At 46.0% G+C, this 56,245-nt stretch overlaps 2 protein-coding genes across 3 annotated transcripts; one reads left to right on the top strand and one right to left on the bottom strand.

The window, feature by feature from the left end:
* The first annotated feature begins 14,207 nt into the window (after positions 1-14,207).
* SOD1 (superoxide dismutase 1) lies at positions 14,208-17,767 on the top strand. The gene is made up of 5 exons (XM_027715372.2): positions 14,208-14,316; positions 14,726-14,819; positions 15,234-15,303; positions 16,818-16,932; positions 17,278-17,767. The coding sequence occupies exons 1-5, from the start codon at positions 14,242-14,244 to the stop codon at positions 17,386-17,388; spliced, it is 465 nt and encodes a 154-aa protein (XP_027571173.1). The 5' UTR covers positions 14,208-14,241; the 3' UTR covers positions 17,389-17,767.
* Positions 17,768-19,592: 1,825 nt separating this feature from the next.
* SCAF4 (SR-related CTD associated factor 4) lies at positions 19,593-48,697 on the bottom strand. Of its 2 annotated transcripts, XM_027715370.2 has the most exons (21): positions 48,567-48,697; positions 41,058-41,141; positions 40,391-40,435; positions 39,801-39,962; positions 37,453-37,588; positions 35,102-35,241; positions 34,396-34,572; positions 33,955-34,055; positions 33,408-33,455; positions 32,202-32,310; positions 31,689-31,856; positions 30,232-30,317; positions 29,773-29,963; positions 28,712-28,812; positions 27,607-27,720; positions 26,990-27,146; positions 26,602-26,756; positions 24,677-24,839; positions 24,482-24,562; positions 24,211-24,396; positions 19,593-20,775 (listed from the first exon to the last, which is right to left on the bottom strand). In XM_027715370.2, exons 1-21 carry the CDS (start codon positions 48,594-48,596, stop codon positions 19,934-19,936), a joined length of 3,276 nt encoding a protein of 1,091 aa, XP_027571171.1. In that variant the 5' UTR covers positions 48,597-48,697; the 3' UTR covers positions 19,593-19,933. The 2 variants fall into 2 exon arrangements, with proteins under 2 accessions (XP_027571171.1, XP_039246335.1); XM_039390401.1 differs by lacking the exon at positions 33,408-33,455.
* Positions 48,698-56,245: the final 7,548 nt, after the last annotated feature.

Below are 56,245 nucleotides of genomic sequence, written 5' to 3' on the forward strand. Positions count from 1 at the left end.
AAAGAAGGTCTCCGACCCCCGCGAAGGGCCGGAAGGGATGAGGGGAAGGTGCCCGAGCGCCTGAGGCACCGTGCTCCCCTCACGGCTCCAGCCCCTCCGTGTCCCGCAGCGCCGTTCGATGCAGCCACACCGTACCCGCACGGCCCCAGACCGCCTCGAAGCCGCCAGGATCAGTGCTGAGCTTTCCCCTGCCTCTGGAATATGCAGAAATTCCCTTAAGAAAGTATGTTCTCTTAATATTTGATCTTTGTATACTAATCAGTGAGAAAGGAGGTTTAAGCCGTGGAACAAAGAGTGGCCAACAAGCCCTAAACGATGCCCAGGTGTTGGAATGGCAAATTCCGTGCTAAGGTTGAGGGCTCGACGTGTTCCGGATGATCTCAGACTTAAGGGAGGTTTAATAAAGCTCGGTTAGAGGGATGTACCACTGACACAAAGAATGCAGAATTTATGGGCCACGAGGATATCTGTCAGAACCCCCGAGATAAGGAAGAAACTGATAAAGACAACTCAGCAACTGCACCGAAATCAGCTCTGACTGGGAAAAAGGTGGTTCCAGCAGGGACACATCAACCCATGGACCACCAATTGGAACCACCAACCCAAAGGAAGAGAAAGGGGGACTAATTAGCACGAACGAATCATTAACCAACAGAACACAATGCTACTTAATAAGAGAACTATGTAACTTGTAGCCAATGAACATTAAAACCTTTGTTTGATGAAATGTATAAACAGTGAAAAGTCTTGGTGGTCACAGTGCCCCTGCTGCCAAAGCACTTAGGTTTTGTTGAGCCATGACTCAGCTCCAGCCTGGATAAGTACATTTTATAATGCACTAATAAATAAACATGAGCCACGTATGAACTCAAAGTGTTTTTTGACACAAAAAAAAGGTGGAAGTACTTCCCCATCACCTCTGAAAGTCAGAGTGGGGGAAATCCAAATCATCCCAATGTGTATCTAATAAAGAATATTTATTTTCCAATATGGTGTATTTGCTCTACCATTAAAAAAATCAAATGCAAAATCTCAACTGTCTACCTGTTAATCACTATGTTGCTTGCAAATCAAATCCAAATATTAAATGTCAGTTTTCCTCATCAAGCCATTGATTAATTAATGGCAGGTTTTAAATGGCATTACCACACCAAGCACTTTAGTCAGAGCCTTTAATCAGCAAGATTAAATGCAGGGCCTCTCCTGGCTTTGATTTTCGGGTAAAATTCCCCATTGATTCAGCCAGGAGGTTTTATTAAAATTTAATGGTTTGCTCCAGCCCTGGATTAGGAAGGTTCAGCGAGTCAGGTGGCCCCTTGGAGCAATCACATGAACCCAAGCGAGTGACAGGTCACACCCCTTTGGTTTGTAGTTTACTTCCCACCAGGACTTCAGGGTGTGACATAAGCACATGTTTCTCCCCAGCCTGTGGGTGGCATGTCAAAATCTCCCTGTATCCCAGGGATATCTCGGTCCCCTTCGGCCTCCTCAGCCCTTCACTCACGACTGGGGCCACGAAGGGAAGCCACAGAATCATGGAATGGTTTGGTGGGTTGGAAGGGACCTTAAAGCCCATCCAGTTCCAACCCATGTCATAGACAGGGACACCTTCCACTAGCCCAGGCTGCTCCAATTTCCAGGGATGGGGCAGCCACAGCTTCTCTGGGCAACCTGTGCCAGGGCTTCACCACCCCCACAGGGAAGAATTCCTTCCCAATATCCCACCTAACCCTGCCCTCTGGCAGTTTAAAACCACTTGTCCTGGCACTATATCCCAGTATAAAAAGTCACTCTCCCTCCTTTTTTTAATCCCCCTTTAGGCCCTGCAAGGGGCTCTCAGGTCTCCCTGGAGCCTTCTCTTCTCCAGGTGAACCCCCCCCAGCTCTCCCAGCCTGTCCCAGAGCAGAGGGCTCCAGCCCTGGGAGCATGCCAGCACCAGCAGTGGAAAGAGGAGCCAAAGGCTGAAGCCCCTGCAGGGTCTGCTTTTCCCTACCGTGGCACACACCAGACTGCAGCCCGGGAGAACCCCGGGTGTGTCCCCCAGTGCTGCCACCCCCTCCCCTGCTGCAGCCCCTCTGCTCCCACTGTCGGGCACACACAGGCAGGTATCTGCATCCCAGCAGACCTGGGGCTTATGGCAGCTAATATGGGCATATTTTTAAGTAATCCCACCTCATTTGCCACTTTTCCAGGGCCTCAGTGGGTGAAATTCATTAGTCATCTGACAGTTCCAGTTATTCCGCATGTCAAGTCCCATCTCTTCATTTACATACCCAGACTGTTGTGCCAAGCCGGTGTGCTGGTTGTACCCCCCTCCACCTACTCTGTGCTAATTTAAGAGTTGTTATTTTTGGCTGGCACGGATTGTGTGCATAAAAAGTTCCGTTTCCTCAAAAAATTCTTAAAAGGAAGCAGAACACGGGCCTGAGCTGAAAACTCCCCCTGCTCAACACCAACTGCCCAAACAGCAGCAAACCTTGTTTTCAGGGAATGTCACAGGACTAAAACACCTTCCTGTGAAGACCCTGAGTTTTTGAATGATTGAGCTGCACAAAACAGAGTTGTTTCTGACAGGGGCACACAGGAGTAGCTCAGTCAGAAAAAAAACAGCCTGGCAGTTCTCAATGAACAGAGTGAAACTTGCTGCAAGGGCGGTAATTCCGTGATTGAAAACACAGCATTCGTCATGGAAGAATCCGTATGGATGAGGAAGGCTCAAAAGCCAAGCTCTGTCTGCACTCCAGACATTCCCCCTCCGTTTGTAAAACTAATTATGTGTAAACAGAGCATTTTTCTCTTTGCAATGCACGGTGTGATATTTCTCCTCCACACAAAAGAATGCTCTCACTCCCGAGCAGTGCACGCCTGTACCTGAGAGACAGGAACTGCAGGGGACATTCCAAGTGGGAAAATTGAAAAAGGGATTAAAAAAAAAAATCAAAAAAAAAAAAAATCAGGGAAACTGTTCTTTGAAAAATCATTGTAGAATGTTACCAGCACACTCTTTCAAGGTGGTGCCACTGATGTTTTATGTCCTACCTGCAGTAGCAGGATTCCTCACCACCACAGTCCAAACTGGTCTGAACTGGGGAATTGTTCTGTACTGGTGAACTTCATCCCTGATACTTATTTTCCTGTGGGTTTTGCCTGTAGCTAAAATAAGATGTTCACCACAACCGTTGCCTTCTTTTTTTCTTCGAAAACAGGGGCAGCAATGTAATAATGAAGGTTTCTTTCTGGCTTTCAAGTAAAATTAACTCAGGCTGGTTTTCCAGACACTGAACTCCATACACAGAAAATAAGTATTTCTGCTTAGTAGGAATTTTAGTGAGGATGGTCTGCACTTCCCTAAGTGCAGGTATCCATTATAATCCCTTGGAGAAGCTCTTCCAGGCGTTTACATGCTTCAAAAACCACAGTAATGCTTTCCCAGTTTTTTTCAGCGGGCATTTCTCTGTGAGGCTGCAGCGAGGCTAAGAGTGGGATCACACCCTCGTGCCTCTAGGATTATGCAAAAGAGGAAATGCATTTGATGAATTATTGTCCACCTCAGCCTCTCTTTTGAAAAATGCTGTTATCTGTGTTCACTGCCGCTGCGAGGGAAGTGATCTGTGAAATCAGAGTTCTTTGGATAATGGCACAGTCTGAGCTTTCCCAGGGATATGATTGCTCCTGTCAGAGGGACACACATGAGGCAGGCAGGAGCCTGGGCTTCCAGTCCCTGTTTGTTGTCAGGTTATTATTATAAAGTCTTTCTCTCAATGTCATTGCTAATTTCGTAGAGTCCCAGAATGGTTTGGGGGGGAAGGGACCTTAAAACTCATCTCATCCCACCCCCTGCCGTGGGCAGGGACACCTTCCACTAGCCCAGGTTGCTCCAAGCCCCATCCAACCTGGCCTGGGACACTTCCAAGGATGGGGCAGCCATAGATGCTTTGGCCCCCCACTCCCCCTGCAATTCTCCTGCAATGGCAGGAGGGTGGAACGAGATGAGCTTTAAGGTCCCAAACCATTTTATGATTCTATGATTGCAGTATCAGGAAACTCACCAAGTATCTCTGTGCCATTCCCTTTAAAATCCTTTTTCCCCAGACATGTGAACACGACAGACTGGTTCCATGTTCATGGACGGGGGTTTTTCCCCCACAGACAAGTCCTTATGCCCTTGTTGTTGTCACGGTCTATGCAAGATGCCATGCAAAGATCCACTCCGTGTCCCCAGAGGAATCAGAGCAACCATTTGTACCAACTTGAAGGCTTTCAGATCTTTTTTCAGTCTAGTTCTTTTCAACCCTTGCAGGACAGATTCTCTCTTCCACAAAACTATCAGCCATCCTGTGGGAGGAGGAGGGTTTTTTTTCTTTTTACATTGATATTTTTGTCACACTGCCCAAGGTTCATCAAGGTACCAAATTATAAGCCTTATTGAAAAAAGACAGAATTATTTTTGTGGGGCTGATAAACCTGCATCATTTCTTCCCTTTGCTTCCTCAAACCCCTCACTCACACAGGTATCTTACTTTTTTTTTTTTTTTTTTTTTTTTTTTGTTGCTACTTCAAGTTTTCTGGCATTTTTGTAAAAGAAGAGAAGCACCGTGGAAGGAAGAGTCTGTCAAACAAACCTGGACCACTAATGCCACCCAGTGGCACACACTGGGCACCTGCCAGTGCTAATAAACAATTCAACAAGCTAACTCTAAACTCTCCCCCCACACTGTTTACAGCCATTCACACGGAGGTTTTCTGCACCCATCTGACAAATGTAAGAGACCACGCACGTTGTGGTTGTGTAGCTTGTGTTAAGCACGGTTTTTTTCCTTTCCTGCTTCTGTTTTCTTTAGAAAGTATCTCCTACAGCTCAGTCTCTGTGAAGTATTACCCAAAAATGTTTAGGGGGGACCTTCTCACTCTCTGCAACTCCCTCACAGGAAGGGGGAGCCCGGGGGGTCGGGCTCTGCTCCCAGGGAACAAGGGACAGGACAAGGGGAAACGGCCTCCAGCTGTGCCAAGGGAGACTCAGGTTGGACATCAGGAGGAGTTTCTTCTTGGAAAGGGTGGTCAGGCACTGGAAGGGGCTGCCCAGGGAGGTGGTGGGGTCCCCACCCCTGGAGGTGTCCCAGGAAGGCCTGGCCATGGCACTCAGTGCTCTGGGCTGGGGGACAAGGTGGGGATCAGGCACAGGGGGCACTCCGTGGGCTGGGAGGGCTTTTCCAACCTCAGTGATCCTGGGATTCTGAGATCCTGGGTTTGTATCTGCCCTTTCTCGATGATACAATCAGCTCTCCTGCCCTTTCACAGGGAGCACTCCAGCCAAGAGCCCTGGGTGCAAGGTCTGCAGGCTCCCCCGCGGTGCCCTTCGTCCCTTTGGCAGGGCTGGAGACGTCTGCTGCCTAGGGAAAAAATTCCGAACAGATGCAGAGCAGTCACATAAATATTAATGACAAGGCACTGTGGAAATTGTATGAAAACACGTGGCTGATGCATTTTCCAGCTGCATTCCCCCTCATTAATTGCTTGTATGAAACCAGCACCCCGAAGCCTCGGTTTTACTGACAGCTGTACAAACCCAGCCTGGTGCTTGGGAAGGAACTCCCCGACCATCCAGTGCTCCCAGGGAAGAAACCACGTGAAAACTCCCAATAAAACCTCATCTCTGTTACTCTGGAGGCCTGCCTACTTATATTCCTTTAGTCCTCCTTGATTTGCCACTGCAGAATAGTTTACCCTGTTTATTTTGTTTATTTTCTAATTTCTCTCTGTAGTTTTGTACTTTGCATCTCTGGGATTACCCAAGACAGCTGAGTTAAGCAAAGAAAAAATAAATCCAAAGGATATCCAAATGAAACCCCATGGAAGTTGTCTCTGGTACTTGCTTACGTAGCCTGGGATTTGCAAAGTTTTTAGTTTAGTTACCACTGTGAAGACTTCTACAAATAAAAATGTAGCAAAAAATCCAAAGCAAGGTTTTGTTTTTCACCACTGTGAATGAAATCTTTATTCAGTTGTTATACGTAACATAGATAAAGTATGAAAAGCCACAGGCTTTCTTCGGGCTTCATTGATTTTTAGCCTAGTTGACATTTTAAATATGTTTTCCCAATACATATTAGGAAATATATACTTATACACAGATACACTGTTTTGGTTGCGTTCCTTTAGGTGCCTTCCAGTGGCCAAAATAACATCCCTGAGAGCATAAACATTTTGAGAGTCTCCCACTTACTAAAAAAAAATAAAATGTCTCAGATGAGCTTTCTGGACAATGTTCTGTCCTTGACCAGTTTCAGAGGCATTTTCACTCTCTATTAACAGCTCAAAAGCCATTTAAAACTTCAGCTGGGTTTGACTGCACTCATCCCTCTGTGCCACAGCAGCAGCTCCCACAAAGCCCTCAGCAGATTGTTGTCCCTGCAAACACCAGAATCCCCAAAATCCATATTTCCATCTATCCTGGCTGTCCTGCTGGTCACTGGTAGCTGCTTTGTCCTCCAAGTTTCAGCCTGTCAGGCTGTTTGTTTCCATGGGGAAACACGCCCAGACTTTGGGACTGCTTGAAATACCTGAATTCCAGCCCTTGGCGAATGTGAACAAGGAAAAAACCCAACCCACCAACCAAAATTAAACAAAATTAAAATTAAACAAAAGCAGTGGGCAGACCTTGAGCAGCCCCAGTGCCCCGGCAGGCTGTGCTGAGGTGCAGCTCACGCCCCGTGCTGGGTACAAAGTTCTTAATCAACATTTACACAACCTCTCCTCTGAGCCTCATGTTTCAAGCTCGTGGGGCAGTGGAGGGTGAGGGACTTGCAGCACAAAGATTAGCTCAGTTGAACTGTTAAAAGTGAATGTTGTTTCTAATCTTGCAAAGGCTTTCCAGCTGACACTCCTTTAATTACAGGGAGCCCTTGGTTATCAGCAGCACTGCCCTTCATTTCAGCAGCAGGATTTCCACCAGGGAGCCACCAGCACAGAGTCCTAATGAAAAAAACAATCATTTCCACAGCACTTTTCATCTTCAGAATGCCACACAAACATAAACTCGGGGAATTAGCTCTCCCAGCATCCCTGGGAGGTGGAAGAGTGTCCTTACCCACCTGCAATCCCAGGGGAAGACGTTCATGACACACAGTGTCCTTGTTCAGGACAACACAAAGCCTTGGGGTCTGGTTTTTTTATTTAGTGGTCTTCGAGTGCCTTTGGGGATGCCCAGGGGTCTGGCAGGGAGGGGACAGCAGGTCCCTGACACCTCCTGCAGCAGCAAAAGGCCAGAGGAGACAGCCTGGAGTGTCCCAGACTGTGCCAGACACGGGTGTGTTGGCAGCCGAGTGCAGTGACAGCGGGAAATTCCAGCTTCTGGAAAGCGGGATCCTAAAGGAAGAAAAACAAACAATCCACCCCCCAAAGCCCCTCCCAGACCGCTCAAAACACAGGATTGTAACGCACACGTGGTGCGACCTGAACAAACACGTGTGTGCCGACTCCCTGGCCCTCAGGGGGCTCCCAAATCCAGGCACTCTTCTCCGGGGCCGACGTGGAAATGCGGCTTCCACCTTTCCACAGAGCAGCTCCAGGCGGCAACTGGATCACCGCCCTGGGAAGGGACTGCTCATCACCTCAGGGAGGGGTTACTCCGGCAATCCCGAGCGATGTGTGCGCTCCAGTCTCACCCTAACTCCGTATTTTTCCCGAGGAACCACCACAAGCAGGAAGCACCACGTATTTGCTGCAGGAGTATGGTTGCCAAGGGAGTCAGAACCCTCAAAATTCCCTCTTAATTTTTTAATCCGTGTAAATTTTGCTCAGAAGTTGCTGCTGCAGGGGCCCTGTGCTTGATCCAGGTCACATTTTGGGGGTTTTTTTTGTTACTTTTGCACATTTTGCTGGGAAGTTTATTAGCCTCTGTCTACATAGCTTAGGCTGCTGTTTACCTGCATCACACAGGAGTTATTTCATCTGCCCTTTAAGCTGGCAAGTTAGGAAACAATCAGGATGCACTTCCCCTTCTTTCCTCCCTGAATTGACTCTGATACTCCAAGTAACAAAATAATCACGTCACCATGTGACCTGACAGGGTCCAGTGATGATTTTTGTACTGTCAGACACCCCGTTGAGCTGCTTTGGGGGTGGGTTTTTGTTGAAAGAATCTTAGATGATGCAGGACATATACTGCATCAGGCCTGCTTGCACAATCCGGCCTGCGTGCCGGACAGCAGGGACCTGTGTTCTCCAGCAGCAGATGTGTGTCCTTGAGCAGCAGAGATCAGAAAGCTGCATAGAGGAAAACAAGGAAGGAGGTTGTTATGCAGGGTGTGAGAAACCAGAAGATGCGGGGACCTGGAAATGTGCCTTGGCTAGTAGAGCCAATGAAGTTATAGATATAGTGTGTGAAAGTGAATGTAACCAGTAGAAAGTTAGAACAGAGCGTGTGAACCCTGTAGGACCCTTGATAATGGGTGTATTTTTGGAATAAAGTGAGAGCATTGCCTGTACCTCTATGAGGATGTGTCTCTGACTCTCGAGCTCGTTTTTTGCATCTTCTCCTTTTATCTGGCGCCCGAACAGGGACAAAAAGCGCATAAGGGTAGAAGAATGCGGATAGCCGATTGATCTCCGTGCGGTGAGACGCGGTCGGAGACGTGAGAGGCTGATAGAAGCTGGACAGAGGAGTTTCGGTCGTGGGCCAGTCGGCGCGAACCGAGGTAGGAAGGGTCGCTACCTTCCCCCTGTCATTTGCTGCAAGCACGGAATCGGAGTTTGCTGCAGCTAAAAAGCTGCTGTTAGCTATCCTTGCTAAGCGAGGTGAAACAGTAGCTGAGAAGGTGTTTGACAAGCTTATTGCTTGGGCCTGTGGAAACGGTTTCTTTTAAGTGCCCCCTCTCCTTTTTGCCTTTGAGGAATGGCGGGGTTTGGGAGATAGACTTTGGGACTTGAAAACCCTCACTGCTACTACGAAACTTCTCGGCCGTGCAGTCATCCTGCTGAAGGGGGGAGTGCGTCGCGGCCTGGCACACACTGCCCCGACCGAACCGTGTGGATTCGAACCGTGGCCGCCGCCACCCCGTGCAGAATCGTGGTGCAGACGAACCCCAGAGAGCCGCTATGGCCGGAGAACCCTCAGGCGCAGCAGAGCAGGGCGAGGCAGCACCGTGGAGGTAAAGCAGGAGCACCCGAGAGCCGGCAGGAGAGCAGCCCGGCCGCAGCGGTGCAAGAAAAAACCAGGAGCGACCCCAGAGGGAAACTGGGATGGAGCAACCCCGGAAAAGTATCACTTCTTGTTGAGAAGGGGAGCAGGCTAGAAGGCTGCTTTCCCGTGTTTCTGTTAACTCTCGTGTTGACTCTGTTGTCTGTCCGGTGTGTCGTTGTGGGCTCACAGTGTTGTTAAAAGCAAAATCTCTCTTTTTAATCCTTCTACTCACTTGTAGATAACTTAAACCCAAAGACTTGCGTTTACCTGCAAGCTCGTATGCAGACAGTTTTAGGGAGTTTTTCCGGGAAATGAGTATTTGTACGAAAATCTTAGTGAAATGCCTTAGTCTTAGCTGTATTTTACCCCTATAAAACCCTTCTGAAAAAACATCGTATTCAAAAAACAAACAAACAGAAAACAAACAAAAAAAAGCAAGCAAGGTTTTGACAAAAAGGATAAAAAGCCCTCTTGCAAAACTTTGCCTTAGCAGAGAAAGAGATAAGGTGTTACTGGCTCACACAATAGAGATCGTTTGTTGCCGAGCAACTGAGTATTACACCTCCTCTGGCCAAACTCGGGGAAAAAAAAAAAAAAGGGGGGGTGTAGAACCCTCCTGCTTTATAGAGGCTGCAACTTTGCAATCTTCTGATTGGGGAAAGAAATATTTTTGCCTTACAGTTTGTGGGAGGGAGGGCAAAAAATCTAAAAACCCTCTCCCGTCTCGCTTTGAATCTCCCTGCCTACAGGATAGGGGGAGGAGAAGAGAAACACTGCAAACTGAAACCTGAGTCACATACCACAGTAGAGATTTAAAGAAAAAACAAACAAACAAAAAGTTAGAAATAGTATTAAAATTAATGGAAAGAGTCACAAATGAAAATGTATTCATTCTCAATCTGTCATTAGTAATTCTCATGAATAGAGGAGCCAATCTGTGGCTCCAGCGAGCTTGACCAGAAGCTGGGAAGATGATGCAGAATACAGTAAATTAAGGAAACTATTCTAGTTGCTTTTTCATTTTTTCTATTAATCGGGACAACAACCACAGCCTTTTATTAGTAACTGACAGCCAACCACTTCGTACTATAAAACCTATATTCCTCTCGTACGGTCAAGTTACAAAAATTCTGAAATTTGAAATTCTTTTGTGAAAATTGTTTAATAGTCTAGGCTCTATTTTGCAGAAATTCCACAGATTCATTCTGCAATCCGAACCCGCGAGATTAAACACTATTAACACTCCTGTTCATCTATTCCAACTTGGAGATTACATCTCCATTCAACAGTAGGATGCTGACCCCCTGTATGCTGACTGCAAAGAGATTATGATTACCTGCAACCACGGCATAGCATGCAAGTGCCCCTGGCTGACCCAATGAAGCAGGAACAGCTAGAGCCTATTCTGATCTCTTCACTAAAGATGGATATGGTTACAAAGATATTATTGTCTACCCTTTTACTATTAGTCCTTTGTTGTAGATATTCTATGTTGTTTTTCTTGTTTTTCATCAATATGCTGCTTAACTTGTTCAACGATGGCGTGGTCCAACCACAGACCATGCTGTGGGAATGTATTTGTGCTTAATTGGATGATGCAAGTGCTGATAGACAGAACTTCGTCCCTGAAACAACCATCTTGTATAACTTGAGATTAATTGGTATTTTGCTATTAGTTGACAACTCTCCAAAAACATTTGACAGAAACAGTGAAAAAGAAGATGATGTTAAGACAGACCCCTGAGATACAGCATGCCACAGGCAAATCATATAAAGACCTGTCCTTGCACGGGACACTTAGCTCAAAGTCAACAAAGCTAAGCTTTTTATTTATGCAACAACTAACCTAACAGTTTAATTTCAGTACAAAAAAAAAAAAGGGGGGGGAGTGAGGAAAGATAAGTTCATGAAATGGTCTTGCTGACTGTTACTTGAGGTTGCTTGCCTAAATAGCCAGAATTGTTTTAAACATGGTGAAGAGGAGCTTTTGAAGTTTTTGTAGTGACTATTGACAAGTTCTCTTTGAAGTCCAAAAGCCCATTTGCATAGAGAAGTGCGTGTTTTGCTTTAAAAATATGAGTATATATTTATCTTTAAACTATAAGAATGTTTGTACGTATTTGGGTTTTGAATTGAACGTGAAGCAGAAATATGTTTATGTTTTCCAAGCTATACTTTCATAAAAACAAGAAATGCATAATTAGATCTTACTCAGATGAGGGCAAAACACAAGAATGATAATTTCTCAGTTCACAACCAGAAAACACAGTAAAATACAGCTCAAAAGTATGTTTGTGTGAGAGCATGAAGTGATGGCCATCACGCATGAAAGTTGTGTGAATGTATGCATGTGAATGTATGAATATATGATTATTAATATATTCTGGTTTTGCTCACAAATGCATAAACCATATTACCTTACATATGCATAAGCACCTTTGGATAAAGAGTGGGAGGCACATAACCCTGAGTTAAATGAAGTTTCATTTGCAAAATAAAAGTTCTCAAAAACCACATAGAACAAAGAGATGAACCAAGCAAAAGACCATCAGTCAGGCCTGGATTGTGCAAAAGAAAAAGGGGGAATTGCTGAAAGAATCTTAGATGATGCAGGACATATACTGCATCAGGCCTGCTTGCACAGATCCGGCCTGCGTGCCGGACAGCAGGGACCTGTGTTCTCCAGCAGCAGATGTGTGTCCTTGAGCAGCAGATATCAGAAAGCTGCATAGAGGAAAACAAGGAAGGAGGTTGTTATGCAGGGTGTGAGAAACCAGAAGATGGGGGGACCTGGAAATGTGCCTTGGCTAGTAGAGCCGATGAAGTTATAGATATAGTGTGTGAAAGTGAATGTAACCAGTAGAAAGTTAGAATAGAGCGTGTGAACCCTGTAGGACCCTTGATAATGTGTGTATTTTTGGAATAAAGTTAGAGCATTGCCTGTACCTCTATGAGGATGTGTCTCTGACTCTCGAGCTCGTTTTTTGCATCTTCTCCTTTTAGGTTTTCTCGCCTGCTGGCAAGATCTAAGAAAATCAATGAGTTAAAAGGAAGTTTGTGGAAGAAAACAGAACAAAAACCTTTCCCTGGCTTCTTGATGCGAAGGAGCACCGGTGTAATTAACACATTTGTGTTCCTGTTGTACTCGTGAAAGAAAAGAATCCCAGGGAACACTCTCAGGGTGTGAGGTTACTGGTCTCTCCAGCTGGGTGCCCCTCAACTGAGTTCTGCCCAACTTGGGCAGCCCAGGGCACCTTCACAGGCCCCCTGACACCGATGATTAAGACAATCATTAAAATCATTGCTTTGATTGTTGCACTTATGAAGAAACCTGACACGTCTGGCTCTTATCCACCCGTGTGCCCTACATTCATGTCCAGGCATGAACAAGGGCACATCTTGAAGTTTTTCCAGGAAGGAAGGAACTAACCTGCCTGATAAAAACAGGGGCAGTTTTGGGGATGGGACTGGAAAGTAAGAGAAAGGCCTATGCCACTTGTGAGAGGGCCCTGACAAAGTGAGGGAGTGATAAGCGAAGCCAAGGGTGACTGGAAGTAAAATGAGACAATGCTATTTAAAAGAAGTTTACAAAATATTTAAATCAAACCAGAGCCACCTGGAGGGCACTGGAATCTCTCCTCCTGACAGAACAAGTGCTGCATGTTGTGCCACAAGCACAGACCTGTTTGCTCACGAATCATTTACCGAGTATCTTCTCTCCAGGCACATCGAGAATAAAACTCCAAGGAGTTTAGCCCACAGTGCCAAGGTGCCTCTTAGGTAGGGAGCTGCCTGGCCCTCCTACCCTTCCGTAGCATCTTTCCAGGGTTAAACTACAAATCCACATCTGTCTCTCAGACAAACATGTATTTATGTGGAGTTTTCACCGGTGTTCTCAAGAAAACAGATCTCTGCTTCATTACTGTCACCTGGGCCATGACTCAGGTGTTTTGTGTGAGCCTGAGGTGTGAAACAACCCTTGCTCATCCTCCCCTGACCTTAACAAGGCCCCAGAGGTGTGGCTTAAAACCACGCCAGGGCTTTAAGTAATTTATACCTCGGTCATATAAGAAATAAATTATTAATAATTTATTAATTATAAAAGCACCGTGGGCAGAAGGGGAGGAGTAGGTGCTGCCCTGCTCAGGTGAGACCCCCTTGCAGAGCTGCCTCCAGCCCTGGGGGCCCAGCACAGGAAGGACATGGAGCTGCTGGAGAGAGTCCAGGGGAGGCACCAAGGATGGAGAAGCTCTGCTGGGAGGAAAGGCTGGGAGATTGGGGTTGTTCAGCCTGGAGAAGAGAAGCTTTGGGGTGACCTGATTGTGGCCTTCCAGGACCTGAAGGGAGCCAAAGCAAGAAAGATGGAGAGAGACTATTTCCAAGAGCCTTGAGTGACAGGACAAGGGGGAATGGTTTCACACTGACAGAGGGCAGGGTTAGATGGGATATTGGGAAGAAACTCTTGGCTGTGAGGGTGGGGAGGCCCTGGCACAGGTTCCTCAGAGAAGCTGTGGCTACTCCGTTCCTGGAAGTGTCCAAGGCCAGGTTGGAGCAACCCGGGCTAGTGGAAGGTGTTCCTGCCCATGGCAGGGGTTGGAAGTGGATGGGCTTTAAGGTCCGTCCCCACCCAAACCATTCCATGATTACCTAAAGCCCCACATGCTCTCTAATCTTCTGTGCTTCTAATTTAAGTTGAAAACATCCTCCGGGCAGGGCGGCTGTTCTGAGACACGGAGCTGTTCGGGGGCAACTTCACAACCGTATTCATTCCAGTTTGGGACGGGAGCTCCGCATCCCACCCAGCTCGGCCCCGTCCCTCCCGATCCCGACCCTGGTCCCGATCCCGCTCCCGCACCTTCCCCCTCTCGCCAACAGGGGGCGCCGCCATCCCCCGCGCGCGCCGCCGCGAGCCCCCGCCGTTCCCCTGCCGCGATTGGCTGGGCCGCGCGAGGCGCGCGGCGCGATTGGCCGCCCGCCGCCGGCCCGGCCTATATAAGGGGAGCGCGGGGGGGCGTGCCTGCAGTCCGCGGGCGCTGCGGGCGGGGGCTGAGCGGACCAAGATGGCGGCGGCGCGGGCCGTGTGCGTGATGCGCGGAGAGGGGCCCGTGCAGGGCGTAATCCACTTCGAGCAGCAGGTGAGGGACGGCGCGGGCACCGAGCCTCCCCCCGGGAGGCTGAGACACTGCCTACGCCTCTATGCCCCCCCCCCGGGGGCCGGCGGGAGCTGCGGTTCCAAATGGCCGCGGCCCTTGGGAGCTGCGCCGTCGCCTCTGGGAGGCGGGGGAGCGGCTGCGGGGTCATCTGCCCTTCCCAGGGGAAGCACGGGATCGTTCTGGAAGGCACGGCCAGATAACGGGCGCCGCTTGTGCTCGGTGATAAATAACGGGAAGGATGCATTAGAGGTGGATAAATAAATTCAAACGCTCTGTGCAAGGCGGTGCTGGGCTTGTGGAGGAGCCTGCAGGGCTTCCTGTCACCTTGGCTTGACACAGAGCCGTGTAATGCCAAAGTCCTTGTGGTGACGATAAATCCTTTCCTTTCAAGGGTGATGGACCGGTGAAAGTTACTGGAAAAATCACTGGATTGGCTGATGGAGAGCACGGCTTCCACGTCCATGAATTCGGGGACAACACAAACGGTAAGGTGTCCATCCAGGGCTGGAGTGTGGGTGCTCAGCTTCAAAGAGCTTCCTGCAGTGTTGGAGCAGGACTTGGGTCTGGCAGCTGCAAATCTGTGTTAAGGAATGTATGGCGTTTCCCAAGGAAGTGCTCCCTGTGTAATACTCTAAACGTGTTGAGGCTGGTGGTCAAGGTCTGCCATCCCAAGCAGTCGCCTGGAGGGTTGGATACCCCGATGTTAAGAAATAAGAAAGCTGCCGGGTGAGCCCAGGGAGCTCTGGAATGAGCAGTTGTACTTAACTGGACTTCTAAGTCTGCAGTGGGTGATTTACTCCCAGAGGATTAGCGGGACATGCAACAGGAGAGCAGCTGCTTCCTGATGGGTCCCTGGGAGCAGCAGGTTTGCCCTGACGGATCCCTGTGCTGTGTTCCAGGGTGCACCAGTGCCGGCCCGCACTTCAACCCGGAGCGCAAACAGCACGGGGCCCCCAGCGACGCCGAGAGGTGAGTGCAGGGCTGGGCGGGGACAGCCCAGGGACACCCTGGCAATCCTGCGGGATGTGTAAGGTCACCTCGCTGGGGCTGTGCTCACTGTACAGCAGTTTGTTTGACACGTGGGCTCCCTGAGCGTGGGGTAAAATATCATCTTCGGGATGTGCCAGTGTTTTTTCTCGTGGCTTGGGAGGAGGGGACAGTGAGGGCCTGTGCTCCTGCTGGGTATCTCTGTGCTTCAGTGGGATGGAAGACCTTGTTCCTCCCCTGGGAGCAGTTCCAACAGTCCAGTTCCCCTTGGGAGCCCTTGGACACCTGAGGAGCTGGTGTGACTGTGCTTGCTGGGGGGCAGCACAGGAGCTGCAGGGGAGCAGAGCTGGGAGCAGGGTTAAACCTAAAGCCTGGCCTTGCACAGAGAGGGTCTGGGATAGCATTAGAACCAGCTGGGCATCAGGACCAGCCTGGGTTCTGTCCGTGAGTGCTCCCTGTGTGGCTGAGGAATCCCACCTGGGCGATGGATCGCTGCCGGCCAGGCGGAGCTGGGAGCTGGCTGTGGGCCAGCTCCTGCATGACACAGCATGAAATGGTGTGTCAGGGCCTGGCAGCCACTGCTCGGGGCTAAAGGTTGGGACTGCATGGACATTGAGGCTTTGGCAGGCTTGGTTTTGGCAAATCCTGCTCCTGCTGTGCCCTGCCTGCTCCCACCAGGGCAGCTGTGGGTGGCAGGATCCCTTAGGAAGGTGCAAGGACTTTTATCAGTGTCCAGTTGAAACAATTGGACTGAAGCTTCCTGGAAGCTTAAATCAAGCAAATTCCTAAAGGGAAAGCTGCCCTTGACCTGATTTTATAGGACTTGGTTAAAAATGTGGAGTTTGTGCTGTGTAAGAAGCTGGTGCTCAGCACCTGCCTGGCTGAGCTGCACGGAATGTTTCAGGAATGTGTTGGTATTCCAGGTTCTGAGTCTGGCAGAACATGATCAGCTGTATTTTGAGTGAGTGTTTTGTTTGGGGCGGGTGTGCAGGACATAACAGCATCCTGAATGCCCAGAAGTCCTGTGAAAACTCCACTGCTCGAGGCACAGTTCTCTAGGAAGCCCGGGCGGAGATGTAGCTGTGATAGAAGCTGTGTGGGAGAGCAGGATGCCAAGTGATGGGGCAATGCCAAACTGGATTCATCATCCCTACTTCTGGCTGGAACTGAGCACCTCCTGTGTCCCCTTTGACCTGTTTCCTGACAAACTGCTCTTCCTAATCTTATTTAAACCTAAAGCCTGTGGAATAGCTGATCTTTGATGGGCATTAAGAGCTCTTAGGAACAGTGGCAGTGTTCCACCAAACCTGGTCTGTGCAGGAAAGGTTAATCTGGAATTTGAGAGCCTGTGGACAGAGGGTGATGCCACTGGCATGGAGGGGGAGGATTCTGGACACATGCGGCCTGAGTGTAGTAACAACATAAAGTCCCAGCCTTCCCTTGGAAGAGCTTTCAATCCAAGCCCCTTTCCTGAGTCTGTGTGTGTTCTTGTGCAGGCACGTGGGAGACCTGGGCAATGTGACTGCCAAGGGAGGAGTGGCCGAGGTGGAGATCCAGGATTCCGTCATTTCCCTCAGCGGCCCTCACTGCATCATCGGCCGCACCATGGTGGTGAGTGTGGGGGGACTGGTGCTGCTCGAGGGGCACAGGGGGCCCTCTGGGGGTTAATGAGATCCCAGTTTCCTGCTGGCCTTCCAGGGATGTCCCTCTCCCTTTAGCTTTGCCCCTTCCAGCTGTGGGTGACTGAAGGAACTGGTCTGTGGAGGGAATTGGCACAAATGCTGTCACTGGAAGGTGTGGAAACAGCCACCTGAGGACACCGGAAGGAAAGTCCAGTTGGGAGTTTTTAGCAGGGATATGGGTTTGACATTGTGCAGTTAGTGTGTGGTGTGAGACCCTGCTGGGAGCAGTGGAATGTGGGGATTGGGATCTGCAGTAACACAAGTTCTCTTTTAGGTCCACGAGAAGCGGGACGACCTGGGCAGAGGGGGGGACAACGAGAGCAAGCTGACGGGGAACGCGGGGCCCCGTCTGGCCTGTGGAGTGATTGGGATCGCCAAGAGCTAAGTGTGGCACCTGCAGTGCTGCTCCATTGCTGCTCTTGCCCTTCCTCGTGCAAGCCCAAGATTTGTCACTAATCTCCTGCTCCTCTGCATCCCGAGCAGCGCTTAAACCGCTGAGACTGACGGCGTTTTGTATGACGTACATGGCAATTAAAGTGTCCCTCATGGAACAGCTCTGTGGTCTCTGCTCACACACCTGCACCATTCCCTGTCACGTCCCTCACTGGAGCAAATCCCTGCTGCGTGCCAGGGAGGATGGGGGCAGTGCTCACATCCCAGACCCTGGCAAAGAGCAGCAGCCCTGGGGGTGTCAGGGCTGCTTCCTGGTGAAGGTGCAGCATTTGTAGATCTCCAGCCTGTGTAATAAATGTTCTGGGCAGATACACCTGGGTCTGGCTGTCTGTAAACAGGGAACACCCCCAAACCTGCACCTGCTGGGAAAAGAAAGGGGGCCTGGGTGGTTAAAGTGCATCCAGCAAGTTGCTTCCAGGTGGTATCCCAGGACCAGCCAGGAGTAACCACTGTGTGCCAGTGCCAGCTTCCATCACGTTTCTGGGTGTCCCTCTGAAACGTTTCAGAGTCTCTCTTAAGAGAGAAAATTAATCATTTTAATGAGGACTTGTATCAGTGTGCCTTTATCTTGTACATAAGGATGTTGATGGAAGTAGCAGGTTGCAGTTCTAGATGACCCCATTCCACTGAGGAATGTTACAAAAGGAACGTGGGAGTAGAGCAGGAATACTATAAAAATACTTTAAACTTACATTGCCTGCTGGTGCCAGACAATTGTGTGAGTCTTCACCTGCCTGTGCCTCTTCCAGAGGGTCACTGTGAGGTTATTCCACAGGCACTGCTGCAGAAGGCAGTAAGGAATTGCTCCACAGGTTTCCTAGGCTCTGCTTTCAGCTCCCTACTGAGGGAAAGGGAGAGAAGGTGAGGTGGGGTTTGTGTGAACAGAGCAGCCTCTGCCCCTTTCATTCTTGTCTCCAGCTCTTCAACGCAGTGAGACAAACCCTCCCTCCTTACAGAGCTGAGGCAGCTTTTTCCAAGGCTCAGACCTCAGTGTCTGGTGTTCTCTGGACACAGGAATGTCCCACAGGCCCGGCAGGAAACAACCAGTGAGGACACGAGTTTTAACACATGGAAGTTGAGTTCACTGCAATGTGTAAACAGGTTCTTTCTCTCTTTATTCTGCTATTGCAAGAACATAAAAATAGATGTCCTCTCCCCCATCCAGAGCTCCACACTGGCTCTCCCATCCCTCCCTCCCCCAGAGACAATTCCACAGGGCAGCTGAGAAAAAGGACTAAGGAAGCAGCTGCCCTTTCCTTGGGGAAAAACCCAACTTTAAAGGTAGAACACACCTATAGAAAGGAAAAAAAAAATCCATTAAATATGCACAGGATTCAAACACATTTCCTATGGTGCTTCTGGAGGGGCAGGACTTCCCAAACTGTCTGTGCCCAAGGGATCGGCCACCAGGAAACTGCCCTCATCCAATCTGACACAACCATGGAAGTGCTATGGAGAGGAGGTGGCAGAACTCCAGGAACACCAGGAAACACCCAGCCCAGAGGCACAGCACCAGGGGGGGCACAACCTACCTCTGGCAGGGTAAGGAGGGGCCGGCGTTCCCGCCCGAGCAGCCCCGATCCCAGAGGAAGCGGCAGAATCCTTGTCCCAGCTCCACTTCAAGAACCAGGTTGGCAATTTACAGCAGGTTGTGGTGCCTCTGAGGTCTCACTTTCCAGCAGCATCAGTGGCTGACAGGTAGAAAAGCCCAGCACACACCTTGGAACAGCAGAGCAGATGTGCCTGAAGGTGTCACTTCTTAAAAAAAGGCAAATCAAGGGCAGCAGGAACCACAGAACCAATCGAGGGGGAGGAAATAAAAAATAAAGCAAAGAATGGACTGCATTGCAAACAAACACTAAACAGTTAACTCTGCAATTAACATCTCAAAACTAACTTTTACCCAGGGTGGTCAAGTATCTCATTAAAATGCAGCAATCTAAAACTCCAGAGGACTGTTACAAATAAAAACTTGCTTCTGTGAATCGCTACACAATCAGGTGGATTTCCTTTCACAAACAGAACCAAACCAGTCTAATTTAGACTCCAGTACAGCATGAACAGTTCCAACTTTAGGCTGTTGAACACTCCTTTTCCACTTCAGTGCAGCGTAGGAAGAATAGCACACGTTAAAAGTTTGTTACGAAAATAGAGTTTATTAAAAACACATCCCTATTGTTTTTGAGGAGCTTTCACCGTTACCTTTTTCTTAAATTAAAAACAAAATAGAAAGCACTTCTACTTCTGATTCGTAAACTTTTTAAAGTCAAAACTTTAAAAAAGTTACAGCAAAAACGGGTAATATTTAATCATCTCTTCAGTATTTATGTTATGCTGTGGCTATTTTTAAATAGGAGGGGAAGCAATCAAATTGCTGGCGGGGCCCCTGCGCTGGGCAGGGCCGGGGGCGGCAGCGGATTTACAGCACTGTACAACTAAAGCTCGACACTCCGACCCAGGCTCGGCAGGGCCCGGGCTCAGCGCGGAGCCTCCACCACGGAGCCCGTGTCCTTGTCCGCCTGTTCCAGGGATGAGGTAGCCTCGGGTGCCGACTCTTCCGCAGGTTTCGCACCCGCAGGTTCGGACTCTCCCGCCGCGAGTTCTGAAACAATGTCTGCGTCGGCCGCTTTGCCGCCGTGGGACTCGTGGTTTTTGTCGCCCTCCGCCCTGTCTGTCACCTCCGGCTTTTCCTTGCCGCGGCCTTCTTCCTTGTCTCTGCGCGACTCCCGGTCTCTGGAATCCCTCTCCCTGTCTCGGTGGCCGCTGGAGCGCCTGTTCCTGTCCTCCGAGTCCCTGTGCCTGTCGCGCTCGGGGCTGCGCCGGCCCCAGTCGCGCCGCTCGCGGTTCCCGAGGCGCTCGTGCTCCCGGTCGTCCCCACGGTTCCCGTAGCGCTCACGCTCGTTATCTACCCGGTTCCCAAACGACCTCCTTCCGAACCTCTCCTGGTCTCTGTTGGGGGTGAACGTCTGCCTGTCATTCCTGAACTGGCGCCCGTCCCTGTTCTCCTCGGGTCCGCCCGGGCCCCCGCTGCCCGGGACCCCCCCGGGCCTCACAAAGTGCCCCGGCGGGGGGAAGGGGGTTTTCATTCCATGGGGGGGAGGCATCCCAAAGCCCCCCGGCCCCGGCGGGGGCCCCCTGTGCATCATGTGGGGGGGCATGTGGCGCGGTGGCATCAGCGGGAAGCGCGGCAGCGGCGGGGGCGGCATTCCCGGCGGCCGCTGGAGCGGGATCAGCCCGGGCCGGGCGCCCAGGAGCCCGGTGGATGGAGTCTGGAGCCCGACCACGGGGGCTGGAGGGGGCGGTGCCACGCCCTGGGTGCCTGCAAGGAACACACAAGGGACAGTCAGAGCTTGGCAGCAGGGAACACAAGGCATTTCCATAGCTCCAAACCCACTCTGCAGTTATCCCAGGAAAGGAGCGCACGAGAACTTGGAGAGGAGCTTCCTGTGCCGCCCAGGTGCAAACACACCTCTGTGTGCTGCTGAAGGGAAGATGTGGCAATGGCGGGAACTCATCCCTGATCCCAAAGGCCTCCTTTGCCCTGCTGCAGGTCAGAGCCCCCCCTCAGCCCCAGCTCAGCCTCTCACCTCCCCTGACTTGTAATAAGTACAAGTAATTTAATTTCTCCACAAACTGCAGCACTGAAGCAGCATAATGGTACCTGGAACTCCCCCTCTTTCACTCTGAACACTCTTTAAATATCAGCCCCCTTCAATGTCAAGGCTAAATCAGCTGTAGAAGCACAACCAGAGTTTCCTCACCAAATGAAAACTTGCAGAACTGTCCAGAAACACACCCTTGTTTACTGAAAATGCTCAGGAAAATTCATGGTACAGACACACATGGTGACAGGTCTGAGAAGATTTAAAGCCCTTTGTTGTGTCATGCAGAGAAAGGTAGTAAATAACACTGGTTTCCCACACTGGGTAAGAACTCCTTGAGCCCTGAGAGAGACCCGGAGGTGATTTACTGACCAGCTTCTCGTAGTCAAGACAGAAACCTCATCCCTTTTACCTGCTCTTCTGTGTTGTTTTGGATGTGTAAAACCACACACTGCCTTCACAACTCACATTATTTATAACTGTCACTGGTGCTGCCCAGTTACAGGCCCTCAGGCCTTGCACTGTGTGTGCTCAGGAGGGGGCAGGAACTGAGGTAGGAAAACCCATCCCAAACCAGAGGGTGGTTGCAGAGTCACAGCTGAAATAACTCACCATCAATCCCAGCACTTTGTAACAGCCACACTCAGAGGGGCTCAGAGAATGTTGTATCTGTTTTATGATTTAATGCAGATTACAAAAAACACTTGAGAACAAGCCAGCAAGGGAACAAAGACTTAATGACTGAGCTTGCACTACCAGGAAATGAATGCCAAGTTCGGTGGGAACTCCAGGATAACTAAGCTTTGATTACATGTCATTATCCTGGTAGGAATTTGGGTAAAAAGACCCTACAAACTGCAATAGGTTGTATTTCTCCCGGATCACAGAATCTGAATATTCCAAACACTGCATCTACAGTTTGTTACTGGCCCAAGTTAAAATATTTGCTCAGCACTAAGAACACGTTGTCCACTCCAAAAGGATTTAAAAGCTGTTGTTTCCTGCAACAGGTACATGTAAAAGGAGCCTAAAAATACCTGCTCTGCAGGTCGTTGAAAACTCCCTGAGTGCTCACTCCCTGAGCCATCACAGCCTGGAGTGTGTTGTTCTGATTAACAACAGGGAGGTGTAACAGCAGTGAGTGTGATCAAGGACAAACTAAATTACAACAACCTGAGGGTGCTTTTTAGAAAAAGGCACAAAAAATCCAGACCCAATGTCCACAAGGGATCACTCCCCTGAAGCACAACCATGTCCTTGCTGGAAGTGATGAAGGAATTACATTGAAGGCACGAAGGAAATCAGTGGAGATGAGACAGAACTTATAAGAGAAACTGTATGAAATGTTAATCCATTTAGAATTACTTTGTAACATGTCTTCCATATAAAAACTGAACAGAAAGAAGCTTCATTCTGGAGTTACAAAAGTTATTAAAGAGCTCCTGTGTGTTGTACAGGTTACAGAAGGTGATCCCAAGCAAGGAGAAGTTTAGATCTCTCTGACAGTCTCTTCCCAGCCACCTCCATCCCTTGAGCCTGGCCTGCTGCAGGTCATCCATGCATCCATTCAATGCAGGAGGAATCAAAGTGCTTTTAAGGAGAGTTTAATTTGTGCCAACTTACTGAGTGGTTCAAAAAAGCCAAGATAGCTGATATTAATCTTTTCTCTTAAATCACATCACATTATAATGTTTCTTCTGGTTTCCTTGTATCTTGTATCATACTGTGAGCAGTCCCCACAACTCCAGAACATCAGGATGGAAGGGTTTTATGTAACCCCTTGATTATAAATAACTTCTTGAAATAAGACACCCATCAACATCCAATGCTACTGCTTAAGCAAACACACAGATCTCAGCCACTACTCCAGCACTGCTCTGTGAGCTCAGAAAACCTGAGCCTGAACACTGAGAGAAGTCACTCTGATCACGTGCACTTTACTTGCCTCAACCACTCAGAGAACAAGTTCACAAAAAAAACAAAGGCAAGTTCTTGACTTCCAGATTTCTCAAATTCAGCTTCCTGGGATTTGTAAGAATAAAAAGCAGCTGCTGCCCAAGGAACTGTGTGGGTGTCTAATTTAATTCAATCTTCAGGTTGTAAAACCTTTTTATTACATGTGCAGCGCTACAGCAAAGGGCAGAGGAACTTCATACATTCCACAGCCTTGGAATAAGAAATTCAGGTTCTGCTGTACAAGACAAAGTCCCATAAAACTCCAAAATTCTGGTAGTGCTGTGCTGCCATCACAAAAAGTGCAATTCACCATGAAGGTGTGAGTTTCTGTGTACACTGTAAAGTTCTGGGCAGAAACCCACTGACACAAAATTAACTTTTTCATTCATTTGTTAAGCTGTCATTTAGAGGTCTGAAATCCCATAAATGCAATAATCTCACTAAAATACATAGGTAACAAGTCTTCTGAGGCAATTCTTGACACTGGCCCATCAAAGGCCATCCTAAAGTGAACATTTAGCAGAGCTCTGTACCATTAAACAGTTCACACTCCCTTTCAAAATCTGACCAGGTTTGTACCATACTGGGAAAAGTAATTTATGCAACATACCGAAGCTACTTTGGTTTTGTAATCAAAATACCATTTAGCAATTTAATAATATATTCCTACAAAGGTTTCCAAACCTGTAATACTGCAAGGCTGAATAAAAGCTTTAGGCTGAATAAAAGCTTTAGGCTTTCTGTTTTATTAAAACAATTTATTCCATATATAAAAAAAGTATGTGCCACATCCTCACAGATTTAAAAAAATACACTAAAAATAGTTAATAAGTTAATTTTATACATGTAATAGTTGAGTCTAAAACCTGGTTCATATGTCAGATGTGTTGTTTAAAGTTCATTTTCTATCTTATATAAACATCCACTTGCTAAAAGTAAACAGCATTTTAATTTGTAACTTAAACATTACAGCTTTGTTTCTTCAGAAAATATCTTCAATAATAAATGAAACTGCTTCTTCTGTGCAAAATCAAGCCTCTAAAAGTGATTTCAAAGCCAACAGAAGGGCAGAAGTTTCAAGAAGTTGAGAAAAACGTGCTTCCTTTCCCCTGGAGTCTAAGTCAGCAGCAAAATCAAAATGGTATTTTAAATTTAGGGAACAACGAAGTGCAGAACTTACACAAGAGAGCACTTACCAAGGAGTGGGACAGCCTGGGTGACAGGAGCAGGGACATTAGTAGGTGCTACAGGAGGTGGAACAGTCCCATAGATTTTGGAACTATCGGTGGTTTCAGCATTCCCTCTGCCTCCAGAAACTACTGGGATGGGATTTCCTACAGACGACTCCTTTGTAGTGTCCTCACTCCCACCCGTTGCTGTAGCTGAGGAACAAGGCATGGACACATTAACCACCAGCAGCAATTCCTGCTGCACGACCCCTGCCTCCCACAGGGCTCCAGCACTTACAGTTTGGGATGTTCACTGCCGGAGTGTGCGGGACAGACACCGGAGGGGTTATAGGTGGTGGCGGCCCAGGAGGAAGGAAGCCTACAAAATACAGATGCCCCCTGAGTGCCCCCCTTTGGCACAACACCCCAGTGCAGCTGGGTCTGTGCTCTGGGGTGAGCAGAGCACAGGGTGAATGAACCACCCCCCATGTACCTGGGGGTAAATGCAGAGGGTTGAATCCAGGCCGTAAGAACGGGGGCGGCGGCGGGGGCGGCACCCCGGGAGCAAATCCAGGAGGGGGGATTCCTAAAGGGGCTGTGAAAGCAGGTGGTTGGAGTGCACCAACCACAGGAGGCCCAGAGGGATGTGGTGGAACCTAAGGAAAAAGCAAGGGGAAAAACGTGTTACCCCAAGACTGAACGGGTGATTCCCTGTCCCACTGGGATCTCTGCTTTGCTCAGCACAACAGGAACATTTAAACAACCTAAAATTGCTCTGCAGCAAGTGAGGCTTGTGTAAGAGACCTAATTAGCACTCTAAGAACTCCTACCACTCACGAGATCAACACCAATCTTGTTTGCCTTTATAATTAGAGAAAAATTCTTCTCTGTGGTAAATTCTTCTCCTACCACTCACAAGATCAACACCAATCTTGTTTGCCTTTATAATTAGAGAAAAATTCTTCTCTGTGGTAAATGGGTTTTAATGTATGTTGGTGGCTCACCTCCACACACCTTTCACACAGTGGCTGGGATTCATTTCCATCCAGGAGGATCCAATGCAATGCACATGACTTTGGAGCAACTAAAAACCTTTGCTTGCTTCCTTCTTACTACCTGAGTTTATACACTATAATATAGTGATTTTTTCCCTTTTTTTTTCCTCTTTAATTCTGATTTATATCAAGCTCTGAATTTAAATTAGCTCTGATTTAAATTAAGTTGGTACTTAGTCTCATATTTATGAGCTTATTACAGAAACTACACTAAATGTGTGGGAATCAAAAGGAAAAAATCCAATCAAAAACATGCTCTGCACTTAGAATGGATTTAATAAAGCAAAGAAGAGCTGTGTGCCCAAGTGACCATAACTGACCACCTCCATGACCAGCAACATTTCAGAACACCAAGACCCCTCATAACTTTTTATTTCTAGAGGAAAGAAGGACAAGCTTTTGCTGTTTTATTCTCAGGACTGAAAGAACCTGCTTCGGGTTCCTTATCAGCGTTACTCAGCCCAGGCACACTAAATCTGTGCTATTACAGTTTGATAATCAAAATGATGGTATCAGAAACAGCAAATCTGGGGAGGGATGCAGCAAACTGGGATCAACATGGAAAAAATAACTAGAGGGAGAATTGTTTACTAAGGAGGAGACTGGAATGGAGAAAGGGAGGAGAAAGCACAAGGGAAGGGAAGGTCAGGAAGTGAGAAAAGAATCAGTTGTGGGAATCCTGCAGCAGAAGCTCGTTCTTGACACTTCCTTTTTCAGCATGGATTTAGGGAAAATAAACAAAATCACTGCTATTTAATACAGTTAATGGCTACTAAACTTTCTGAAATTATAAGTTTGACTTACTGTTCATTTATTAAATAATAGTTTATAGCACATCAAGAATCATGTGTCAAAACAACCCATAATTCAACATATTATGTTCTCAAATCCCATAATTGAACCCATAATTCAACATATTATGTTCTCAAATCCCATAATTGGCTAAATTATACATGTCTTCAAATCATTTGAGTTCTTGATCTTCTGTGAGTGCCTGCCACATTGTAGTTCATAAATCACACTTTCTCAAGATGCAAGACAGTTTTATTCATACTCCTTCCCATCTGGGAGAAGGGATACTACTATTTTAAAAGCAACGAGAAACTATTGATATTAAAGTAATTTGTGTATCTATCAACAGAAAAGCTTTTTCTTAGGGGAAAATTATTAGGAAAACAAACAAAAAAAAGCCAATCACCAAACTGAAGATGCAATTCAGCCCATCAATAAAAAAAACTCTACTGCAGTAATTTCTCTGTGACTGAGAGTCAAACAGTTACCATTCATGGCATCTCCTCCCTGAATTATTATTTAAAGTAAGTTCTTGTTTCTTTATCCCAAGTAAATGAGGAACAACTCTCACCTGTGGAGGAGGTACTGTTATTGGTGCAGGCATGGGGACAGGGATGGGGACAGGTAAAGCTTTGGGTATAGGTGACACTGGTTCATTGTGTGCAGCTTCTGCGCCTCCGTTCTGAGCTACTTCATTTTCAGACTTCTTGGGGATTCCCTTCCACTCTGTACAACACAAAATCCCAACAGACAAGGATCAGCTCAGAGGGAGCAGAAAGGTGAAACATGTTTGCTGATGTTTAGAAAAGGACCTAATTGAAACTACTCAAATAAGAAGCATTTATACATATTTCTGACAATAATAAAAAGAAATAATTAAAAAAATTGGACAGAATGACCCAACCCTTAAATAAAAGCTTCACTAACTGCACACAACTGAACATGCAGCACTGCTGTACCTGGACTAAGAGTTTCATTGTCCAGCATTCCCCCTTCACAGAAGCTTTCAAGATCTTCAGGTTTGACTTTGTCCCACGGTATGTAAGTCACACCTAATTCCACATCCCAGTACTGCTTGTAGTCTGGCTTTATTCCTTTATTCAGAGCCCATGCAATCTTGGAGGGGGGGAAAATACATGTAAGTCAGGCAAATGTTTCCATTTTAATGCATTTCATATTTCTTTCTCACAAAACAGCACTACCATTTGGGGCTGAAAGGCAAAGACAGTAACTAAAACAGTTACAACACTGAAGTAAGTGGGTTTTTTTAAAGCAGACCTAGTTCTTTTTCCTTGGCTTGAATTTTGCTCACTATTTGTAAAAATGTATAAAGCCAGTTTCTTCCCATGTTCCCCAGCCACTAAGATTAATTCCAGTTCCCTTTGGAGGACTCTAATATGATGTTCTACAGAAGGAAGAACTTCACTAATTTAATGCATCCTTCCTTATTTATTAGTATCTTTGTAGGATTATCGTATGTAATGAAACTCTTATGAGACAAATATCCAACAACAGATGAGAAAGGATGACAGTAATTCCAGCAGCTTTAGAAATCCTGACATTTTCCAAGCAGTACCTTGATGGATTTCTGGTTGACTTTGAAGTTCCCTCGGCTCAGTTTCTGGAGGGCTCTGTTGGCATCTTGTCTGTGCACCATGACAATGTAGGCACATCCTCTGGGGGGGATCATCTGGTTGGGGTTTAAGGAACAAAACTGGTTTTGCAAATAGAAAAGCAATGAACAACACACAAGTGTTCAGTTACAGCAAGCTGGGACATCAGAGGGTGTTCCAAAAGGGGCTATGGAAGTATGGAAGGGAATGTAATTTAAGAGGCCAAGAAAGCCACTATCTTCAGGAAGTACACATTTCTAATAAACTAAAAATTCCACAACTTCTGAAGTGGAAAGCTTTAAACTCTAAAATATGGCTGACTCTTGTATATTTAATCTTTTCAAACTGCTAAACACGTAAATGCTGTGGTCTGGCAATTAATTACCTCGTTGGAAGACACACCAATACCCCCCTTCATTCCATATACCATGAGCTGGCAGCTGCACCTCCACACTCGGGTCTATCTGCAGCTTTGGAATAATTTTTATTGTTTATAATGAATTTGAGAAAAATCTCCTACGTTGTTTTACAAAATTTGGAGTAGGAAGAAAATTGCAGTCGCTTCTTTTTGTTTGTTTCAATGAAATTTTAACAGCTATTATTCATATATTTATATGTATGCATTTATATATTTATACATATAAAATATCCTTAAATACAGCTAAACAAAACAACAGTTCTGTGTTTATGGCTAAAATAACACCAGCTGAGGGTCCACATTTCTGTATTCAAACAAAATGGAGCAGATGAACTCAGCAGCACAGGATGTAATTCTGCAGGCATCTAGCTCTTCCTCATTCTCCAGAGAAGGCAGGATTTTTATGAAAATGGCATAATCTTCTCTGGTTTATTTGCATTTTTAAATTGCAAGAACCCAAAGCAACTCTGTTCTTTGTCTACAACTCAGCCAAACTAATTTGAGTCTACACATTAAAAAGCACAACATGCAAGAAGTGAGAGCTCAACTCTTTGGAATTTATAAAAATAAAGCTGTCTTAGAGCAGCCTGGAAACACTTTTTGTAACCAAGCCTATCAAAGTAGCTCACACTGCAGCATTTATTACTCACATTGATCGACTCAATGGGGCCAAACTCTTCCAAAAGACTGCCAACATCCTGCTGAGTTGTCCTCTTGTCAAGCTGTCCTACCCAAAGTGTGGTACTACAAACTGCAACAGAGAGTTAACTCAGGTTGGGAGAGCCATTATCGACACAAGCTCCTCTTACAGGACAGAGTAAGCAGCCCATTTATCTCACTTCATGCTGAATTCAGGGTAATAAACCAGCAACTGAGCTCAAAGTATCACACTGGTGCACTTTAGCACAGCAACATTTAATACTCAGCCACGTTTTGCCCAGTAAGTGATACAAAACTGCAAACTGTGACAGCACTGAGTGACAGTCTGGGAGAGGTGCTGGCAGAGGCACATCTCCCACCACTGCCAGGGAGCTTTCAGTGAACAGCTGCCAAGGCCCTGCAGTCCTTTTACACTACTGGAATTGTCACTCACCAGGTTTTGGCTTGTTAAAACTCTTCAAGTTTGTGTGTCTCTTACGTAAGAGAATGCCTTCATTTTACATGCTGACCCTGGAGAAGATTCCACATTCCAAAGGAATATTCAGAAGACAACTACTATGTTTGGTCTATAAATACAGGCAAAGCCAAGATTACTTCAGATTATTTCAGCCTGTGTTTTCCAGGTCAAAGCCTCCCTCCAGGTCTGAGAGACACACAACACTGAATAATTAGAAAAATTGTAATAATTTACAACCAACTCAACTTGTTATTTAATCTGCTTTAGCTTGCAGGTCTCAAAGGAAGGAAAATAAAAACATGGGGCTGCAACTTTTTCTTCTCATTTATAGCCAAAGTATTTCCAACTTGGAGATATTCCAAAAATGCCAAACTGTCTACTATGAGTAAAGGAAGTGCAGGGATGTGAATTTAAGTCCTACCAGCCTTACAGCTCAGAAAACAAGTCACAGTGCAGTTTACTTTTTTTCTGTCTGGATGAATCTTGGAGACTCAAGGAAGAGGAACACAACAATTTAAAGAACATTGCTCAAAAAAGCGGTAGTTACTGGTATTTGCAAAGTTGCATCCACAATAAAAGGAAGAGTGAACTTACCACTGACAGTTTCTGACTTGATCTGGGGGAGGCCCTTGGACCTGCGCTCCCTCTCGCGCTCCCGTTCCCGCCTTTCCTGGGAGCGTGACTTTGGGGAGTGTCTGCGCCGGTCCCGGGAGCGCGACCGGGAGCGCCGGTGACGGGAGCGCCGGGACCGGGAGCCAGACCTGGAGCGTTTCCTCTTGGGGGACCTGGTGTGAACCAAAGCCACGTGTGTCACATCGGGGAGCGAAATGTTTATTGCTTCTACAAAAAAAAAAACGGCTAAAAAAGAGATTTCCAGTGAATTCTGCCACTGAAATGGGAGTTGATTGACAGGCTTGAAGTTACTCTCTCCCAGTAGGAGAACTGCAGAGACACCCAACTTCCCTCAGAGGGGAGATGACTTCCAGGGGTTCATAATTCTTAGTCACTAATCCAGCTCTCATTCCTGCACTAAAAGAGCTTTCACTGATTTACCTTGATGCAGACCTAGATCTCGACTTCCTGCTGTCAGAAACATGCCGTTTGCCCTCCTGAACAGGTGGCTGCTCCACTTCCATATCCTAAAATATGAAGTTGACTGGTGTTATGGGTGAGCAGCACAACTATTTTATTTCTTTTTATGCCAAGACTAAATTATGTAACAGCACTAAAATTACACTGGATATTCAAATGTGTGAAATTAAAGAGTAACGTGGCTCTCCCTCAGAAGCCTCACCTCTGCTCTGTGTCACTGACAGGGAGAGGGTCCAGTATTACATGTACTTAACACAACCACTGAAAACACAGCATAGAAATAATCTGAACAACTCTTGTTTTCAATTTGCATATTATCTTTTTTTCCATATTTCAGTCCATCTCCACAGAATATGATTATTCTCCTTAAAGTCAGTCGGTGGATCCTGCTGTGTCAAAGTTACAGGCAAAGTGAGGTTTACTACAGCTCTTCTCCAAGACATTACTAAAAACTACTTTAAGCCCTGTATGTAAGCACACTGTAAGAAATTTGAAAAATGAAGCAGAAAGTCAAAGCAATACATAAAATGCAACAACTTGCTTAAAAAAAAAAAATATAATTCCAACACAGCTCTTCCTTCCTACCCCAAATCTTCCACAGTTTCCCATTCCAGAACATAAATGCATCCTGCCTAGACTTTAAATTTTAATTTAAATTTTAAAATAAATTGAAGTTTTCATTATATGACCCCAGCAGGGAACACCTAAAAAAGCCCTCTCTCGAAATGTACTGATTCAACAGAATTCTAGACTAAAAAAACTAATTACAAAGACACTCTTGAGAACTGTCCTTTTATTCCAAGTCAAAGCAAGAACTGATTTCTACAATCTGTGATGTCACAGCTTGGTACCATCTCTATTTCTCAGTTCAGGATTTCCTTTTCTTGGAACAAAAGAGGCAAATAGACTTTTTAAAATATATATATACACACATATATAGGCTCATGAATAGACTTGCTCTTTGATTTCTTCTTAATAGCAGCCAGTTATTGAACCTACATATCCTGAAAACCCTTAGGAACCAAAGCATTTACTTGGATTTTCTTAAGTTGTTACAGATTTTGAGTCCATTTCCACTACATTCACATTCTACCAGGCCCTTAAAAATTAACTTTTCCAGACGGTTTCTTCACACAAGGAGATTGCATTGTCAGAATTCCATGGCACAAAATATTCCTGAAATATGATGGAGACAGGAAAGGGAAGATGAGGAAGCAGAAAGCACACACATGCTGGTTTTGCCACACTTGTCCTGGAGCCCCCCAGCTTAATCCAACCATGTCCCAATGGAGCCACCCTCACAGCCAGCTCTTGTCCTGGATATCCTGAAGCTTCTGCTCCTGCACAATCCATATACATTTGAAAAACACATGTCTGAGAGCATTTAAGTTACTTTGTTAACTGCAAAGGCTCCTCACCTGCTGATGGGGTTTCTGCATGTGTGACTCAGTCTGGACTGGAAAAGGAGACTGGAAAGTTGGCTGCACAGGTGCTGCTGGTGGAATCACAGGCTGAGCCATGGGTGGGAACTGGGGGGTAGGCAGGAGACCAAAACCTGGCATTTGCCCATTAGGAGGAAGTGGGACCTTTAGAGAATAAAAAAAAAAAAAAAAACAACAACAAAAATCCAGCTAGGAAAAGAAATTAAATTGGCTTTCCCAGTTTGCTCAAGTTAAGTTGTATCCGTGCTCCAAAGTCACAATAAAAGATGGGGGAAAGATGAAGTAGGTCAAGCATTTAGATGTAGAAAACAATCTCGTTCTTCAAAGCCTGACTGGGACAGAGAACAAAGATATGTTTCTTTAGAAAAATTGAGGGCTAAGCCACATTCACTCTTCACAATAGTGAAACCACTTCCTTATTTCTCCACCAAAGAAAACAAGCAAAAGATAGAAAACACCAGAGAGGGACAAGGGAGAACCTGAAGTTACCTGGTGACGCATTGGATCCTGCTGTATTCCCATCATCCGCTGCTGGAAAGGATCCATATTTGGGAGCTGAGGAAATACTGGCTGTTGCATGCCTTCTGCTGGAAACCCACTGAAACCAGGAATATTTTAGTGAGACAAGACAGTACATACACAGATCTCTTTATTTTCCAGATTTCTATACACATTTACACAGCCTTGCTGTAATTTTAAACGGAACAAGTATCTCTACTATGATCCCATTTCCAACAAAAAAAAAAAAGGGAGAAAGAGTGGCTTCCTTATCTTTTTTCCACTCTAAGAGTAGTCCTTTATCACTTAAAGCAATGCTACACAAAGGTTAGAGCCTCCCTCTCCCCCCTGACTTACAAAGATTTCAGCCTATGGAAATGTTTCAGGAAGGTTGTCTGCCTTAGGCTAAACTTCTTCCTCTCCACTTCCTCTTCTGGGAACAAAAGAAGCAACCTTTTTCCTCAAGGAAAATAAACTGGCTGTACTTTTGCTGTTAACAACCACCTTGGTTTGGGAGGAAATAGGGCAGAGGAGCACAGGATGTGTATCACAGCAGGATTACAGCGATGCCAATCCCTTCCTGATTCAACACACAGCATGGACAGTGCTCAGGGAACTCAGGAGGGCTCTGCAGGTAACAGGACCTGCCTGCAGGAAACTGAACCGGATTTCAGGAGGATACAGGAATTTCACAGTGATGGGAAATGGAGCTTTGCACTATTTGAAGACACGGGTGCCACAAAATTCTGCAGAAGTTCTGGACAGATCTGTTTTTCATAGAGAGAATGACTGAGTTTGTGTGCCCATACTGGGAATACTGGAATTCCACCTTCAGGGACATCTTGCACAAGTGTGAGGTGCTAAAGACAGAGGCTCTGAAGTGCTGCCCACACAACATAAACATGCCCAAAAGCCTCTGGCTGGGCAGGCACAAGCAGTGCTTATGTGTGACCTACCTCATCTCTCTGTACTCCAGAGTTCACCTGTACTCTAGGGAAAATACCACCAATTTCCTTCAAAGGCATTTTAATTAACTAGTACTTGTGAAACATAAAAGTGCTGGAGGTGAGAGACACAGTAAGAAAGCTGATGAGAGTGTTAGTGGTTCTGGTTTTGAGAGCAGGGTTTGGATGCAGATACAGAAAGTAAGACATGGGGCCACGGACTGAAGCAGGGAAAAAAGAAATATGGACTAACCCCGGCATTGAGCACCATCCAGCCTGTGCACTGAATGAGAGAGGGGTCCTGTGGAGAAAACTGGGATGTGGTCATGGCATTCCAGACTTTATCATAATGCACAGCAAAAGGGAAACAGGACTCTGAGCTCGTTTGTGGGGGGACTGAATGTTCAAGAACCTTAAGCCAATCTTCATTTCTTAAGTAGTTAAAACCATCAAAATGTTTGGAATAGCATCTTTTCCCAGCCAGCAAAGCAGTCCAGCCGATCACTAACAATGCCCTGACACACTCAGTTGTGCAATAAACACATCTTGAAATCCAAGCTAAGCTTTTCTCTACAGAACACAGTCCTCAATCAGTGATGTTACATAAACCCACACCACATCACCAAAGTGAAGAGACATAAAAACCACCCCGCCAAAAATTGTTAACAGAAATTGTTAAGTGTTTTAAATTTGGGCTGTAACAGTTAAGCACTGAAGTAACTTCGAATTTTAATCCACTTTCTAACCTAAAAATCTTTTAGAACAAAGATTTCTTAGTTTTGTTATGACACACAACTTACAAAGCCGGCTGAGACACTGAAGGGGAAGGAGCTGAATCTTCTTTCTTTGCATCTTCCGCTGCTTCTGGTTCATCATCATAGTCAAACCGATCTAGAAGTTTCTGAAAGAAATCACATTGTGCCCACTATTTTTTCTGTATCTGACAGAATTGGCAGCCAAAATATCTTTATTATCACAGTTTTACTGCATATCTAACAGCTCTGGAATTCAAGACAAGGTTAGAATGGGGGAAAAATAAAAACCTATGTTCTAATACAGAATAAAAACTGTCCAAAACTAGTTTTCTTCAGCTTCAGAAAATGCACAGGCCATAAAAGCAGGAAGCCAACCTCCAAATGGAAAAAGAGAAGAAACAAAATTAAAAACTAACAGAGGACACTGAGGTACCATGCCACAGTTGTGTTCTGGGGAGGTTCAACACAGAACAAACCAAGGCTTACTTTGTCAAACGATGTTTTCTGCTCAGGTGCTGGGAAAGCAGCTTTTTGCTCTGGTGCCTGAGCTGCTGTGGTTTTCAGCTGAGCAGTAATAGCTTGAACCTGAGCCATCACAGTGTTGTCTATGACCGGTGACTGGGGCTTCTGAGGCTGCTGGAAAGTCTGCAGGATTTGCTGAAGCTACAAAAACACAAGGTAGTATTAAGAATATGTTCTTATATTAACACAAAGCATCAAAAGAGTTGTAGGATATAACTTTTATGTCAAACCATACTATGGCACAGGATGAATACCAACAACTTGACTGAACTAGGGAGAACTCTAGCAAGATCAAGAGTCACTTTTTAAATACTTCAGTGGCAAAATTCAGCAGATCTCAACATTGTAGGACTCAGGCCCTTCAGCACTGCAAGTGCTTAGTTGACTGAACAACAGCACTCCACATTTTCTTTCTTATATTCCACCTGTCCTGGAAACTTTGTAACTGCATCAATTCACAACTAACAATATGGGATATTTAACTGCATTTCCCCCAAATACCACAATTACTGGATGGAAGGGTCACAGATAATTCAAGTACTCTTTGACTCCACTGAAGACCTTAAGGAGGCTCTTCGCTTTGCTTCAAACGGGGGATATTAATTCCATCATTTTCTCCCCTCGTTTCACGTAAAAGCTGGAGTTAGAAGGGAACCAACAAGCAGGTTACCTGTTGTCCTTGTGTTGTCTGGAACAGCTGAGCTACAGCTGCGAAGGCATCGGAGCTGGGCAGCTGTGGCACGGTGGGCACTGAGTTCGCAGTCACCTGAGGGGGCTCCGAGGGGACCTTTGCCGGAGGGGGCGGCGAACCTGAGGGATCCACAGGAGCAGAGGAAGGGCTGTGTCACTCCAGAACACTCACCCTGCTCTTCACCTGCCTCCTCGAAACAAGGGCCTGGCCACAAGCCCCTCTTTAACCCAAAATTCCTTATTTACACCACCCCAACTGCACATTCCGTTTGCTTTGCCATGAACTGCCCCAGCCACTGCCCACACCTGCACACTGTATGCACCAGGAAAGAAAAAAGGCCCATCTGGAAGCTGGTCCCACATGGAATTTTAGAGCACGGCTCCCTGTTTGTAAGTGTCCAAGTTAAGAACAGCTCTGACTCCAACAGCGTGAGGCAATGAGCATCACTGTGTGATGGTTCTGGGCTCATGGCTCATCTGAGGAGCAACTGAGTTCCTCTTAACATCTTCTATTTTCTAGCAGGAACTGAACTTTTTCTGAGAATTCTGGTAATAATTAGAGGTTATTTCACAGGCAGCTCATTTTCTTTGGTAAGGTCTGTTCACGTGCCCCTTTTGCACAGGCACGAGCCACACCTGCAGCTGATGGATAAATCCTCCCACCAGAAAAAATACTTTTACTCATTCTTCCAGGAAAAGACTCCCATTTCCAGGAGCTTTACTGAAATTGAGATCACACTCTAGGACACGCTGACAGCTTTGGCTACATATGCAGCTTTCTCATTCTCTTTGCTTTACATTAAAATGCCTATATTAATAAACATTTTGCCAGTACAAAGTAAATTAGCAATAATACCATCAATTCCTCCACACTGTGAGCAAGTTACTATTCTTTAGCAAATTTGTTTTAATGGACATAATAGAGCTGTACAAGGAGTGACAGTTAAAGAAACTCCACAGATAAAAATATTTAGTTTGAAATACTAAGCAAACATGTTTGCCTTGCAATACCATCTCCTTTAAAGCCATTCCTCTGTTTGTACTTCAAATAACTCCAGTGTTGACAAGCAGCAAGCAGAGACAAACGTGTTTAATATTTTCCCAGAAGTGAAATGCAATGTAAAAATACTGCAAAAAGGTATGTGGTTGCTCTTAAGCATGAAGTAACTCCCCAATTATTTCCTGTATATATTCAGAAGGATATTTTCTTGCTCAAGGGAGAAAATTCGCATTTTTCTCTCTGTGGGCTAAACAGTTTGTATCTCACATAACGCATTAATATATTTATTATTATTCATTAGCATATTTATTTCAGGGCCAAATTATCCCCTCTGGTGCATGTGAATAATCTCACTGAAAATCTCTGCAGAAGGCAGCCAACCTGTTTGCCACCAGTGAGGACACACAGCTGGAAGGGTACTGCCCCTCACCTGTCCCAGCAGAATGAAACTGCACAGCCACATTTCATGGGATACACTTCCCTAAACACAGCTGGAGAGGCTCCCACTTTGCTGCTGTGCATCACTGTTTTGTTGTCTGTCACCACCCCTCCCTCACTCCATTCCACTTTTCCCAGTCCTACTCCAAGGTACACAATGAATAAGGAGGTTACCAGAGCTCAGCATGAAACACAGAGTGCAGAGCCAAAAAACTGGCCCTCTGGAGAAAGAGGGAATTGTGGAATGTGTATTCTCCTCCACTGCTCCATAACCTCACTGCCAGCTTTTCATGGGGCACAAAATAGGTCAGTGCAGCACTGTGGGCAGGCCCTCCCTGCTCTGCTCTGTGGGTCAGTGCTTTCCAGCCCGTGCAAAGGCCCAGACAGAACTGCACTGTTGGAGAATCTGGATGTGAAACACCAGTTAAAGTGTCCCGGGGCTCACACTGAGACACCGACAGCTGCTGCTTTCAGGTACTAAACTGATCCAAAGAAAGACAGAGCTCTTAACATGTAAGATCCCACTTTACTCATCTGGATTCTAACATTAAAAAATTACATCAGAATTGGAAAACTGAGATACAACAGACAAATATTTCAAAGCAAAAGTACTTGTTTAACAGGGGACACTGAAGTCATCTGTAAGTGTCCACATATGTATGTGCACATGAATATCTGTGATACACATTTCAGGTATTTTCCAATTAAGTTCTCACCAGGCACAGTATCAGCATTTATTCAAAATAAGTTCAGCTGCTCCACTTAATTTTGACAACAAAGGTAAGTTTATGGACATGTTGCTGCTGGAACTAAGAGCAGGTGCTTTCCTGTGAAAGCAAACAAGCTATTGCCATTTGCCCTTTGAAGGCAGAAGTTAAAATGTTCATTCCTACCTTCATTGTTAGTAGCATTCTCTGCCATTGGGGCAGTGGCACTAGTTCCTGCTGCCATATCCAGAAGAGGCTGAATTATTTCAATTTTAAATACTCCATTTTTCTGCCAAAGGTTCAGGACACGGACTATTTTACTCTGTTGAAACAAAAGTAAGCACCAATGCTGAATCCGGCTCTCTTTATTCACAAAGTCCCAGTTTATCTTCTGTATGTGGAGAAGAAAGGTTTGAACAGCACACAACATAACCAGGCACACCAATTTAACAAGCCTTGTGTCGTGACACAGGGCAGCAACACCTTTTACATGGTTAAAATTAAAACTGCCAACTTATTTTACTGTCTGCTTTAATAAAAAGCAATTTGTGACACTTTCCTAAAACTGTTCTGGCCAGTCAGAAATCCAGGTCTGATGAAAAATCGAGGACATCACTTCAGCCCCATTCCTTCACAGATGGTCACCAAGGGTTGAACCAACCAACCAATGTGACCAGAAAGAGAAAAGGAAGACAAGCTGGAAAGCCCTAAGGAAGAGAGGGGCAATTACACCAGGAAACACCAGAACAGCACTACAAAACCAGGCTGAGGATTGCTTCCTTGATTTTATCCCTAACCCAACCAATTCTGTGTTGACTCCAGAAACCATCTCCACCATTGCTCAAAAGATCAGGAAAACAAGTGGGAAACATCCTCACAGATCACTGCAGAAGGATTAATTTAGAATCTCTGATTGTCAGCTGTTATTTTAAGCTCATTTCTTTTTTTTCTTTTGACATGAAGAACAACGCAGCTTTCAGGAACAAGCTGGAAATTTGCCTTTCCTTCTTTAGCCCAGCACTAAAACAATGTCTCACTAGTTGTGTTGCTTCAGTTGGAATATTCAGGCAGGTAGAAATCAGAATACATGTTGTATTGCTGTCCTTTTGTAGGTTTAGTCATCTCACCTGCAGACATATAAGCTTCAAATACTTTTTACTTGGAATGAATTGATTCTGTCCCTTCTTGTTTCAACAATCAAATGTCTCACAGTGACTCAGTTATCTACACCCATGCAAATCCACCTCTACCTTCATTAGCTAAGTGATTCAAGAATTTTACAAAATGTTTGCTAAAATAACATCAGTTAGAGAGAAACCTGAAATAGTCTATTTTTAAATAAGATTTTGGTCTGAAAAAACAGTTAAAACTTGAAAACAGCAGAATATCAAAGCAATAAAATGCCATCTCTCCAGAAGACCTGAAAATAGAATGAAGGCCAAAGAATGAGTAAATTTAATAGTCCTGTTTTCAGTCACATTAATCTTACAGAAAGGCTGTTTAAAAAAAAAAAAAAAAAAAGTAGCATTATCTTCAGACATCAACCACGGTTGTCGTGTATCTGTAGATCAGGCTTTTTGGTTTAGAAACTGGAAATCCATCAAAGCAAGCATGTTATAAATAATATTATTCCCTATATCAAGTAGCCCCATGAAGGAGATGGACAGCCTAATTCATTTATGTGAACAAAATGGTAAGCACAGAAACAGAAAGGAGAAGGGACTGCTCTTTTTCACCAAGGTACTAACCCAGGAGCTCCAGGATATCAGATTCAAAGCCTGAAGGTCTAAATGTACCACATTAGAGAACTATGAACATCAAAGCTTTACAAAAAGCTTATTTAGAAAGTTGGGGAAGAAGTCAGGTAGAAAAGGAGTATTTTACAGAGAAAAAGCAAAGAGGTGTTTTTCTGGAAACCAACTGGCAACTTCTGAAACATACTTATCTTGGATTTTCCTGCCAGGGAACAAAAGTCATTTTCTGTTGGTAACAACCAGGACCATCAGGAATTCAGGACACTTTCTGAGCCTCTGTTCTATCAACAAGTACAGCAGAACTAAGAAAAACAAGGCCTTAAACCAGTGTTGGCAATGGAGAACAGCAATGAAACCCTCAAGTACAGGACTGGGAAAGACTGATGAAACCAACACAATGATTTTCTTAGAAAACTTTTGTGAGCAGAACCATCACTTCCTACAAAACCAGAGCTGCTCCTGCAACACCTCCTTTTTGTGGGAGACACTGCCTTCCAGAGGAAGTTTTCCTGAAGCAACCTCAAGAGGAAAAGCTTTTGGCACAGTAACCACACAGTGCTGAACTGTCTGCACAGGCAAAGCTGATGAGGGTAGGCAAAATATATCTTTTAACTCCAACTTGCATTCAACTGTCACCTTTGATCATCTTCCTCAGCCTGTTTTTCCCTTTCCTACAGCAAAAGTCCCTCCCAGGGACAGAGAGAATCACCCAGTTCACTGCCCCAGGAGAGCAAACACCATGACCGATGCACAGCAACACTTGAGGAGTGACAGTCATACCTTGTCTTCAGATGGACACAGATACAAATACTGGAATGTGGCAGTAATATTTTTAGAGAATCTTGGCCCAAAAACATCTTTGTCTGTTCCAAACTGGTGCCGGGACTGACGAACAATGGAGTCAATCACGTACAGCCCAGGGACTTTGTACTCTGGTTTGCACTGAAACACAACAAGAATTGTCCGTCAGGCAGGGATATTCCCAGGAAATCTGCTCTTGGGGAGAAAGGGAGCACTGCATTCCAGCCTGCTGCTCTACATGCCCAGGCAAGCATGAAAACTGCCATTTCTGAAAGTATGGATTAACTTAGTGACAATTAATTTTAAGTTCAGTACCTCCAGTTTCCTCCCCAGCTGCTGGGTAGAGAAAAATTTCACAATTTGCTTCCCCTCCCATTAATGTATGATGGAAAACTAAAATGAGGTTATATATACAAAAGTGATACCAAAATGTATAAAATCCTAACAAACCAGGATTTCCCCCCTCAATCCCTGAGTAACAGAAGCCTTTCTGGTTATTTATTAGCAATATCTAATAAAGGATGCAGACAATAACTTTATCAATAGATTTTTTTATTATTTTTGTTTACCTTTTTGATAAACTTCTCCACAATCTGGACAACATGCTTGTAGAGCTGGAAAATAAATAACATGCATTAGCATATCAGCTACTGAACAGTGGCACATCATTCTGGAAGTGTTTTTACTCTTTGTGCTTATTACCACTTCGGAAAAAGTACAGAATATGGCAGTCACATTCTAAAAGGCAGGATGTTATCAAGCTAAATTAATTAATTAAAGCACAGAGAAAAGGATTTCATGGGGGAGACCCAGACCCAAGGCATCCTTTCTGCCAGCAGTGTGGTGTCAGTGAGTAAGTGAAAGCTTTCTGGAGTTACTTTCTACGCAGGACCAGCGTTTCCACGTGCTAATAAAGTGCAGTTGCACCCTGCAACAGTTAAAATTTTATTTCACAAGAATCACAACGCCCTAGTGGGTGTAACATTAAAAAGCAATGACCCAAAAGAAAAAAAAATAAAAAAAATAAAAATAAAATAAAAATCAAGCTGGCATCATGCTCCCAGTCCAAAACCAAGAGATGATGTTCACCACCCACTTGTTTCTACACAACAGCCTTAACGCCAACCAGAATAAACCATCCCTGAGACTGGGAAATCCTGAATATTTACTTCAGAAGTGAAATAATAAATCATTGCTGCTGTTTACAGTTTGGTGTTCGTGCCTGTTGTACTTTACCTTAATAGCTTTAATGGCAGCTTTTGTGATGAGAATCATCTTTGCTCGGGAAATAGGAGGTTTCATCTCCATCAGTGAAAAGAGCTGAACAGAGAAAACAAACATTAGAAATGTGTTCTGAAGCTTAAGGAATTCACCAAAAAAAGACATTTCAGGTGGGTGAGGGATTTTTGATATCTCACACTCTGTGTTGGCCACATTGCTGGCTGGCCCTGAGAGAACTTGCTATTTTACAAACCTGTTTTGCTCTTTTACAAACTGCTGCCTTATTCTTCATAGGTCACCCAGGGGAAAGTTCATTCCTCAAGGACGTTTTCAGGAGTTACTGGTCTTTATAGATGACATGTATGTGTGTGAGTGTGTATATATATATATATATATATACACACATCATAACTGAAAATAAGCATTAGCTTTACATTTCAGAGATGAGGGAAACTAAAACTGGCACACGGAGTTGGGGAATCATCCATGAAGACACCTGGATACACTTTCCCCAGGATCCCAGCACCACCTGAACACTGTGACATGACATTCCATCCGTGTGGAATGTTTTAAAAGAACAGGGAACCGAGGGATTTGGGGAGATCTGTTGTCAGTAACAGCCTGGCACTCACACGTACACACACCAGAGACCCCAGATTCCAATGCACATTGCACTGCTCTCCAGATCCCTCGGGATCCCTCTCTGGATCTGCAGTGAATTCTATCAGCTCCACAAGCTGCTCTTGGAAATTCTCACTGCAAAATAACCAGCTGCCAAAACCACCCCGTGCACTGCACTGTGTTCTTATGGCAAAACAACACTGAGATCTGCAAGGCTTCTACACACACAGTTGTTTTTACCTTGAAATATTCCTCACAAATCACAGGGAAAAAAATTGCTTTGTGTTACATAATTTCATTTTGCCCTTTACAATAAAGAAAAAATTGAGCCCTTGAACACTAGTCAAAAGTGTCATCAATTATGTGCCACAAAGCAAAATAAGAGAATAAAAGTGTCTTCATTTGTCACTGTTATGGAAAGTAAGATGTCATTTAAAAATTTCTTCTACTTCTAATTTTAATTGATTTAAGTTCCAAGATACTGGTGAAGTGACCAAGTTCCACAGATTTATTCACTGTCTCGGTCAAGGAAAAAAAATCAATGAAGACAAAAAAATTTGGCCAAATAAGGCAAGTAATTTGCTAACAAGGCTTTCAGCAGGACAAAGGGAGGCCTTACACCTATAAAACACAGACAGCTGGCAACAAGGTATTTACTTTCTTAATTCAATTCCTATTCCAGGAGATGTGACAGAAGAAAAACTGTCATTCAAGACAGTGGTAGCCAGATGCCTTTTCCAGCACCAACACAAGACCATGAATTCTCATTATTCATCTCCATAAAATGCCAGTTCCAATGCCAGAATGTTGGATTTTTAAAGCCATTTTAACTGTTAAACATATTTCAGCTTGATGAGAAATCACAGCATGGACAAATAAAAACTGTCAGATAAAAGATGGAGAGAGGGGTCTGTGAGCTGACTTGGTTTTAAAAACAAATCCTGTTTTAAATTGGGACTTAATTGCTTTAAAATAAGTGCAAAGACTCTCAATGAACTAAGTCAGTAATATTATTAAAACTCAGGAAAATCTGTTTTAAGCTGTAATGAAAGGGGAAGAGAAATCGAAAGCCCAACACCCACAACGAAGCACCAGAAGGCTCAAAAACAGACGGAGGAGGAAAAAAGCAGCCAACATTAAGACAGGCATTCCACATCCTTTCCTTTGCACATGGAGAAGCAACTGGTCCTCCAGCAACAGGATCCAGTCCCATATAGTAAGAACAAAGGAGCTGGTGTGAAAGCAGCACTTTGTATTTCAGGAACGCAAGGAGAGACCCCCCAGGACACTGGGAGGGCTCAGAGCAGGGCCCAAGGTAACAAGAAACAAGGGGCAGCAAAAATATAAAGAGAAGTATCTTTAAAGTATCCCAACTTTGACACTGCAATTGGGGGAAACACGGAAAAAATAAAAATCCAAGGAGAAAAACTGCCAGGGAGGACAAAGGCACACATACATATATAAATACACCTACAGTACACATCTGCGTGTGCATGTGTGTGTATATATATAAAATAAACCTATTTGCCCTCTCTTCACCCTCCCCATCACCATCTCTTGGAATTCTACAAGAAAACTTTCCTACTTTTTTCAAGTTACCTGAAATCTTCAAATATCAAATGACTACTTTAATGCTGATTTTTATTTAATTCTCAGTATTGGTTAAACGTGTCTACACCACGTTTTAAACACAGGTAAATCTAAAATTTAACACCCTTACAAGTCCCTCATGGCTTTTCACTGGTAGAAGGGGGAGCTGCTCAGTAAGCCACCCACGAATTTACATTTCCGTATGTTCAATTAGACTGGGATCTTCTTCCACACACATTGCCCAAAGCAATACACCAAAAAAACCACCCCTATTTTCAGAGGATTGTTCTCACAATAATAAATCCAGTTCCTCAGAGGGCACCATGATCAGCCCAAGGAACAACCTGGACACAAAAGTTTACACTGTTTAAGAAATCATTGTGATGGATGCAACACAGGCAATGAAAATCTGTGGCTTGAGAGCATTTCCAATGTCCTGCCTCACAACAGGAGCCTGTCCCTGGAATGCTCTGACCTTCTGCTTTCACTGACCATAACTGCAGGATCGGAAGATGTTGACACAAAAGAAGTGGAGGTATTCAAGAGCCCACTAAACTCCAGCCACAATACACAATATTGATTTAAGAGTATTTCTGGGTACTTTTCACAGCAGCACGGAAGGAAACTCTAAAGTATCTGTAAAGCAAAGAGCTTAAAAGGCAGAAAATTCACCTGCTCGTTTTCAGGCTGATAAATGCTATTTAATAACAAAGGGGAGCTATTCATTAAACCATGGCAGGACAGCAAAAGGGAGACTAACTAACACAGTGAGCCCCGAAATTAAAACTTTATGTGAAGTACAGAAGCACCACAGAAAACACATGGAAGAAGTGAACCAAGACACCTTTCAACTACAACTGTGCCCCTGCTCCAGCTCAGGAGGTGCCAGGAGGGGTGGGAAACAGGACAAGGATGATGATGGCCTTTAGTTCTCAGCCTTTTGAGCAGCAGATTATTAACTCCTGTCATTCTACAGTTAATGCCCTTTGCTGGTCTATTTTACATAGGAACCTGAGAACCACTATTTTAAAATTCACCGAGCTTGATGTACGATCTTAACTCTATTTATGTGTTTTAAGCATGAGATAACCCAGTAGGAAGGTAAAAATACCTTTTAGGGCTTGAACTGGCTTCCCTGGCTTTGCTCTCTTGCTGAAGTGCCTCTGCCATAAAAAGGTCTCTTTATTTGCAAATAAAGAGCTACGGGTCTGTTTTATACACTCATTAAATCAACCCCCCAGCACAGCAGCAGCACGGAGAGAAGCACCTACTAAAACAAACACAGTGTTTAGTGATTAGTGGGTATCAAGCACTCAGGTCACTGTCAGGACACCTCATTCAACCTCCCCTTCTCCAATTTCCAGAGCAGTCTAACACGCCCTCAATGATTCAATCGAGCCTTAGGTGTCCAAAAGCAGTTCCCAAAGCAGGCTTCAGCCACAGTCAGTGCATTCATTCACCAGCTTTTGGAACGTGTTTTATTTATGCATTTAGAAAACACGAGACACGGCAAATCACCGGACACTTATGGGTATATAATTGTAGTTACTTGTTTGTGTGCCTACAGAAGCAAAAGGATGATGGAAGACACGACCAACAAGCACAGACGCCACACTATTTTGTTAACAAAACTTTAAAAGGGCAGATGTTTTAGAAAATCCAAAGGAATTCTGCTGGCCCTGTACATTCTCCTTCCCCTAAAGAACTTGCTGCTTCCTGTCCTCCTCAGGTTCTTCCTCGAGCTAAGGAAAGGAGAAAGAGCTTAGCAACAGATCATTCCCTATCTCAGATGATCAGCAAGTTTTAAATGCTTGACCACTAGCATCAGGTGCTGCTGGAGGTAAGAGATCACCATAACACCCACAGCTGTCAGGCTGTATTCTTGGGAAAATTAAGTGACATTTAGATTTGACCAGATATGACCCCCAGGCAATGAAGCCAAACAGCACTTCATCGACTCAGCCACTTCTGAATCCTGAAACACTGGGGAGAAACATCTTCACAAGGGATCCTCATCTGAAAATGACATCATGGAAGTACACACAGAAGAGAGTTTTGTTTCCTGCAGAAATGGTTTGGAAATGCAGCTCTCGGGGCCAGGGCAGGGCTCTCATGTCCAACACATCTCCTGGAAATACTGCTTGTCTCACTTCTCTTACCAGGAATCCCTACTGGAATGTCACAGCTTACAATATTCCTGGAAACAAGTTCAGTGCAGAGGCAAGAGACTCCAGCCAGATGCTGGTAGTTGTGTCCTTGCTGCTTTTCCCTGCACATCCAGACTCTCACCGGGGATCCTGAGCTCCAGCAACTGCTGGAGAACCACTGGGAAGGATATCCTGCCAACCTCTATTTATAGCACCTGGGGAGGGAGGGGAAGACTGTAATAGAACAGGCAAAATAAAGCCTTGCCATTGGCATAAACCAGCCACGCTGGATCAGAACCCCAACTGCCCAGTGCCCTGAACAAGGGCCAACAGCAAAGAAGGAACCTGCAGCTCCAGCTTGGAACAAACAGCCCACAAGATCTGCCACCTCATTGTCTCTGGGCACCTTTAGGTGGGATATCAAATGTTTCAGTGGTACAGATTAACTACTGTCAACCTGAGACACACCATTAAAGGCATAGGATGCATTACTCAACACAAATAAAAGATTACAAAACAAGAAAGTTGGCGCTTTTTTCCTATTTCCAGCAGCAAGACTGTGCAAAAAAAAAAAAAAAATCTCTTTTTCTAACTTTTTTAACTATGCCTCAAGTTTTTCAGATTAAAGAAAAGGAAACACACATCCCCTAAACTGAAACATGCCAAGGATTTATAAACCGTGGCAGCTGTCTTGGTGAGGGGTTTTGTTTGCTTCTGTTTTGGGGGTGGGATTTTTTCTGTTTGGGTTTTTTTTGTTTTGTTTTTAGAAAAATGTTTGCTTGTTTTCCTAAAAGCATAACAAAGTTCTGTCCATTATCCAGTTACCTTTGGTGATTTATTTATACTGTGTCACTAATGTAACATAATATATGCACCTAACAGTGCAGGATCCAGTTGGAACTGAATTCCTCAGAGGAAACGCACCACAGCCCTGTCCAATCCCTCCTATTCAGCTGGAGGAATCTGCTCAAACTACAGCTGGATAAAGATGGAGCAGCAAACACAAAACCTGGGCTTGCTCCTGTAGAAACAGGAGGATTTTGAAGAGGACATTTATTGGCAAACTCGCATTCAAAAGAGAGGCTCAAAGACCGGGACTGAGGGAACGGCACCACAATCAAACAGGATCAAATTACACAACCCCAGCGAGTTCCCACCCACTGCCAGAGCCAAACTCACTCCTCTCCCTCCCCAAGCTCTTTTATCCAAGAGGAGACACCAACCCAGCAGCTTCGAGCATGCCTAATTTACAGCCCTGCTTTGAACTTGGGCCTCCCACCATTCAAAGAACTGCTGCAAACACCAAACCCACCCCAAAAAAATCCCAAATGGTGGGATCATCTGCAGTAAGTGGCATCTCCTCCTTCAGGCAGAGCTGACATGGAAGCAGAGCCAGGAGAGAATCACCTCCAGCACGCACGGGAAGTGCAGCTCCAATCCCAGGGCTGCTGCACTTGGGAGTTCCATGATAAACCCACAATTCCCTGGTATTGTAGAGCCAGCAAGTCCAGGAATTCTTGGCCTACAGGGTACTTTGTAGCTGCCCCCATCTTCACTGCTTGAGCTACTCCACTCCCAATAAAATAATTAACCCTTCAGTGACTGGGACTGGCACCTCTGAAGGCCTCACAACACCGAGCTGTACAGACAAAACCAGCGCTCACAGCCTCCCCAGCCTGGGCTGTTCCCACCACTGCTGGAACAACACTCAGATCTCTGTAAAACGGACATTTCTGGGCTTTCTCAGTGAAAGAGAACAGTATCTCCCCCTAAATCTTACCCCCCCACAGACCATTTCGGTTTGTGCTGCTCCAGGCAGCAAGAGAAGAGACCCGTCTGAGAACTGGACTTTATGTGCTCTGCCAACACCACAAACACCCCTCCTGGGAGAGGACAGGGCAGGAACCATTCCCTGAGCTCATTCCCAGGCTGCTCCACACACGTGCAGTCCCAGGAACCCGTCACACACACAAGTGACTGCACAACAGGAACTTCAGCAAGGACCCTTTTCTCCCCCATAACTGATATCCAAGCAAAAAATCTGATGCTTTGCTCTCTTTCAGACATCAGGATTTCACTCGGCATTCCTGTTTGCATCAAGCCAGAGCATCCCACCTTTCCTACAGGAAGAGGCAGGGAACAAAACACACCAGTTTCCAAGGCAGGGATTAGTCACGGGATCCCAGGAAACTGCAGAGTGAACTTTTTGCACCCTGACTCCATCACGGAAGAGCAGCTGCCATTTCTCCCGTTCCTGTCCTGCAGGAATGCACAGCCTCCCAACCTTCCAACGCGTATTTGGGAACAGCCTCTGGCTGAGCTTTAACTGCTTTTCTGTCTAGGGAGGACCCGCAAAGCCTCAGTGTCCAGCTGAGGGGGATGTACGACCAACAACTAACCATCGTTTTTAAGTCACGTGTCAAAAAACTTTATAGAGGAAGGACTAAATTACATTGCTGTTTATTGCAGGAAAAACCACCACGCTCTGCTTTGATTCCAACTCCCACCGGCCGATCAAGGAACCAAAAAAAAAAAAAAAAAAAAAAAAAAAAAAAAAAAAATCAAAAAGCAGGGACCGTGGCACGAAAGGAGAGTAAATGATTTCCAGCCTCCCCTGTGCCCAGTGCTGGCGTCGATCCCTCAGTCACATCCCAGGCGCCCAGAGATCCCCCCTCCCGCTCCAGTGTCACACCGGCCAAGGCACTACGAGGGAACACCAGCCCCGAAACGCGGCTTCCCCCCAGCTCCTCAACGACACGCACGGCCGGGAATGACTCCCGGCAGCGATCCCGGAACAGGGATCGGAACGGGGTTCCCGCTGCCGGCGGTGCGAGGAGGAGCCCGGGAGCGGGGGGACAGCGAGGCGGTGGCAGTGAAGGCGCGGGGGCAGCGAGGGGACACAGAGATCCCCGCACAGATCCCTCCAACGCCGCTTCCCCCCCGGGCCGGGCCAGCGCGGGGCGGCCCCTGCAGGGCCGCGGGGCCCGGCCGCGCTCGCCTCCATTTTCCCCCGGAGCGCCGCTCCCCGCCGGGCCGAGCCGGGCCCCTCACAGGCGGCGGAGCCGGGCAGGGCCCTGCCGGAAGCGCGGGGCCGAAGCAGGGGGGGGGCGGTGCGCGATGGCGGCCGCCGTGTGTGCCGTGTGTGTCCCCCGCCCCGCGCTCCCACCTCCTGGTTGAAGGCGTTGACGGCCTCCATGTCGGCGCTGGCGGGCGGGCGGGCGGCGGTGCGGGCGGTGCTGTCGCTGCGGGCGGCGGTGCCGGCGGGTGCCCTCAGGGCGCGGCCATGATGGCGGCGGCCATGGCGGGGCTCGCGGGCAGCGCGCGCGGCCCGGCCCGACCGCGCGACGGGCCGGGGGGGAGAGCGGGGGGAGCGCGGGGCACGCCGGGAGCGCACAGGCCCCGCTCGCGGCCCGCGCGAGAGCCGCCGGGGGCACGTGACTCGGCGCGCGCGCGCCGGCGCCATGTCAGCGCCGGCCCCGCCTTCCGGGGGAAGGAGGGGGGGGGGGGGGGGTAAATGGCGGCGTGGAGCGTGCACTGATACCGCACTGCCGCTGTCTCTGCCCGCGGACACTGCCACTGCCGCGCTCGCAGCCGCCGGGCGGCCGCCGCGCCGCCACCGCGCTTCGGCCCCTCACGGCTGCTCTAGTGCTGTCGCGGGCGGCTGGGCTCGGCTCGGCTGGATTCGGTTGCGCTCGGCTGAGTTCGGCCCAGGTCGGGTCAGTTCGGCTGGACTCGGCTCCTTTCGGCTCGATCCGGGAGTGTTCGGCTGGACTCGGTTCCGTTCGGCTCGATCCGGGAGTGTTCGGCTGATCTCGGCTCTCTTCGTTTCCATCCGGGAGTGTTCGGCTGGACTCGGCTCCGTTCCCTGACGGAGCCCCGGGGTGAAAGCGGCGCCCGCCCCACGTTAAACACTCAAAAATCGATTCTTTCCTGATTCCGTGCCCCCACACTAAACACTCAAAACACGGTGTTTTTTCTGATTCTCAGCTCCACGTTAAACACTCAAAAATCGGTGTTTTTTGTCATTCCTCGATACGACACCCTCCCCCCTTTAAACATTCAGAAATCGGTGGTTTTTCTCATTACCTCATCCCCTTCCCCAGGCTAAAGACTCAAAAATCGGTGTTTTTTCTCATTCCCTGATCTCCCGCTCCACGTTATACGCTCAAACACCGATGGTTTTTTTCTGATTCTCAGCTCCACGTTAAACACTCGAAAAATCGCTGTTCTTCTGATCCCACGCTACACACTCGAAAATCGGTGTTTTTCTGGTCCCCTGCCACAAGTTAAACACGCAAAAGGCGATGCTTCTTCAAGGCACAAGTATAAATAGGAGCAGGACTGGAAGGCGGCTCCCCACGCAAAGTGATCAGCCCCGGTGCTGATCATTAATCAATTCCTGCAGCTAATCAATGATCATGAGGGCACCCGGTGTGTGCCCCCCGTGCAGCTCCGAGCAATGAGCCAACTTGTGCTGGAATCGGAATTATAAAAAATTGCTTCAGCTTTCGTAGTTCTTTTAAAGAAAGCTACCAAGCTACAGAGGAGTGGTGGAAAATAATAATAATAATAATAAATAATATTGCCTACCCAGTGTCAGTGTCTTGGCTTTTTGTGGTTTTTGCCAGTCTCAATACGATAAATTAACTTCATGTGTAGCTTGCACTACTAATCTTGTTTGTGTCACTGCCCAAAAATTCTCAAAGAGTGGCTTGTTCTGCCACCTGAGATACAGGAACAACAAAGGAAGAACATATTCCATGATTCTGTGATAACTGGATTGCTGTTGGGAACAAATTATGGTCCCTGCATGTAGTGATTCTTTTTATCTTTGTACCAGCTGATGAAAGATACGTGCAAATCTTACTCAGGCTGGTTGAAATCTGAAACATTTTTGAATTCAGCAGAGTCCTTGTCATTTTACACTTAATGAGACACAAGTTTAGCTGAATTTCATTTAGATCAAGCATTTAAGGAGTTTCACAGAATGATGTGTCTGTCGCTTTTTTCTTGCAATAACTGTCTTGATCCTTGAAGATGTTAAGAACCCTAAATTTCGCTCTGTCTCCTACATTATTATTAACTTCGTGTATCATTTTTGACAAAGGAAGTGATTGACAGTGATCACCCATAAAAATGTCGTGTTCCTCGTTCTTTGATGATCTGTGTCTGCCTCTCTGACTCATTCAGTCAATCTGTAATTAACTTACAGGGCAACTTTTTCTTTTTTTTTTTAAACTTTTTTAGAATTTCCTGGCATCCAGTGATACAAGTGACCAAAGTAAACCAGGGTGGTTCTGCAGCTGCCTTCTGGTGCAGCTGGAGCTGTGAGAAATCCAAGCTGTGGAGCTCTCTCTTGTATTCTCCATGAACACCAAGACTGGAGCCTGTAAAATACTTCCTTCTGGACAGGGGGTTACTCTGGAACTTCTTCCTGAGGGAAATTGGTGCAGGGGAAGTTTGTGATTTCGTCTGTTGGGAGCATTTAGGTTTTTAGGCTCTGCTATACTGTTACTACTGAAGATTTGGCTTTAGCGTTAAAAAATACTTGGTTTTTTTTTTCTCCTGTTGACAACTAAACATCTAAACCTGCCGTGGATGGATATCTAACCCTGGTGGGGCTTATAAGAACAACTAAAATTAATTAACAACATTAAAATTAACATCATCAAAATTAATTATTCAGCGCTTTAGGAAGCCTGCACAGTAGGAAGCAAGTTGTTGTTTGGGTGTTTTTTTTCCCAATTAGGAATTGCAAATTACATTTGTAGTGTAGATATTTGCAGTTCTCAGGCAGCCACCATTCTGAGTGCCAGTGCAGTTCTAGGTGTGTGAGCCAACAGCAATAAAAATATTCGAAATGTGAAACTGTTCCCCACCTGTACAACCACCTGTACAACCTCCTGGTAACTTTGTGGTCCTAGTTCTTCATCCCCTTCCTTCTTAGGTATTTTAAAACAAAGTATTTCATTTTGGACATGAGGAAATTTGACTTCAAAGGGTTTTTTCCACTCCGTAAGCGAGGTGAGAAGAAGCAAAAAATTGTTTGTATCCAACTGGACAGGAATTCTGTTTCTTGTTTTCTGTTTGCTTGTTTGTTTAGGAGAAGAAAACTCGGATTATCCAGTCAGCAGGAGCAGAAGATGCTGTCTTTGTGAAAGCAGCTTTCAGCTTTAGCTCACTTTAGGCCCCAAACTCTTTCCTTCCCTCCCCACATTACCCAGGTTCTGGTTTGTGAGGTGATTTCTAAGTGTGTATAATCAGTTTGCAGTGTATTCTATAATCTGTCTTTACAGTTCTGTTGAACCTGTGTTCAAGTGTTTTATGTTGCCTATGTCAGGCATTCTAAAGCCACGTTCAGTCCTTTTTTCTTCCCCAGTAATGTGTGAGACTTAAAAATTGCCAAAAACCGTAGATGTGTTTTGCAATTTTTGCTTCCTAACTTTCAGAAATCGGTTTTTCTTGGTGTTTCTTCCTCCGCTGTTGAGAAAGTTAGATTTTAATTTGTTTTTTTAACATCACATAGTCATCCTGCAGTCACTACTTCAGAAGACAGGGTTTAAGGCAGTTAAGTGTCCTAGGGTGGAATAAAATTCTGGGTCCTATCAGATGTAACCACAAAGTATTCAAACCTCAGAAGGAATATGTAACTAATTAACTCGTGAGCATTTTTGGTTTTGCAATACATCAGTAAAAAAATTCTAGTTGCATTGTACTTGAGGGAGGTGAAGGAAATCCTGTGCAAGGGACAGTTCTTAGGCCTAAATTGATAAACCTTGGTACTCTTGAGAGGGACTGGTGGCACAAATCCTTACTTGTGGCTTCTATTTAGCTTTCCAGGTATCGTGGAGCAAATAATTCCTGACAGGCTTTACTCTTGAGATTTAAAGCCCTTTTTTTTTTTTTCATCACTCCTCTTACAGTCCCTGCTGTGGCCAGGAGATGGCCCTTATGTCCGCACTAAGAGGGGCAAACGAGGCAAACGCGATTTGTCTTCGCTGAAAGTGAGCTTGAGTAACGTCAGTAAATATCTTGGGCGAATGAGAACTCACAGGATAAAAGATCACTTTGATCTCGTAGCACATGAGGGGCACAGATTCAAGAACAAAGTCCAGGAACTTGTTGCACCACAAAAGAACTCTGTTTCCTTACTCAGTAAGAGGGATCTGACGTGCCCCTGAATTCATCAAACAAAACCCCTGTGTGTTGGCGGCGTTTGTTTGTTTTTTAAACAAGAATAGTCTAAAAGGCAGTTTCTAGCACTTTTTTTCCTGTTCCAGCTGAGATGTTGAGGCCCGGTCTAAAGACATTTTCCACTGAAAAAGGCATTATCATCTATGCTTTTCGTTGCTTCTACTTGCCCTTCCTCCCTAAATACCCTTCATGGAGACTGAGCTGTTCTGTTCTCCAGTGTAACTAACTTTCCATGCCCATTTGTGAAAAGCCATCCCAATGTGAACCTTTCCTGTATAATTTTGTCACACATCAAGGACATTAAACTAGTCTTGTTGCAACAATACATCTCCTCTCTGTAGCCAGATCCGAAGGGGTGGAGCTCTGAACATTGCTTTTAAGAGACTGTGGGAGGAGAAGATAAGGTGGCAGCAATTCCCCCCAGCTATTTCCCAAGGCTGACAGTGTATTTTTGTGCAGGTCACGGTGCCCATCTGAACCAGAGAAGGAACTAGAGTGGCTTGTCTGGCCTGCTGGGCATGGGGTAGTGCTGCTGAAAATCCCTGGACTGGTGCCTGTGGAGCTCTCACAGGGTCGGGATCCCCCCTCCCTATAGCCCTGCTCCTTGAATAAACCTTTTCTCAAGGTCTGCCAGGGGTTTGATGATGTGTCAGTCCCTTACACCAACAGGCACAGTCACTGACCCCTCATGACCTTCTGCCCTTTTCACCTGCCATTGCCCACAGACATCTTTCCACCACCATTTATTATCACTGATTTGTTCTCGGGATTTACTTTCAGACCTTTTTCTTTGCTCTCAATAAAAGCAGCGAGCCTTGTAGTGGAGAGTACCAGCTTGAATCCAAAATTTCTGTTTCAGTCAGAAAACCAACTGTGAGAATAACATGAAAACGTGTTTCATTTTCTTAGTAAAAAAAAATCATTATTTATTCGTACAGACATATATATATATATATATATATATATATAGTTACACACCCCCATACATGCATATTGCACCATGGCTATGAACCAGATTATTTTCTACATTCCATGCAGGAGGATTCTTTCAGAGGATAGTTCATCCCCTGGATCTGATGATCATTTTTGTGATCAAGATCAAATTAACACTTATCAAACCCCAGGCCAACCTCTGAAGAGTCTCATCCAAATCATAGAACGGCTTGGGTTGGAAGGGACATTTAGAATCATTGGGTTCTACTCCCATACCATGGGCAGGGACACCTTCCACTATCCCAGGTTGTCCAAGCACTGTCCTATCGGGCCTTGGACACTTCCAGGGATGGGGCAGCCACAGCTTCTCCGGGCACCTTTTGGCAGCCCCTCACCACTCTCACAGGGAAGAATTTCTTCCCAACATCCAATAAAACTCTGCCCTCTTTAGTTTGAAGCCATTCCCCCTTCCCTGTCACTCCAGGCCCTTGTAAATAGTCTCTCTTCACCCTTCTTGTGGGCTCCCCTCAGGTCCTGGAAGGAAAGTCCCTAACGCTGAGTTCCTAAGAAATCCAAAGGGCTCTTGGGCCTTGTAAAGTGTGAACAGTGGACCCAACAGTCTGTGAAGGGAAAGCAGTTGGAAAACGCCTCCAGTGTCAGTTGTATGCCAACATCAAACACTTGACCACTGGCAGGAGATGGAAGACCCCGAGCTGTGAAAGGAGAGCTAAGGAAGGACTGGCTGTGTCCGAGGGGTCTGTGGGGGCTGCAGTGCCCTGCTCATGGTCCAGAACAGGCTCTCAGCTGTGGTTATCCAGAGTGTATGCTCTCACTGAATTTTGGGTTGTGTGGAAACCAGGGCTCAGGAGTTCTTTGGACGGCTGTAGGTGCTTGGCAGTGAGATGCAAATCTGCTGCTGTTCTGACTGCAAGGGTCATGGGCTTCAGGCAGCTCCTGGCAGTGTGGCTGCTCCTAAAAGCACCAGTAATGCTCTGCCTTCTTTGACCATGAAACCCAACTGTTAAATGCTTCATTTGCAAACTCACTGGTTTGGGATTGTTGGGGTTTTTTTTGTGGTTTTTTGCTTTGTTTTGTTTTGTTTTGCCTTGGGGGGGGGTGGTGTGGATTTTTTTGGGGTCTGGTTTTTCATTTCTTTTTTTTTTTTTTTGCAAGGTACAGATACCATCATTTCAAATATAAATATTTAGTAAAACAGACTCTGCCAAAATAAATGTTACTGTGCCTGTGTGAATCTTCTCTTACTTAGAGAAAATGAGTCGTGTGGTGGGTACGTTTCACGTGCTACTATAAAACACTTGAGTACCACAAAGAGAGGGGTGTTGCAAGAGCCTGAGATATGAGTGTAACTGTAAGTCCAGACACCTGGCTGCTTTCTGTAGCCATCCTACAGCATCCTGGCATTGCTGCCTGGCCATGGCAACCCCTCTGTAAGATGGGGTGGGTGGCACCACTCTGGAGAAGTCACTGCCCACCCCGAGGTCCGGGGGGATTCGTGTTTATGAAACAGGTAAGGGATTTTAATCAGCCCATTGCAGAATAAGAGGACATGGAACATCAACAGGTTGTAGGTTGTTTTAACTTACACACATCCCCCAAATCCAGTGGTGGGTGTGGAGTCGGCGCTGGCTCGTGCAGCTGCTGGTCAGTCAGCCCTGCAGATGGAAGCTCTGTGTTTTCCTGCAGAAAAGCAGCAGACTGGTTGGTTAAAGCCTAAACTCCTGCCAGTATGTCACAGGGCACACCAAGGTGTCCTCTCACTGTGGCTGAAATTCAGCCAAGGTACTTTGCTGAGACAAGAGTCTAGTTAGGAACATGGTTTGATGGTTGCTGAAGCTCAGTCACTGAACAACCCTTTTGGGAAAGAAATTTTCCCTGATATCCAACTAAAACTCCCCTGACTCAACTTGAGGCAGTCTCCTCTTGTCCTGTCACTTGTTACCTGGGAGAATAGGCTGATCACCACCTCACTACAACCTCCTGTCAGGGAGTTGCAGAGCCAGAAGGTCCCCCCTGAGCCTCCTTTTCTCCAGGCTGAGCCCCCCCAGCTCCCTCAGCTGCTCCTGCTGCTCCAGCCTCATCCCCAGCTCTGTTCCCTTCCCTGCACACGCTCCAGCCCCTCCATGTCCTTCTGGTTGGGAAGGGCCCAAAACTGCCCCCAGGGCTGGAGGTGCCTCAGCAGTGCCACGTTCCCACAATTCGTGGAAGTGGAGAAGACATTTGGCTTTTTCAGGGGTTTAAGTTTTAATTTCCTGTTACCCAGAGCAGCGTGTCTCTAGGTTCTCCTGCTCCCCTGCACACCCATGATGTATTTGTCCTCTCTTGCCTTCTTAGAGCTGGCTGTGGCTCTCTGGCCTGGCAATACTTGGGTTTCTGCACTCGTGCTGCCGTTGCTATGCGACCAACCACCACCAGCAATTTGCATGACCCTTTCTCCAGATATGAAATTAATATGCAGGAATTAGTGCCAGCTGCAGTTGGTGATACGACCATTTTCAACCAGCCTTCTCCTCCCTGCTTTCCCCTCTGACACTGCCTCCACTGAAGTACTGTGTTTGGGATTGGGGAGCGTGTCCGAAGGGAATATTGATAGAAACAGGTCCCAAGTGCCAAGAGCTCGTCCTCACCTGCTGAAAGCAGAAAAATGCTCAAGGACAGAAAATAAAAGTGCGGGCAAAGACTGGTGTGATGGGTCCTTAT

This window comes from Pipra filicauda, unplaced genomic scaffold (assembly GCF_003945595.2).
Source record: "Pipra filicauda isolate LSUMZ 115617 unplaced genomic scaffold, ASM394559v2 scaffold81_size6448238_pilon, whole genome shotgun sequence".
In the NCBI taxonomy this organism is placed as follows: Eukaryota; Metazoa; Chordata; class Aves; order Passeriformes; family Pipridae; genus Pipra; species Pipra filicauda.

What these genes read in the sequence shown, in the direction of transcription:
- SOD1 (XM_027715372.2), top strand. Translation starts at nt 14,242, where the DNA reads ATGGCGGCGGCGCGGGCCGTGTGCGTGATGCGCGGAGAGGGGCCCGTG. An exon ending in TAATCCACTTCGAGCAGCAG is followed by an intron (nt 14,317 to 14,725) that starts GTGAGGGACGGC and finishes TTTCCTTTCAAG; the next exon opens with GGTGATGGACCGGTGAAAGT. An exon ending in ATTCGGGGACAACACAAACG is followed by an intron (nt 14,820 to 15,233) that starts GTAAGGTGTCCA and finishes GCTGTGTTCCAG; the next exon opens with GGTGCACCAGTGCCGGCCCG.
- SCAF4 (XM_027715370.2), bottom strand. Translation starts at nt 48,596, where the DNA reads ATGGAGGCCGTCAACGCCTTCAACCAGGAG. An exon ending in CAATGAAACTCTTAGTCCAG is followed by an intron (nt 26,757 to 26,989) that starts GTACAGCAGTGC and finishes TGTGTTGTACAG; the next exon opens with AGTGGAAGGGAATCCCCAAG. An exon ending in CCCTCTGCATTTACCCCCAG is followed by an intron (nt 24,563 to 24,676) that starts GTACATGGGGGG and finishes TGTATTTTGTAG; the next exon opens with GCTTCCTTCCTCCTGGGCCG.